General features: G+C 39.8%; 1 long non-coding RNA gene across 1 annotated transcript; it reads right to left on the bottom strand.

Annotated features, from left to right (window-relative positions):
• Window positions 1-26778: 26778 nt before the first annotated feature.
• LOC131384538 (uncharacterized) lies at window positions 26779-43146 on the bottom strand. Its single transcript, XR_009215490.1, has 4 exons — window positions 43027-43146; window positions 41543-41647; window positions 38954-39114; window positions 26779-26903 (listed from the first exon to the last, which is right to left on the bottom strand). It is a non-coding gene; the product is annotated as an uncharacterized LOC131384538 (long non-coding RNA).
• Window positions 43147-72089: the final 28943 nt, after the last annotated feature.

Here is a 72089-nt window from a genome sequence, read left to right as displayed (position 1 = left end):
TTGCCCCCAATGCCCTCTTAATGACACTCTATATATTGGATGACAACAATGACAACAGGAGGAGCAGTCGAGTGAAGGAAGCAGAAAAGTAATTTTAGGATGAACTGATGCCCTTACTTCTCTGTAGCAAAAGTCAAAAGAAGGAGAAGGAAGAAAAGAAGGAGAAAGAATAAAAGGAGGAAGAGGAGGAGAAGGAGAAGACAATAAAGCACAATTTCCCTTTGAATCTAAATTTTGTGTCAATGATCTCCTGGTAACATTGTCAGTGCCAAAAATGTAATCCCAAAGATAGTGTAATGTGATCCAACTTCAAACGAGATTACAAGGAAATAGGAGGCCTAGATCCTGCATAGATATTAAGTAGCCAGCTTGGGTGGTCTCTTCACCTCTTTGAGCCTTGGTCTTCATCTACCACAGCCAAGGCCAAACTAGCTCTCTGCAAACTTTGTTTTTAAGTTTGGAGAAATGTGTCTTGTGAAGCAGCACAAATAAATTAAGTAAATAAAAGCTGAACTACTTTTGCCAGAGTAGGGATGAAGGGCTGACATTGCCCTGGATTTGCCATACTCATTTAACCTTCCAACCACAGGGGCTCTTAAAGGGTTCCAAAGAGGAGTTGAAGTCTTCTAGTTTAATGATTTATAATGCCCCTCCCAGGGATAATATTCTATGATTAGTAATCTGTGTCTGGGATCTCACAATTCTTTGAGGAGGTGTAGTCTAGTTGTAGTGTTTGGAAAAGCCTGCACTCCCAGCCTTGACCTAGTGTAGAAACTACCCTGGCTGAGAAGTACGTGGGAAAATGGACCAGAAAAACACCCTCATTACAAATACTGGAATAAGTAGTTCCAGTCCTGCTCTGCAGATCCATCACAGATTATACATAGAGCTCAGTTTGTTTCTCATTGAGCATGCCCAATGGCATCATTCAGGGCCTGGCTTATGAGTATCTTTGAAAGAATGAATAAACTACAATGAATTAACTCCCAAAGGCTGTGCACACTTGCCAATTGGGCTTACTCTGTGACCAGTGAGGAGACACTTTGCTATGTGCAGTGACTTGGCTGAGTATGTGTGTGCATGTGTGTGTGTTTGTGTGCAGACATAGTCCCTATTTAATCCCATAAGCAATCTTCTCACTTACTTCTCTTCCACCTTACAATTCTCTGAATAAATTCCAGCAAATTCTCTAAATATCTAAAAAAAATTCCCCAAAATACATCTTTTAAGAGCAGCTGAAGTCTCACGTCTCCCACAAAGCCTGCTATAGGCATTCTGCTTTCTCCTGTAAACCTAGCAGCTGCCACAATCATTCTATGCCTAATCTCTTCAGCAATGTAATCTTACACTGTTGTTTAATTTTCCATCAAAGACAACTTCATCCCCCACAAGCAAAATTAAACCTTCACAAAGTCAAGGAAATAATATGTTTTTCAAAAATTCATAGTGCTATGCACAGAGCAGATACTGCAGTATAATAGATAAAGCACAGTTTTCTGAATCCAAAAGACCTAGCCCTGCCATTTTCTAGCTGTGTGGCTTTGACTTAGTTTAAATTATTCTGACTTGCCCTGAATTAAAAATTAGTTATTAATGTCTATTTTACAAGGATCAGGTAAAAGTAAAAAGATAATGCACATAAAACGACTAAAACAGTGCCTGGCATATAGCAGCTGTTGTTATTATTTTTGAGTCAATGCACTTATGGTAATATTTAAGTAATGCCATGAGGAACAAAAGAAAAAATGCTGAACAGATGTTAAGCTTTGTGTCTGTCTCTCATGAAATGAATTTTTACTTTCTTCCCTGTGAAAAGAGGGCTTCCAAGTGTGACATAAAATTTAAGATGGACATAATGTGATTAGTCAGAGGCCCCTGGTAAGATATATCTTAGATAGAACTGGAATAGGGATCCAATCTGAAGGCTTTTCTAGAGGAAACAAGGTGTAGCTGGGATATACCATGAGGAGAAAGGATAGTCTTGAAATATTTCAGTACAAATTGGCAGTTCTTGAATCCCAGGGATTTGTTGCAGATCTGGAAGGTGATGGGGAAAACAGTATGGCTATGAGTAGCTCATGGCAGAGCAGGTTTATCTATGTTAAAATCAGAAAGGGTCTTACAAGCCATTGAATCCAATCATCCTTCCCTTGTTCCAGGATCCCAGTGCCTTCTTCCATCTTAGTGAGTGTAGCTACAGCTTTGAGGCTAAGCAGATGCTGATTCTAGAAGTTTCACGCAGGCTAAAGTCATACTGTCGTGAATTCAGGATTGATGATGTTCAGAGTTCTGCCCTGTCAATCTCCTTAACCACTGGGCCAGAAAACCACCAAAATTCTAAATGATTTGACATGACAAGGCTTAGGCTTGTATTGGATTTTTAGTGATGATAACAGTAGTTGTGGTCATCACTATTATAAGTCCTACTGACTCAGAAGGCTGGAGATCTGCTACATTGCTGATTTTTAGATATTCAAAAGGCCTATAACTTGAGGCAAACATAGAGAAACTTTGCTTCCTTGTAGCCACCTGAAGTTGGTAATTGCAATAGTTTGTACTGTGATAGTGATCGACACATTCATTTAGAAGGGCAATGTCACTGGTTTTTAGAGTGAAGGCATAGGACTTAGTTCTAAAGATCTCAAGAAATTAGGAAATCCAGGAAGACTGTATGTGTATGGCTGAGGGAGATGAGCCATCAGTTAGAGAAGACACTGCGAGTTGTTACAAGGGAGGTCTGTGCCTTGGAGTCATCGGTTCAGCACATTATCTCAGTGGAAACGGGGAAATCAGCCAACAAACATGTAAAGAGCTGCTAGGCTCCACTCATAACTAAAGAAATGCAAATTAAAACAACAATGAGATACCAATTTTTTAACCTATCAGATTGGCAAAAATCTCAACTTTGATATATCCATTGCTGGCAGGGATATGGACCAAAAGTCATTTTCATATGCTTTTCATGAAGCGTAAGTTGATGCAAGCTTCTAGAAGATAATTTAATATTATCTATCATAATTAAGCAAGTACATACCCATTTAGCTGGTAACTTTCTTGCTAATCATTACCCTATGTTATGGTTGTATTTGCAAGAGTATGTTAATGTACATATATTAAGATAGTCTTAGCTGTAATGAATAAGACAACAACAACAGAAGCAACCCAAACATCTAACAATAGGGAAATGATTAAACAAATTATAGTGCATCTATAATGTTTGATACTTGAGTTGAATAGATGGAGCTGAGAGTATTGGGAGGAACCAAGGTGGCTATAGTTCACAGCACAGGGTGTAGGAGACATAAGAATTTTGCAGAAAAAAAAACTGAAAATCAGCTGCAGTTTCCCCTCAAGTAATGAGCAAAGTATTGATCAATACATGTGGGCAAAGATACTACCCAAGGCTAGGAAAAGAACTATTCAAAAGGATTAAAGGAAATAGCAACAGCATTCACACAGGGCTTGGAATAGTGCCACTAACTAGACTGAGAAATCTCACAACTCATTTTAGGTAGATTTTTTGGAAAGAGCTTGCAGTAGTGGGGAGTATTTAACCCTAGACTAAACATAGGTCTCATCCCACCTAACAATCTTTATAGGAAGGCCCAAATGGATCAAACAGTCTCTAAGAAACTCAACTATGTCCCAGAATAAAACTCAAAAGTATTTACAAAAATATAAAATATGCAGCACCCATCAAGGTAAAATATATAATGTCTGGCATTTAATCAAAGATTACCAGGCACACAAAGATGCAGGGAAATACAACCTATAATAAGGAGAAAAATCAGCCAATTGCAGCAGAACTGAAAATGTGAGAATTAGTGACAAGAACTTTAAAATAGTTATTATAATTGCTTTCTATATGTTCAAAATATAAAAGACATTGAAGATGTAAAAAAGAACCAAATCTGACTTTTAGAGACATGAACAAGGTTCAGAGCAACTGGAAGTCTTGTATACTACTAATGAAAATGTAAACTGGCACGCTACCTTAGAAAGCAGTTTGGCGGTTCCTTAAAACGTTAAACACGTATTTGCCATATAGTCTAGTTATTCTACTTCTAGGGATTTACCCAAGAGAAAAGAAAGATGTATCCACACAAAAGTTTGTACACAAATGCTTATAGGAGCTTTATTTGTAATAGCAAAAAATTTGAAACAATCCTAATGTCTGTCAGTGGGAGAATGGATTGACAAACTGACATATTCATACAATGGTCAGCAATAGAAAGAAATTACTGGTTGATATACTTGTCCGCCCCTGAACACATATCCTCACTGGGGAACCTGTAGGTCCAGATCACAGGGGAAGGATTAGACCTTACCTGGCGCTGAAATGAACTTAGAGAGCTGCATGAAATGGGAAGAGTTCTGTGGACACTCTCAGTCCCCAGAGAAGCCATTTCTGACTTTGTCTCACAGGGGTCCTTGGGGATGGCTGCCAGTGAAATTGGGGAAAGACCACAGGGAGAAGGAAACCTTCAGCTGAATTTTGTGACAATTTTGACTGAACACCAAGTTTCCTGTACAGAATCTGGGGGAGAGGTGAACCAGGAGTGCAGACACAGCACCAAAGTTGTGGCAGGTAGAGAAGTGCGAAACCTGAAAGCCCTGCTTGCTTTCCCAATGGGGATGCCTGGTGCCTGGGGCAAGTCCTCAGTCCTGCTCAGGCAACCATAATCCCCCTGGGAACTCATTGGCCTGAGAAGCACACCCCCATCTCCTACAGCAGCTGCAGCAAGTTCTGCCCAAGGACAGTCAAAGCTCAGACATGCCTAACCTTGCCCCCACCTGATGGTCTTTCTCTACTCGCCCTGGTAGCTGAAAACAAAGGACATAATCTTTTCGAGGTTCTATGGCCCCACCCACTGACTGAGAAACTTATCCAGGGCATCCTAGGGCAAGCTTACATCCTCCCTATGCTACTGCAGCTGATACTTCCTTGAAAGTGCCACCTCCTGGCTGGCGGCCAATCAAAACAAAACTATCAATACAATAATCAAAAATACAACCAAGGCCCTCACAGAGTCCACTTCACTCCCCTGCTACCTTCACTGGAGCAGGTGCTGGTATCCAAAGCTAAGAGATCTGAAAATGGATCACGTCACAGGACTCTTTGCAGACACTCCCCAGCCCAGAGCCTGATAGCTCCACTGCGCAGCTAGATCCAGAAGAGAAACAGCAATCACTGCAGTTTGGCTCTGAGGAATCCACATCCCTGAGCACCCACATCTAGGGAGCACCCCATGGGATGAAGGAACCTGAACAGCAGCTTCATCCCTCTGACATAGTCTACCCAAACGAGATGGAACCAGAAAAAACAATTCTGGTAATATGACAAAACAAAGTTCTTTAACACCCCCAAAAGATCACCCCAACAATGGATCCAAGCCAAGAAGAAATCTCTGAATTGCCAGAAAAAGAATTCAGAAGATTGATTATTATGCTACTCAAGGAGGCACCAAAGAAAGGTGAATACCAACTCAAATAAATTTTTTTAAATGTTACATGATATGGATGGAAAAATCTCCACAGAAATAGATAGCATAAATAAAAAACAATCACAACTTCTGGAAATGAAGGACACACTTAGATAAATGCAAAATACACTGGAAAGTCTCAGCAATAGAACTGAACAAATAGAAGAAAGAACTTCAGAACTCAAAGACAAGGCTTTTGAATTAACCCAATACAACAAAGACTAAGAAAAAATAATTTTTAAAAAATGAACAAAGCCTCCAAGAAGTTTGGGATTATGTTAAATGACCAAACCCAAGAATAATTGGTATTCCTGAAGGAGAAGAGAAATCTAAAAGTTAGGAATATATATTTGAGGGAATAATTGAAGAAAACTTCACTGGCCTTGCTAGAGATCTAGACATCCAAACACAAGAAGCTGAAAGAAGACCTGGAAAATTTATCACAAAAAGATCATTGCCTAGGCACATAGTCATTAGGTTATCTAAAGTCAAAATGAAGGAAAGAATTTTAAGAACTATGAGGCAAAAGCATCAGGTAACCTGTAAAAGAAAATCTATCAGATTAACAGTAGATTTCTCAGCAGAAACCCTACAAGCTAGAAGGGACTGGGGTCTTATCTTTAACCTCCTTAAACAAAATAATTATCAGCCAAAAATTTTGTATCCAGTGAAACTAAGCTTCATAAATGAAGGAAAGATACAGTCTTTTTCAGATAAACAAATGCCAAGAGAATTTGCCACTACCAAGCCAGCACTACAAGAATTGCCAAAAGCAGCTCTAAATCTTGAAACAAATCTTCAAAATACACCAAAATAGAACCTCCTTAAAGCACAAATCTCACAGGACCTATAAAACAATAACACAATGAAAAAAATAACAAAGTATTCAGGCAACAAATAGCATGATGAATAGAATAGTACCTCACATCATAATACTAACATTAAATGTAAGTGGACTAAATTCTCCACTTAAAAGATACAGGATGGCAGAATGGATAAGAATTCACCAACTAAGTATCTGCTGTCTTCAAGAGACTCACCTAATATATAAGGACTCACATAAACTTAAGATAAAGGGATGAAAAAAATATTCCATGTGAGTGGACCCCAAATTGAGCAGGAGTAGCTATTCTTATATCTGACAAAACAAACTTTAAAGCAATAGCTAAAATAGTTAAAAAAAAAAACCAAAGAAGGACATTATATAACGATAAAAGGACTTTTCCAACAGGAAAATATCACAATCCTAAATATATATGCACCTAATGCTGGAGCTCCCAAATGTATAAAACAATTACTACGAGGCCTAAGAAATGAGATAGACAGCAACATGATAATAGTGGAGGACTTCAATACTCCACTGACAGCACTATACAGGTCGTCAAGACAGAAAGTCAACAAAGAAACAATGGAATTAAACTATACCCTACAACAAAGGGACTTAACAGATATTTGCAGAACGTTCTACCTAACAACTGAAGAATATACATTCTATTCATCAACACATGGAACATTCTCCAAAATAGACCATATGATAGGAAATGTAAATCAAGTATCAGGTACTCGCTCAGACCACAGTGGAAGAAAATTGGAAATCAACTCCAAAAGGAACCCTCAAAACTATGCAAGTACATGGAAATTAAATAATCTGCTCCTGAATGATCATTGGGTCAACAATGAGATCAAGATGCAAATTTGAAAATTCTTTGAACTGAACGATAATAGTGACAAAACCTATCAAAACTTCTCAGACACTGCAAAGGTGGTTCTAACAGGAAAGTTTATATCCTTAAATGTCTACTTTGAAAAGTCTGAAAGAGCACAAATACACAATCTCAGGTCACACCTCGAGGAAGTAGAAAAATAAGAACAAACCAAACCCACACCTAGCAGAGGAAAAGAAAGAACAAAGGTGGAGCAGAGCTAAATGAAATGGAAACAAACAAACAATACAAAAGATAAATGAAATTAAAAGGTGGTTCTTTGAAAAGATAAATAAAATTAATAGGCCATTACAAAAATAACCAAGAAAAGAAGAGAGAAGATCCAAATAAGCTGAATTAGAAATGAAACAGGAGATATTACAACCAATACCACAGAAATACAAAAGACCATTCAAGGCTACTATGAACACCCTAACATGCATAAGCTAGAAAACCTAGAAGAGATGGATAAATTCCTGGAAATATACAGCCCTCCTAGATTAAACCAGGAAGAAATAGAAACTCTGAACAGACCCATAACAAGCAGCAAGATTGAAATGGCAATTTAAAAAATTGCCAACAAAAAAAGTCCAGGACCAGATGGATTCACAGCTGAATTCTATCAGACATTCAAAGAATTGATATCAATCCTATTGTCACTATTCCACAAGATAGAGAAAGAGAGAATCCTACCTAAATCGTTCTATGAAGCCAGTATCACCCTAATGCCAAAACCAGAAAAGGACATAACAACAATAACAACAAAAACTACAAGCCAATATCCCTGGTGCAAAAGTCCTCAACAAAGTACTAGCTAACAAAATCCAACAACATATCAAAAAGATAATCAACCATGATCAAGTGGGTTTCATACCAGTGATACAGGAATGGTTTAACATATGCAAGTCAATAAATGCAATACACCGCATAAAAAATTAAAAACAAAAATCACAGATTATCTCCATGGATGCAGAAAAAGCATTTGACAAGATCTAGCATCCCTCTATGATTAAAACCCTCAGCAAAATTGACATAGAAGGGACATCCTTAATGTAATAAAAGCCATCTATGACAAACCCACAGCCAACTTTATACCGAGTGGGGAAAAGATGAAAGCATTCACCTGAGATCTGGAACAAGACAAGGATGCCCACTTTCACCACTTCTATTCAACACAGTACTGGAAGTCCTATCCAGAGCAATCAGACAAGAGGAAGAAATAAAGGGCATCCAAATTAGTAAAGAGGAAGTAAAACTCTTTCTGTTTGATGATGATATAATCATATACCTAGAAAACCCTAAATACTCATCCAAAAAGCTCCTAGAACTGATAAATGAATTCAGCAAAGTTTCAGGATACAAAAGTAATACACACAAATCAGTAGCTCTCCTATATACAAACAGTGATCAAGCTAAGAATCAAATCAAGAACTCAACCACTTTCACAATAGCTGCAAAAAAATGAATAAAGAAAAAAGAAAAAGAAAGAAAGAAAAATACTTAGGAATACACCTAACCAAGGACATGAAAGACATCTACAGGGAAAACTACAAACCACTGCTGAAAGAAATCACAGATGACACAAGCAAATGGAAACACGTCCTGTGCTTATGGATGGGTAGAATCAATATTGTGAAAATGACCATGCTGCCAAAAGCAATCTATAAATTCAATGCAATTCCCATGAAATTACCACCATCATTCTTCACAGAACCAAAAAAAAAAAAAAAATCCTAAAATGCATATGGAACCAAAAAAGGGCCCGCATAGCCAAAGCAAGACTAAGTAAAAAGAACAAATCTGGAGGCATCACACTCCCTGACATCAAACTACACTATAAGGCCATGGTAACCAAAATAGCATAGCATAAAAATAGGCAAATAGACCAATGGAACAGAATAGAGAACCCAGAAATAAAGCCAAATACTTATAGCCAAATGATCTTCGAAAAAGCAAACAAAAACACAAAGTGGGGAAACATATCTTATTCAACAAATGGTGCTTGGATAACTGGCAAGCCACATACATGTAGAAGAATAAAACTGGATCCTCATCTCTCACCTTATAAAAAATAAACTCAAAATGGATCAAAGACTTAAATCTAAAATCTGAAACCATAAAAACTCTAGAAGATAACATTGGAAAAACCCTTCTAGACATTGGCTTAGGCAAAGACTTCATGAAGAAGGACCCAAAAGCAAATTCAACAAAACAAAGATAAATAGATGGGACTTAATTAAACTAAAAAGCTTCTGCACAGCAAAAGAAACAATCAGCAGAGTAAACAGACAACACACAGCGTGGGAGAAAATCTTCATAATCTATTCATCTGACAAAGGACTAATATCCAGAATCTACAAGGAACTCAAACAAATCAGCAAGACAAAAACAAATAATCCCATCAAAAAGTGGGCTAAGGACATTAATAGACAATTCTCAAAAGAAGATATACAAATGGCCAACAAACATATGAAAAAATGCTCAGCATCACTAATGATCAGGGAAATGCAAATTAAAACCAAAATGCCATACCACCTTACTCCTGCAAGAATAGCCATAATCAAAAAAATTTAAAAAAAAATAGATTTTGATGGGATGCTGTGAAAAGGGAACACTTCTACACTGCTGATGGGAATGTAAATTACTACAACCACTATGGAAAACAGTGTGGAGATGCCTTAAAGAACTAAAAGTAGATCTACCATTTGATCCAGCAATCCCTCTACTGGGTATCTACCCAGAGGAAAAGAAGTCATTATATGAAAAAACTACTTGCACACGCATGTTTGTAGCATCACAATTTGCAATTACAAAAATATGGAACCAGCCCAAATGCCCATCAATCAATGAGTGGATATAGAAAATGTCACACACATGCATACACACACACGTGTGTGTGTACATATATATAGTACATATACCAAATTTACCACATTTTCATATATATACTACTTTATATATCTATACACTAATATTATACTACTTTATATATATACACACATACACACATACCATGGAATACTACTTTACATATATATAGAGAGTATATATATATATATATATATATATATATATATGTATATGTATACATACACCATGGAATACTACTCAGTCATAAAAAGGAACAAAATAAAGGCAGTCATAAAAAGGAACAAAATAATGGCATTCACAGCAACTCAGATGGAATTGGAGACCATTGTTCTAATTGAAGTAACTCAGGAGTGGAAAACCAAACATCGTATGTTCTCATTCATAAGTGGGAGCTAAGCTATGAGGAAGCAAAGACATAAGAATAATACAATGAACTTGGGGGACTCTGGGGAAAGGGTGGGAAGAAGTGAGGGATAAAAGAGTATACATTGGGTAGAGTGTACTCTGCTCAGGTGATGGAGCCACCAACATCTCAGAAATAACCACTATAGAACTAATCCATGTAACCAAACACCACTGTTCCCCCAAAAACCTATTGAAATAAAAGCTTTTAAAAAACAACTTATCTAATTTTATACTTTAAATATGTTCAATTTATTACATGTCAATTATACATCAATAAAGCTATTAAAAATTAAAGAAAGAGGTGGGGCTATACATGCAGCTATAGGAAAACCTCCAAAATATATTAACTGCAAATAATGCAAAGCAATATTTATTGTATCATTTGACCAATGTCTAAAATATATAATTGTATATGCATAAAATTTTTTGGAAAGATAAAAAATTACCCAGCACTTTGAGAGGCCAAGGCGGGCAGATCACAAGCTCAGGAGGTCAAGACCATCTTGGCTAACATGGTGAAACCCCATCTCTACTAAAAATACAAAAAAAATTAGCTGGGCGTGGTGGTGGGCACCTGTAGTCACAGCTACTCGGGAGGCTGAGGCAGGAGAATGGTGTGAACCCGGGAGGCAGAGCTTGCAGTGAGCTGAGATCGTGCCACTGCACTCCAGCCTGGGCGACAGTGTGAGACTCTGTCTCAAAAAAAAAAAAAAAAATTAATAGTGATTGTTTTAGGGAGACAGCCTAGGGATAGAAAGAAGTCTCTTGTTTAAAGGAAAAAACAAACAACCCTGTCAAAAAGTGGGCAAAGGATATAACAGACACTTCTCAAAAGAAGACATTTATGTGGTCAACAAACATATGAAAAAGAGCTCATCATCACTGATCATTAGAAAAATGCAAATCAAAACCACAATGAGATACCATCTCACGCCAGTGAGAATGGTGATTATTAAAAAGTCAGGAAACAATAGATGCTGGTGAGGCTGTGGAGAAATAGGAACGCTTTTACACTGTTGGTGGGAGTGTAAATTAGTTCAACCATTGTGGAAGACAGTGTGGTGATTCCTCTAGGATCTAGTACCAGAAATGCAATTAGACCCAGCAATCCCATTACTGGATATATACCCAAAGGATTATAAATCATTCTACTATAAAGACACATGCACACATATGTTTATTGCAGCACTATTCACAGTAGCAGAGACTTGGAACCAACCCAAATGTCCATCAGTGATAGACTGGATAAAGAAAATGTGGCACATATACACCATGGAATACTATGCAGCCATAAAAAAGAATGAGATCATATCCTTTGAGGGACATGGGTGAACCTGGAAGCCATCATTCTCAGCAAACTAACACAGAAACAGAAAACCAAACACCACATGTTCTCACTCATAAGTGGGAGTTGAACAATGAGAACACATGGACACAGGGAGGGGAACAACACAGCAGGTAGGGGGCAAGGGGAGGGAGAGCATTAGGACAAATACCTAAGGCATGTGGGGCTTTAAAACCTAGATGATGGTTTGATAGGTGCAGTAAACCACCATGGCACATGCATTCCTATGTAACAAACCTGCACATTCTGCACATGTATCCTGGAACTTAAAATAAAATTTTAAAAATATTGGAAAAAAAACTTGTTTAAAAATCCTTTTTGAACTATTCAAATTGTCTCACAATATTCATGCATTTTGTTTAAAATAAATGTTAGGGTTTCATGAGCAGTAGAATTAGAAAATATTTTTGGTTTTGTTTTATTTTTCTGTATTGAAATATTTAAAATTTATTTTTAAAAAAAACAGAGTTACAGACTCTTTTGAAAATAGTTTAGTAGTTTATTAAAAAGTTAACATATACTTACAAAGCTATCAATTTCACTCCTATGAATTTACCCAAGGGATTAAAATGCATATCCACACAAAAGCGTGCATTGAATGTTCATTGCAGTATTATTTTTAATAGTTGAAAATATCTATCAGCTAGTGAATGTATAAACAAAATATGGAATGGAATGCAATGGAGTATATTTGCACAGTTGAAAGGGACAAACTACTAAGACATGCTACAACACAAATGAAACTCAAAAACACAAGTTAAAGAAGGCTGACACAAAAGACTACATATTATATTTACATGAAATTCCACAAAAGGCCCAAATGGATCAAAAGGCAAATTTATAGGGACAGAATGTACATCAGTGGTTTCCTAAGACAGGAAGTGAGAGCGGGGAATAACCATAAACAGGCATGATCAAAATGTGATGCCTGTTTGAGGGGATGGAAAAAACTAAAACTGGTAGCAACTGTACAGCTCTACAGTCACTAAAATCGTAGAACTATATAGACTGTAGACTTACAATGGTTGGATTTAGAGGTATGTAAATTATACCTTGATACAGGTGTTAAAAACAAAAGCCAACTGCCCTGAAACCAGGAATAAAGGCAATAACCGCAGAAAATGCTTGCTTTTCCTATTCAAGCAGGTGGAATTATATCTACATGCTAAGATGCAGAAGTCCTTGGTGCTCTTGGGGCTAAAGTCAGTGGCCTCTGGATTGCAACACACTAACATGGCTGCTCCAGTTGCGACGTGGGTACAGACAGTTGGACATTGTCTTCTTTGGGTGGATTGCTCTTTCATTTTCATTTCAAATGTTGCACAGAAAGGACTGGCATATGTCCAGTATAAGCACAGTGGCCCAGAGTGGTAACATATAGTAGTTAAGAAAGCAGGCGCTGGATTCAGAAAGATCTGGCTGCAAGCCCAGCTTTGTTGGTCACTACCTCATAGGGTTCTTGTGAGCCTGAAGTGAGATGATGGATATGGCACATAGCAAAATCAAAAAGTAAGATCTTTCCATCTGTATATTCTTAAAGCAACAGGGATTGGCTTGTGCTGACTCATCCACTCTCTTTAGCTGGGTCCTGCTATCACCAGATCACTAGCAAGTTGGTGGGAGCTAAGCAAACAGACAGACGTCCACTCTGATTTAAAACAGGACTTTTTCCCCAAGATTACTGTTTTACATACTTTAGGTCAGGAACTCTAAGATATCTGGATTTTGTCTGGATAAATGGTTAAAATAATTTGGAGGACTAAAAATATTGTCAACATTTTACTTTTTAATTAAATTTTTACTTTGACATACTTATAGATTCACATGCGGTTGCAAGAAATAATACAGAGAAATTCTGTGTACTTCCTATCCAGTTTATCTCAATAAGAACATCTTGCAAGCTGTAGTGTGTTTTACATTAAGTCCACAATCTCTTCTGAGTTATTTTTTGTAAAAGATGTAAGGTTTAGATTAAGGTTTATTTTTTTCCCTATGTATATCAAATTACTTCAGCACCATTTGTGAAAAGTCTATTATTTCTCCCTTAAACTGCATTGACATCTTTGTCAAAAAACATTTAAGAATATTTATGTGGGTATCATTCTGGGTTCTCTATTCTGTTCCATAGATCTATGTGTTTATCCCTCTGCTAATATGACATAGATTTGATTATTGTAGCCTTAATATCAGGTAGACTGATTCTTCCCCCTATACTCTTTTTAAATATTATTTTAGTTTTTCTAGGAGGTTCATATTTCCATATAAATTTCAGAATGTTTGTCTATATATCTACAAAAACCTTGCTGGTGATTTTTACAGGAATTACATTAAACATATAGATCAACTTAGGGAGAATGACATTTTACTATGTCTAATCTTCTAATCCTTGAATATCCTATGTCTCTTCATTTATTTAGATCTTCTTTGATTTCTCTCATCAGCATTTTGTAATTTTCAGCATACAAATTCTATACATGTTTTGTTACATTTATACCTAAAGTATTTCATTTTCTTTGAAACAATTATAAAGAATATTGTGTTTTTGATTTGTTTCCCCATGTTCGTTGTTAGTATATAGAAATGTGATTGATGTTTGCTTGTTGAGCTTCTATCCTACGACCTTGCTGAACTCACTTATTAGTTCTAAAGTTCCTTGGGATATTCTATGTAGACCGTTATGCCATTTGTAATACAGATAATTTTATTTCTTCTTTTCCAATCTGAATGCATTTATTTCTTTTTCTTGCCTTAGTGCACTAGCTAGAACTTCCAGTACTATGTTGAATAAGAAAGGTGAAAGACATAATTGCCTCATTTTTGGTCTTAGGGAGAAAACATTCAGTCTTGCACCATTAAGTATGGTGAAAATCTTCCTTAAGATTACCTGTAGGCTTTTTTCTGTGGATGCTGTTTATCAAATTGAGATAGTTCCCTCTATTCCTAACTTGCTTAGCTTTTATCATGAATAGGTGTTGGATTTTGTTAAATGCTTTTGCTAAGTAAATTGATATGATCATAATATTCTTCTTCTTCTTTAGCCTGTTGATATGGTGGATTAGATAGATTGATTTTTAATGATGAGCCAGTCTTGTGTACTTGGAATAAATCCTGCTTGCTCTCTCTCTCTCTGTCTCTTTCTCTCTCTCTCTCTCTCTCTATATATATATATATATATTCCTCTCTCCATATATATATATATATTCCTCTCTCCATATATATATAAAATCCTTTTCATATGTTAATATAAAATTATATCTAATTTGCTAATATTATTTTGAAGATTCCTGCATCTACGTTCAGGAGAGATATTGGTCTATAGTTTCCTTTCTGCATATGCTTTGTTTGACTTTAATATCAAGGTAACACTGGTCTCATAAAATAAGTTCAGAAGTATTGCCTCATCTTCTGTTTCCTGGAAGGGATTGTTAAAATTGATGTCAATTCTTTTTTTAAAGCTTGATAAGATTCTCTAGTGATGCCATTTGGGCCTAAGTATTTCCTTTTCAAGACTTTAAATTAAAATTTTAATTTCTTAAGTGGCTATAAAGCCAATCAGGTTATTTATTTCATCTTGGTTGAGTTTTGGTAGTTTGTGGGTTTTGGTGAATTGGTCCATTTCTTCTAAGTTGGCAAACTAATGAGCATTAATTTGTTCTTAATATACCCTTATTATCCTTTCAATGACTGTATGATCTGTAGTGATAGCCCCTGTTTAATTTCTGATATTAGCAGTATGTATCTTCTCTATTTTTTTAGAAGTTTATCAGTTTGTCAGTCTTATTGATTTTTTTTTAAAGAATCAAGTTTGGCTTCATTGATTTTCTTTCTTACTGTATTCTTGTTTTACATTTTGTTGATTTTTGCTTATTATTTTATTACCAGTAGTATTCCTTTCCTTATGCTTGCGCTAAATGTATTTTACTTTTTTTCTAGTTTTTTAAGGCATTAACTTAAATTATTGATTTCAGATCTTTCTCATTTTGTAATGTAAGCATTCAATGCTATAAATATCCCTTTCTGCATTGCTTTAGCTGCATCCCATAAATGATATGTTGTATTTTCATTTTCATTCGGTTTTAAGTGCTTTTTTATTTCCTTTGAGACTTATTTGACTCTGGATTATTTAGAAGTGTGTTAATTTCCAAATGTCTGAAGATGTTCTTGTTGTCTTTTTTTTTAATTGATTTCTAGTTTGATTTCATTGTGGTGACTTAAAGAAACTCTATATGGTTTCAATTATTTTAAATTTGTAGGTTTGTTTTATAATTCACAATATGGTCTACCTTGGTGAATGTTTCATAGACACTTGAAAAAAAAAGTGTATTCTGTTGTTGTTTGGTATAGTGTTCTATAAATGTCAGTTAAATTCTATTGGTTGATGGTGTTGTCAAATTTTTTTATATCTTTGCTAATTTTCTGTATAGTAGTTATATCGATGGCTGAGAGTGGGGTGCTAAAGTTCCCAAGTATAATTGTGGATTTGCTTATTTCTGTTTTCACCTTTATCTATTTTTGCTTCATGTATTTTGAAGCTCTCTTATTTGGTGTATACACATTTAGGATTACTATATCTTCTTCGTGGATTGATCCCTTTATCATTATATAATGTCTCTTTGTCCCTAGTAATTTTTTGGCTCTGAAGTGTGCTTTATCTGATATTGTTACAGCCACTCCTGTTTTTTTTTAAATTAACGTCAGTATGGCATATCTTGTTCTATTCTTTTACTCTTAACCTACCTATGTCATTGTATTGGAAATAAACTTCTTATAGAGAGCACCTAGTTGGATTTTTTTTTAAATTCCTCATGCCAATATCTGTCTTCTTATTGGTATTTAGACGATTTACATTTAAAGTAATTATTTAATTATTGATATGTTAAGGCTTAAATCTGACATTTTATTATTTATTTTCTGTCTTTTCTCTGTTTCTCATTCTTCTTTTTCTCTTCCCTTCCTTTAGATTACTTAACTTTTGTTAAGATTGGATAATGTTTTATTTATATTGTTTCTGAATATACTGCTTTGAATAGTTTTCTTAGTAGTTATCACAGATATTACTAGGTACACATGTGACTTATCACAGTTTACTAGTATCTATATTTTATCACTTTCAAAACTAGTATCTGTATTTTATCACTTTCAATAAAACATTAAAACTTTACTTCCATTTAAAATTTTTTACCATCCTCATACTTTAAATATGATTTTCTCAACTATTTCTTTAACTTATATTGAGCACCACAACAGGTGTTTTTGTAACATTATTTCAATAATCATATATGATTTAAGAAATGCACGAGGATAGGATAGTCCATTATATTGATCCCTATCTTTACCCACTTCATTATTCTTTTCCCCACTCCCAAAGGCTTAATCCTCCTTCTGCTATCATTTCTTTTCTGTTGTAAAAACGTCCTTTAGCCATTTTTCAAATGTAGAACTGCTAATGACAAATTCTCTTAGTTTTCTTTTGTCTGAGAATGTCCATATTTCCCCTTCATGCCTGAAGGATAGTTACACCAGTTACAGAGTTTGCAGCTGGCAGTTCTTTTTTGCAGTATTTGAAAAAGGTGCTTCTTTCTTTCTTTCTTTTTCTCTTTCTTTCTTTTTTTTGATACAGAGTCTTGCTTTTTCATCCAGGCTGGAGTGCAATGGCTGGATCTCGGCTTGCTGCAACCTCCACCTCCCAGCTTCAAGAGATTCTCCTGCCTCAGCCTCCTGGGTAGCTGGGACTACAGGCGTGTGCCACCACACCCAGCTAATTTTTGTATGTTTAATGGAGACAGGGTTTCACCATGTTGGCCAGGCTGGTCTTGAACTCCTGACCTCAGGTTATCCACCCACCTCGGCCTCCCAAAGTGCTGGGATTACAGGCATGAGCCACTGCGCCTGGCCTGTGCTACTTTTTTTCTGAATAAGAAATCAAAATTCTGATTGGTATTCCCATATAAACAGTGCATGATTCAATTCTTTTTAGTTGTTTTAAGATTTTTTTCTTAGTTTTTAGTTTATAAAAGTTTTACGATACGTCATGGCATGGATTTCTTTGGGTTTATCTTATTTGGGATTTGTTCAGTTTCTTGAATCTGTAAATTCACATCTTTTGCCTAATTTGGGAAGTTTTCAGCCATTATGTTTCTAATGGTTTTAAACCCCACATTATTTCTCATCCTGGGGTTCTGATGATATGAATGTTAGATATTTTGTTGTCCCACAGGACCCTGAAGCTCTATTAATATTTTTTTAGTCTGTTTTCTCTCTGTTGTTCAGAATGAGTTAATTCTATTGACCTGTTCTCAAATTCACTGTTTCTGTCATCTCAACTCTGCTACTGAGCCCATCCAGTGAATACTTTATTTTGGCTATTGCATTTCTCACTTCTATAATTTCCATTTGATGTGGAGTGACGCAATATCGGCTCACTGCAACCTCTGCCTCCCAGGTTCAAGTGATTCTTCTGCCTCAGCCTCACAAATAGCTGGAACTACAAGGTGTGTGCCACCATTCCCAGCTAATTTTTGTATTTTTAGTAGAGACAGAGTTTTGCCATGTTGACCAATCTGGTCTCGAACTCCTGGTCTCAAGTGATCCCCCTGTCTTGGCCTCCCAAAGTGCTGGGATTACAGTCATGATCCACCACACCATTTGATTATTTTTTATGATTTATACTTATTTGCTGAGATTTTCTATTTTTTTCATTTTTTTCTGGAGAATTTGTAATTACTTGTTGAAGTACTTTTATGGTGGTTGCTTTAAAATCTTGGTCATCTACTTTCATCATCTGTGTCATCTCAATATTGACATTGGTTGATTATCTTTCCTCATTTTGGTCATGATTTTCTTGGTTCTTGATATTAAATGATTTTCAGTTATATTCTGCACATTTTAGATATTTAGAAGATTCTTGACCCTATTTAAACATTTCATTTTAGTTGGCAGTCACCTTATTTAGGTTTAGCCTGTAGATTGTGGCCTACTTGTGTAAGCTACAGTTCCAGGAACAATTTATTTTTCTGAGCCCTTGCGATGCTGTCCAGGACTGCTTTGTTCTTCTGGCTCTGACTGAGCTTCCGATTAATGCCTGCTGGTGCCACCTATGAGGCATACTTCCCTGGACAACTTGATGACATTATATAGAGGCTAAAGGATAGCAGACTGATAAGATGGAGCGTTTTCCCCAGCCTATTCTCTAGCCACATGGTGCTGGTGCTCTGCTGGTCCTCCCAGAGGCAGGAAAACCTTACCTCAATCTTTTCCCATAGCATTATCATCTTAAAATATACAATTGTAGGCCGGGCGCGGTGGCTCACGCTTGTAATCCCAGCACTTTGGGAGGCCGAGGCGGGCGGATCACAAGGTCAGGAGATCGAGACCACGGTGAAACCCTGTCTCTACTAAAAATACGGAAAAATTAGCCGGGCGTGGTGGCGGGCGCCTGTAGTCCCAGCTATTCGGAGAGGCTGAGGCAGGAGAATGGCGTGAACCCAGGAGGCGGAGCTTGCAGTGAGCCGAGATCCCGCCACTGCACTCCAGCCTGGGCGACAGAGTGAGACTCCGTCTCAAAAAAAAAAAAAAAAAAATACAATTGTATCTACTAATATATTGGGTTTATTGTTTATTGCTTATCAGTAGAAAACAAGCCATAGAAAGCCAGAGATCTGTCTGTTTTGTTCACTGCTATATCCTAGGCACCCAGAACACTGGCTGGTATATATTTAACATTCAATATTTGTTGAGTGAATGAATAGTTGGATGAATCAATACAAGTCTAAACTCTTTATCATGGTGCACCTATTCCCCCATGGTATCTCTGACGTCCCCCTTTCCATCTCATCTTGCTCTATTCCAGTGGTTCTCAACTGTGGGCAATTTGTCCCTCAGTTTGGAGACATTTGTGGTTGTCACAATTGTAGTGGTGGGAAGGGGAAGGATACTACTGGCATCTAGTGGGTGGAGGTCAGGGATGCTGCTAAACATCCTACCATACACAGGATAGCCCTCATCCTAACAAAAATGTCTAGCCCCAAATGGCAATAGTTTCAAAACTAAGAAACCCTCCTCTATGCAATGCCCCATACCACCTACACTGACAGCACTGAATTACCTGTAGTTTGCCCAATATTCTCTCCTTTTTAAAAAAGCTTGCATTACGTGGTACATGCTATTTTTTCTACCTGGAATGGCCTTTCTATTTTGTTGATCTGATGAATGCCTACTCATTTTTTGAGCCTCTGCTCAGGTATCACCTTTTACTAGAAATCTTCCTGGCCCCTGGAGGCCGAGTGAAGTGCTTCCTCTTCTGTGTTTTCTGGGCATCTTGTTTGTACCTCTATTTTACGATTTATCCACATTACTATAGTTGTAATTTCCTTTTCGTCTATCTTTCTGCCCTAAACTGTGAGCCACTATAAACAGAGACTATATTTATTGTCAGAATCCTCTTTAATGAGCACAGGTTCTGGGAAATAGAAAGTGCTTAATCAAACCTTGTGGAAAAAAGTAAATAAATCCTTGAGACAATGGAGGCATCACAAGAACCTCCTCCAGATGCCCCTATCCCAAATTATCCTCTCTCACCTCTGAATTACTATAAACTCTTATAATCTCTGTCACAAAATGTACTCGTGACAATCGAATATTTTCTAGTTGTTTCCCAGACAAATTACCTTAGCTGTTGGAGCGCTTGGAATCATAGCTTCTTCTTCGTTCTCTCCCTCCCAAGAGAAGAATGTGATTGGCACTAAGGTAAGGAACTCGGTAAGCAGCTTGATTTGCCTGGACTAACTCCTACCAGAAGACATCAACAGGACCAGAGGAAATTAAACTGGTTTCACCTAGTCACATTGAGAAACCTGTCAGGCAGCCTTGCTCTGGACCTGCCACCTAAGCACTGGTAGTTGTTTCAAGTCTATATGACTATATCCGTCAAGATGATGAGAGGGTAGACTCCCAGCTATGGGGAATCCATTAGCCACTTCACTAAATCTGGTATGAAATATAGTCTTCTCACATCAGCAGCATCAATTTAGATAAGGACTCATTATTTTGTTAAAATTCAATAAGAAAGGCTCAAATTGAGCTTCTGAATATAGTACAGTCCTCAATTCTGTATGAAATAAAGCACTGAGCACAATATTGATGCTTATACAATTTTCATTATAATTAACAGAAATATTTATTATTTGCTTCTGAACTGGGCAAGTGAATTTTGCCAGCAACCAGATGCAAGCACTTAACAAACATTGACTGACGCAATACTCAATGCAAAACTCTGTGTGAGGGTCTAGGGAGAATGTTACTCAGTGAATCAGCTTGTATTTTAAAGCCTAGCTGCTTTTCAAGATGTTACATCTCCAGCATCAATCTGTTTATTGCCTAAGCAACCTACATGCCTCTGTGACAAGATAAACAGCTGGCTTTATTGTCACTCATAATGTAATCATCTCTTTTGGCCATTGCCTACTCATTTCTCATAACATTCTAAGATAACCTCTGGGATTTGGATTTGTATGTTATGTGGGCTGGTCTATTGAAATGTGTTTATATGTTCTAACTCTTGATAAATGGTCCAGATTGTGAAAATCTCTGGTTAGACCTGCCTGATAATAATAATGCTGTTACCGTTTACTAAACACTTATCTTGCGCCAGGCACATTTGAAGATGTGATCTCATGTAATCCTCAGTTAGGTTTGAGGTATGATTCTACTGCTTAGTAGCTAGGCCACACTGAGCAATTATTTAACTTTTCTGAGTCTCAATTTCCTCAACTATAAAATGGGAATAAAAAGACTACTTATGGGGTTGTCATGCCGATTAAAAGAAATAATGAAGGAAAGATGTCAGCAGAGGTTTGGAAGACATTGTAAATTTCTTTATTAACTATTATATCAGATAAAATGGAGGGATTTGGATTGGGTTCCCTAGGAAACAGACTGTGAGGCAGAGATTTGCATGCAGGAGCTTTAACAGTGCCTTTGAGGGAGGAAGTGCAGCAGGAATGGGTAGAGCAAGAAGCTGAACTGCAATTCAGTTGCAGCAAAAGCTTCAGCTCTACCCTCAGGGTGCTTTAGAGCAGCAATGACCCTTTAGAATGACAGAATTGAGCCCAGCTGGCAGTACTTTGTACCCCCCAGGTCAACTGGCCATTGGGTGCAAGCTGCCCACAGGGAGAGTGCATAACTTTATGCATCCAGGTGAGGCATCTCCATTGTATTAAGGGTAATTCCTCAGTCAGCTGTGACTAGTCAGCAGGCAGCACTCCTGACAGCTGAGGAGACAGTGCCATCCTGAAGAAGGAAGCTTGGTGACACCATACTGTCCACTAACACAGAGCTTGTTAGAAACCTGAAGTAGAAGGAACATTAAATTTTATGGTTTAAAAATTATGGTAAATTTACTAATCATGTTTGTAAAATCCTTATGGTGAGGGTTAGACTCTCTCTTCAATATGTCAAAGTCATTGATTTTACTTACTGCTTGTTTCACATGTTTTTATAAATAACATTTTTTATATAAGGTGCCTTCAGGCTAGAGGGAACTGAACTTTCAGTTTGATTGGACTATTCCGTTTGTCCTATTTTCTTCTATTCTATTGCTTGGTGTCCCAGAAATTCCTCCTTGGGAAGCATTCATCCCTTTCTTTACAAGCTGCCAAGCTGTTCTGTGAGGTGTCCTCTCTAATTTTGGAAATTGACGTGTTCAAGAATTTCAGGAGGCTGAGCCTTGAGCAGGAAATGTACCCTGGCCTCGATTTGAGGCCCTACCACACAGCCCCCAGGGGATCACCTTCCTCATCCAAGTAGTGACATTTAGGGGACTTTCCCTCTGGCTCATCAAGGTGGCTGATGAATTCTAACTTAGTGGGAAAGCAAGTTTTACAATGAGAGCTTCTTTTTATTTCTTGTCTTTCTTTTTTTTTTTTTTTTTTGAGACAGAGGCTCACTCTGTTGCCCAGGCTGGAGTGCAATGGCATGATCTAGGCTCACTGCAACCTCCGCCTCCTGGGTTCAAGCAATTCTCCCTGCCTCAGCCTCCCTAGTAGCTGGGATTACAGGAGCCCACGCCTGTTAATTACAAAAATTACCACGCATGGCTAATTTTTGTATTTTTAGTGGAGACAGGGTTTCCCCATGTTGGCCAGGCTGGTCTCAAACTCCTGACCTCAGGTGACCTGCTGGCCTCAGCCTCCCAAAGTGCTGGAATTACAGGAGTAAGCCACCATGCCCGGCCAAGAGCTTCTTTTTCTAAATAGGATTGGAATGTGATTTGAGAAATCAGAGTGTAGGGGTCTTTTGCTATACTGAAAACAATAACTGCATTCCACTGGCTCTAAAACTTGAATGTAGTGTGTCAAACGCCTCAAGGAAAATACAGTTAGTTTGTTGGTAGAAAGGGAGAGGTTGCTGGTCACATGTTGAGGGTTTAGATAAGTTTTTTTTTTGTTTTGTTTTAGAAATGGTGCTATTTAAAATGAGACTTAGAGGATTTTATCAGGCAGAGATGGAAGAGAAGGGCAATTTATCTCTTCACACGTTACTCACACCCATACATCCTTCTCATATCCTTTCATATATCCAACATGAAGAAATATTCAAATCCTAATTCTATGCCATACAATCAAAGAAAATCACAAGTAGGGGGAAAAAAAGAAAGAAGAAAAAGGAGAAAGAGGAGAAAGGGGCAGGGAAAAAAATGGCAAAGTGTGTGGGCTATGGTTGCAAACACGATGTAATAAAGAAGGAAGAATCATTGCCTTTGCTGTATCCTCTCATAGCTTTGTCTGCAGTGATACAAGGCATTTCAGACACAGCAAGCACCTTTGGGACATGAAGAGTTAGAACACTAATAATGCTGAACATTTTTGAGTACCTTTTGTTTATCAAGTGCTGTAAGTGCTCTTCATAATGATCCTATGTGGTAAGCATTGGTGGTTTTCTCATTTTATAAGTAAGAAAACTATGTTGCAGAAAGCTTAAGCTAAGATTACACAACTAAGAAGCAGAACTGAGACTCTTCTCTGGGTTATTACTTTTTAGAATCCAAATGCTTATAATCACTTACTATATTATATCACAAAAAAGAGCCAAAGATGGGTTGTAGCAAATTTAAAAAAAAATAAAAAGAAAGAAAGAGAGGGAGAGAGAAAGGAAGAAGGAAAGAAGGAGGGAAGGAGGGAAGGAAGGAAGGAAGGAGGGAAGGAAGGAAGGAAGGAAGAAGGAAGGAAGGAAGGAAGAAGGAAGGAAGGAAGGAAGGAAGGAAGGAAGGAAGGAAGAGAGGGAGGGAGGGAGGGAGGAGAGAAGGGACTCTTTTGTCCCTGGGTGAGCCCAAAAATTAGTTAATTAAAAGGGAAGCCTTCTGACCTACCCCATTCTTTAACCAGGAGCAAAAGCCTGGGATTCTACAGAACCTGGAGGGGCCAAGCCCCAGGATAAGACTTAAGGTACCACAGATCTGGCAACATCAAAAAAAGCACTCTAGAAACATGGTAAATTGTGGCCTGTGAACCCCTGTGTTTTGGTAGGGAAATTCTATTCATCCAGTCTCCGGAGAGCTTAGCCCAAGAGAAAGTAAACAAAATGTCAATGAGCCAAGAATTTACATAGTTCATCCCAGAGGCAGCAAATGCTGTGATTTTGTTGGCTTATAGGTGGTTGATGAAAGGAAAACAACAGCACTTCTCTCTGGCCAAATAGATCCATAAGTCCTTTCCCCTGTATAAACCAAGTCACCAGAGTGGTAGGTAGCTTCTTAATATCACTTTCTGATATTCAAGCTTTTGTATGATCCCCTCCTCTTGGATTTACTGACTCACTTCTAATAAAGAAAATACAGAAGAAGTAAATAAGATTATGGCAAAATAGTGACTTCCAAGATTGGTTTATACAGATGCTGTAACTTCTGTCTTAAGTGCTCCTACTTTCTTTGCTCACTCTGGGGAAAGCCAGCTACCATGCTGAGGCAGCCCTATGGAAAGGTCCACGTACATGAACTTGGAAGCAAATCTCCTGAGGCTGCCAACAACCAGATGAGTAAACTTTGAGGCAAATGCTTGTCCAGTTGAGATCATAGCCCCAGACAAGAGCTTAACAGCAACCACATGAGACACCTTGAGACAGAGGCATCCAGCTAAGCCACAGCTGGATTCCGATCCCATAGAAACTGAAATAATAAATATTTGTTGTTTTAAGCTACTAAATTTTGGAGTAATTTTTTGTGCAGCAACTGATAACTAATACAGTTCTCAAATTGGGAGAAATATTGGGTTAAGAATACAACTTGTTTTATCTTCATTCAACAAAACTCCCCTTGTCATTTACTTCTAAGAATTCACGACAATAGGTTGTGCATCAGTAGTCATGCTCTTGGGGTTGTCTAGTACCAACAAACAGTCCTAGCTTTGTGGCCAGCTGTTACTGAGTTAACATAATTTGAGCTTCAGAATTAAATAAGCCCTGATATAGGCATAGGTTCTTATCCCTTTGTATTCATTTAAGCAATGAAGATCCAGTTAAATGAAGCAAATTATCTAAAATCACAGCTGGATAGCAGCGGATATTAGTCATAAGTATTTACTGAAAACCTACCCATTTTTTTTCACTTGGGGTCAAAACCCACTTCTCACTCTTCCATGTTCCTTCTGGAGATATGTGAGCCCATCTGTTCTATCTTTAGAAATTTGATTGTCCTCCATCTCAGTGACTGATGCCACCATCCACTTAAACATGCACCCAGAAACTGAGGAGTCCTTCTTCACACCTCCCTTTTCCTCACATCTCCATCTCAAATTTATATCCAAGGACTATTGAATTGCTTCGAAAAGATCTCTCAGTCAAACCCACCCACTTCTGTCTATCTCCACCATCTACAACCTATATTACCCAAAAAGGGCTATTCTATGCTTTGGTAACAAGTAAGCCCCAAATCTCACTGTCTTAACAAAAGTTTATTTATCTTTCATCACACTCAATACACATCAAGCATCCCTCCTCCATCTTGGAGCTCTGCCCTCTGGGAGTCAGGATCTCCAGTGTCACTACAGCAAGGGAAGAGAGACAGAGCCCACTCATTTATTGCCTCTACCCAGAAGTGACACACATCAATACTGCTCCTATGCCACTGGCTAGAACTACTCACATGAACCAGTTTAATTCCAAGGGACACTGGGAAATGCATAGGAACAACTGGATATTTGGTGAGTACCAAATGTCTCTATTTCATCACCCTAAACAGAGCTACCATCATCTCTGGCTTGGACCTCTGCAATACCCTCTTTACTGGTATGGCAGCATCCACTCTTACCCATCACTTAGCTCTTCTTTCTAGAGCAGTCGTTTTGACTGAAGATCCAAAAGGTTGCCATTGGCTTCCCATTGTTCTTCAGATGCAAACACAATTGCTTAACATAGCATGCAAACTATGCTGTGGCCCCTGTGTGTATATCTGGACTGGTCTTGCTTCACACTCCCTCTCAAACCCCACTGCTTTGCCCATCACAGCCACACTGGCCTTCCAGTCTCTCCAACTGGCTGTGCTCTCTCCTGTGCCAGCCTGCTCAATAAAGGCAGATCTGGGTTTGAAGACTGAAATAGGTGATGAATCAGTCTTGTGGGTTTTTTTGTTGATGGTGGTTAAACATCAGTTTACTACTGGCTCAGCAAAAAACAGTGTGAAGTGTATATACAAGATAAACCCACAGGAGGATAGACATTGCTACCCACTTGCTTCCTAATTCCACCTAGGTGGCATAGAGGTTGTGTTGTTAATTTAGCCAGTCAGTGAGGAACGCGTTAGGTCAGAGGGGCTCAGCGTGAGGCTCACTGCATACTATACTCTTCTTCTTGGGGAGGACCACATTAGCACACAGCATCTGATCTGTTACTATATAAAGAAATTTTTGCTGCCCACAAATTACACCCATTTATTTCTGTGTTGTCAGGCCTTGCATACCTTTTGTCACAGGATCTTTGCATACCTTCTTTTTCTTTCCAGAAGATTCGTTCCTTCTGTCTTCAGTCATTTCTGACCTCTTCATCCCCCATCGTATGTTCTTATAGCACCAGTTACTACTCCTCCATAGCATTGCCACATTTGCAATTCTGTAATTATTTGTGGCTTATTTAATTGTTCACAGTCTTTTCCATCACACTATAAACTCTTGAAGGCAGGAATCAGTTCTGGTTTTGTTCGTGTTAGAGGCCCCTGTATAGTGCCAACACATGGCAGCTCTCAAACAAGATTTTTTGAATAAATGCATCGAGAAGATAGAGGTTTCCCTGTATCTAACGCATTTTTTTTAAATCCAATATACATGGATCTATTATTTAAAATAATCTTTTAAAACTCAAATCTCATTATGTCATTTTTTTGCTGAAAAGTTCTCAATGATTCCCCGTCACTCAATGACGAAGTCTAAGCTGTCTGACATGACCTATGAATAGGGTGGCCAAATGTCCAGGTTTACATGTTTGAACCTGTGGTTATGATATAAAGTGTCCTCTTTTAATTCTCAAAAGCATCCCAGTTTGGATGATACATTTTATGGTCACTCTATACAAGTGACTTCCAATATCTGGCCCCTTACTGACTTCTTAAATCTTTTTGCTTTACAGTTTATGCACATGCAACACTGAACTGCTTACAGAATTCTCTGCCAACCACCATGCTGTTTCTCACCTCCAGGCCTTTGCTGCATAGTTCCCTTGGGCCAGAATTCCCTCTCCTCCCTGCTGACATAGTTTGTATAATTTAGCTCATTTCCTAACCCCTGGAGAAAGCCTTCTCTGACTCTCACCTCTAAGGCCACATCAGGAACCTCTTTCCTTAGATCTTCCCAGTCCCCTAATCCTCTATACATTATGCCTTCATTGCATTTTCACATTGAATTATAAATGCTGGCATATGTCTGCCATCAATCCCCACCCCAGTGTGCATGCAACACTTGCCTTTGAGGAGGGACAATATATTATTCATCTTTGCGTACATGCAGCACATAGCTGATGCACAATAATTACTGATTGAACAAATACGTATTTTTGAAGATTTTATTTATTCAACAAATAACTTTAAAAAGTTGTTTTTCTAACTTTATTAATCTAAATCATTTAGAACTTTTCATCTGAATTTCTCTTTTTTTTTGAGACAGAATCTCACTCTGTCACCCAGGCTGGAGTGCAGCGGCACGATCTTGCCTCACTGCAAGCTCCGCCTCCCAGGTTCATGCCATTCTCCTGCCTCAGCCTCCTGAGTAGCTGGGACTACAGGCACCCGCCACCATGCCCGGCTAATTTTTTGTATTTTTCGTAGAGACGGGGTTTCACTGTGTTAACCAGGATGGTCTCGATCTCCTGACCTCGTGATCCACCCGCCTCAGCCTCCCAAAGTGCTGGGAATTACAGGCGTGCCACTGTGCCCAGCCCTTTTCATCTGAATTTCTACTTAGCATGAGCAACCAGTGATACCCCCACTGAATTAATATAATTACAGCCAAAACAAAGAAGCCTGATGTTTTAACTACCCCACGTATCCTTATGATGGACTTTTTAAAATAATGAAACTAGCTCTCATACTTCCAGGCTTGTCAACTTGATCTAGTCCAGCTACTACTGCTACTTGTTCTACTTCTTTTTCTTCCTCTTCTTCCTCCTTCTCCCACTCCCTCTCCCCTCGCCTGTCCACTCTCCCTCCTTCTCCTCCTCTTCCTCTCCTTCTCCTTCTCTCTCTTTCCCTGATGAGAATACTTGGACTCTAATTCTAATTCTTGCCTCACCCTGTCCTGCCCTCCTCCTTCACATCCTCCTGTCTGCTTCCCCCAACCTTGTGATCTCCTAAGTTTCGTCTGCAAAGCACATGAGGGCACCATATCACTCAAGTAACTTACACATTTTTTTAACCTTTATAGTAAATTTAATTTAGATGCTGCCTGTTTTGTCAGCCTTGCTAAACTAGATTTTTCAGAGGAATTATTTTTTAAATCCTGAAGTTTGAACATCATTGCCCTAAGAAGAGATATAATAAATAACATTTCTGCTGAAAGTGTGAAATAGTGTCTCATTGCTAAAAAGAAGTTGTTTCTGGGAAACAGTCTTAGATTTTGACTCAGACCCTGATTTGTTTCTGGCCTTGTCACTGTCTACATCTGTTCTAATGGGCTGTCCACATACCTGCTTGAGCCCACGTTTCTTGGTCTATAAACTGAAATGAGAAAATATGCCTCACAGAGCTGTAGGGAGGATCCAGTGGGAAGCTGTATATCAGTATTTCTCTAAATAATGTCCTTACAAAGGGAAATATTTTCAGGGAATCTACAATGTTGATGTAGATTGTTTTTATTATAGTGTTACATACATATGAACAAAATTAACACTGGGTATAAATTTTTAAGCTTATAGCTCTTATAAAACTAGAAATCAAAATCAATTTGTAAATTGTATATATAAACCAAAGAAATTGACAAGAAAACATTTACACATTAAATGTAAGTCAAACTACAAACTACAACAAATGAAATGATCAAGGATAATTTACTGAGATAGCTGATTGTTTACCAACTCTAAACTTTCATTCCTAACAAAAATTTTATGATCTGCACCTCAATACCCTGCTTCCTTTATTTTGTAAAATCTCTGAGCTTCCATGTATTAAACTGTAACACAGAAACAATTAAACTCCATAACAAAGGACCTGATAATAATACCATATAACAAAGACTCAGAAGTGAGTTGATGCATCCGATAAAAAGGGGAAATGGAAGGCCCTGAGCTTTACCACAAGGAATTGTTCAAGGCCTTTGGGTCAAGACTCCAGGGGGAAGTCGCTGGACTGGCACTCAGATGAACTGTTTGTGCTAGGATCCTCCCTGTCCCCCCAGATATATTACCACAGGTAAGAGCTCAGACTATGGAGTACAAGCTAGGTTTTAATTACATCACTGTCACTGTTAGCCCTACAATTTACTTCACCTTTCTCAACCTCAGTTTCTTCAGCAGTAAAATGGGGAAAAATTAATTCTATCTTATAGGGTTGTTATGAGGACTGAATCCAATAATGTATATGAGAGCCTCAAGAAATTGCATTAGTATCATGTGTAATGAAAAAGGCTCAGTGGTTCCTAGACAGACATGGAAGTAAATGGACCTCCCTCTGCCACCTAGTTGCTGGAGTCCCTGTCATGGCTGGAGAGAAACTTCCTTCCAGCAGAGACTGCTGGAGGGAGCAGAAGCCCACAGCACACTGGATCTGAGCTCCTGGGAAAATTTGGACCTGTGAATTTTGAAACCTTGCTGAAGAAGATAGAGGTGGAGAAAACCTGTATTCCTAAAGATTCCAACTGTTTTTAGTGTCGTAATAGGTAGAGATTAACCCTCCAAAACAGTTCTTTCTCTGATCTGGGAAAACTCAATCAGGTTTTTGGTTTTTATCTAAATAAGAAAAATAACTTTCTGCTCTAATGGAGCTCTTTAGTGATCCTGAGGATTTCAGGAGTCAAAAACACAGATTTTAACTCTTGAGACAGGGAAAGTCACACTTTGGAGAAACTACGTTACTTTTATTTGGGGGTTGTGGGGATGGATTTGAGCTAAGAGGAAAGAAAAAGCTGTTCTGGCTTCTGAATCCACAGCCAGGAAGGTTTGGAGAGGCTCTGAGGAGGAGCAGGAACAAGAGCTGATGGAACTGTGCAAGCACGACTTTGGAAGGTTCTGAGAACAAGCAGATTCATTTGAACTAGGGGATGAGATGTGGTATGGAATTAGGGAAAAGGCCATTCTCCCTGCCTCTTATGGGACCCAGAACCACTTGGGCCCCCTGAAAATGTACAGCTTTAGAAGTCCCTGGAGATAGAGGTCTGGCAATGGTGTTATCATGCTTATGATGGTGCCTCTGCCGTGGCAACAGCGAGGCTTCCCAAGTTGCAGGGAGCAGCAAGAGAAAGTCAGAGCTGCAGAGCACATGCCTGTCAGTAAATGCAAGAACAGACCAGGCAGGAAGCACAAAGGTGGGTTTCTGTGAGTGACTTGGCAACACTTTGAGAAGGGTTGGAGTCATGACACCATGTGGGGGAGAGCTCAAGCCATTATAAGTTAGGCATTAGAAGTCAACTTGATAAACAACCCACTCACAATATCAATACCAATGAAATGATCCACGAATCAATTTAGCAAGAAAGGTACAGGGTCAATGATAAAGAAGACTATGAAATCTTATTGACAGATGTGAAAAAAAATTCTGAGCAAATGAAAAAGATATACCATTTTCTCAATAGAAATTATTTATCTTTACCATAGCAATCCTTCCAAAATTAATGCAATATCAAACAGAATCCCAATTTTTATCAGCTGCATAAAATAAGTTTAAATTTCTAATGAGAACATAAATATCTGAGACTAGTTTTTAAAAAAAAAAGAACAAAGGATCATGAGGGTAGATTTGCCTTATCCAATATCCAAAGCCATTACAATAAAAATATAATGACATTGGCTCAGACTAGTAAAATAGAATTAAGAGTTCAGAAAATAAATCCAAGTATATGTGGAAACTTAATATACGACAAAGGGAACATGTTAATGAGAAAAGGAGTGTTTATTTTATTAATGCTGCTGACATAGTTGGCTATCTAGGAGAAAACATAAAGAATTCTTAACTCTCACCATACACAAAAAAAGATTCCAAATAAATTAAAAGGTTAATGAAAAAATTATACATTAGAACAAAATTAGGATAATACTTACATAATGTTGAAGTAGGAAGACTTTCCTATGTAAGATAAGAAATCCAGAAGCCATGAAGGAAAACACCAACATATGATATTTGATTACATTTTGTTATTGTTAAAAGATTAAGTGGACAAAGTCAAAATACCGACGATGTCCTGGGGGAAAATTTTGTCACAGATATGATAGATATAAGGTTAATCTCCCTAATATACAGAGCTCATTTAATTTGTAAGAAAAGACAACTTCAACCCAGTACAAAAATAGGCAAAGGATAAGAGAATTCACAGCAGAAGAAACAAAAAAGTCCATGAAAAGATGAGCAACCTCACTTGTAATCAAGAAAGCATAAAGTAAGTTTAAAGACATCATTTTTGCCTATCACATGGGCAAAAAAAAAAAAAAAAAAAAAAAGAGAAGAAGAAGAAAACCCAGAATTGGTAAACCTGGAGGAGATTTTCACTGCCCTGTATTCTGGGAAGGCTTGAATTGCTACAACCTTTTGGAAAAATAAACTAGAAATGTCTACTAAATTAAAAAATACACAAACCCAATAATCCAATTCTGAAAATTCATCCTATAAAAATAAAATTGCCAGCCCATAAATATTTATGTTAAGAATGCTTATTGCTATTTTTGTTTATTTTTGGATGTATATTGATAGAGAAATAGTTCAAATTATGGTATATCTTTAATAGGAAATATTATGCAGCTATTGAAAAACAAAATGACCAATATCTATTAACCCAGAGAGAATTCCATGATATCTTGTTAAGAAAAGCAGGCTATGGAAAAATAAATATGGTTCTATTTTTATAAAAACAAGTAGCAATCATCCTCCTCCTCATATATGTATATGCACATTTTCATAAACAAAAAAGTGTGGAAGGTGTAACCTTAGGGGGCGGAAAATGAAGGAGATGGCGGGGACAGAAATCATTAAATTCTATGATGTATTTTTGATTATTTTATTGGGTAGAATGTTTATGTAGTGCTTCTCTATTAAAAGTATTAATAAGATAATGTTTTCAAAGAAAATGTGACCTGAGAAGCTAAGGGGACCTGGGCTTGTGAGTCAGGTACTATTGTTCTTACAGAGGAGTTGAGAGGAAATGAATCTGATGGGAAAGAAGGGAAAGAAACAACGGGGCGACTTCCCACTCCTGTGCCACATGCTTCCATTTCTCCCTCTAGGAAACCCTTCTAGGGATGCTGCACTTGCTCTGCCGGTGGGCTGGCTTCACGGACTGCTGCCTCTCATTATCCAATTCCTTTCTTATAATTTCTAGGCTGCACACCGCCTACTTAGGTGGTCTAATTTAGGCCATGTGCACACATTTGGGGGTTGTGTCTGTTGCTGGTATATAACATTTTCACATTTAGATCCCTTTAATAATCTTCATTTGAATAGTAGTTCAGGCAAAGGAAAAAGAGACCATGTTTGCGTTGATGTCTTTCAGCCAAACTCTACCACCCAGGAGCTAGCCAGTGTCTGGGGAAATTGGCCAGCCTGGACTCTGGCAATAAAACAGCCATTTATCCTAGGCCAGAAACAAACCTTTCCAGGCCTGAGGTAAATTTACATAGAAATAAAATTTAAATGAGGAAAATACTACTGGGGCGATGCTTTAAATTATTTACATTTGTTCATCTCCAACAGTAAAACAAAGCTTCAGGGATGCAGACCCAGAGACAGTATCTTCCCACTGAAATACAGAAGAAACATTTTGATTTTACTGCTATTCCCAAATATTCTAGAAACCCAGCCAGGCGTTAGAGACAATGGAAAACTATTCTTGCTTTTAAAGATATAGAAGTTAATTTGGCTGCTGTCAGATTGTAGAACTCTTGAGTTTTTAGAAAGGCAGGGGTGGGGACCAGGGAATGTGACCAGGAAGAAATTTCACTTGTCCCTTCTTGAGATCTAAGAAAGGAAGCACATCCTTCTTAATGCCCTGTTTCTTGGGCTGACCACCTATCTGTTCAGAAGTTTGTCTCTAGGGAGCCAACTGTTCCTGCTGTGATTTAAGTCTGTCTTCTCCATTCCAGCAATGGGAGTTAGGGAGAGTTAATTAACTGATATGGTTTGGATCTGTGTCCCCACCAAATTTCATGTTGAAATGGAATCCCCAGTGTTGGAGGTGGGGCCTGGTGGAAAGTGTTTGGATCATGGTAGCAGATCCCCTTACTAACTGCTTAGTGCTATTCCCTTGGTGATGGGTGAGTTCGAGGGAGATCTGGTTGTTTAAAAGCATCGCACCTCTCACTCTCTGTTTTTTGCTTCCACTTTCACCATATAATACATTGGCTCCTCCTTTGCCTTTCATTATGATTGTAAGCTTCCTGAGACCTCCTCAGAAGCCAAGCAGATGCCTGGCGCCATGCTCCCTATACAGTCTGCAGAATCATGAGTCAATTAAACCTCTTTTCTTTATAAATTACCCAGCCTAAGGTATTTATTTATAGCAAGAATGGCCTAATACACTACCCTTATTATTTTTTCCTCACCTGAAACTTGAGCTGAGTAAGGAATCCTTGACTGTCAATGAATCTATAGAACTCTGTTCACAGAGAAGTACATTTGAGAATCAAGAAAATATCATTTTTAAAATGCAGGGGACCCAAATTGTTGAGAATTGCCCAGAGACAGCAGATAATCAATGGCAAAATCAGACCCCAAACTGCTGGCATCCTAAGTTTGTTGCTTCTCCTTGCTGCTTAGAATCGTTACCTGACTTTGCTAGGTGAATGCGGATGAGCATTCTCAGCAGAAAGAACATTGTATACCTAGAAAAAGATCTGAAACAGCATAAATGTTTGGAGAGTTTTGGAAATTTAATACAAGCAAGACAGAGGCATAAGGACTGTGATGGAGCCATTGGAGAGTAGGCTAGAAATCAGCCTTGTAAGCTGGATACAAAGTTGGGACTTGGTATTTGTTGGGACTCTTTCAATTACAAGCTAAAGAAACCCAAGACCAAACTCAGCTAAGTAATGGTGATAATAATAATGGTTAACACTTAGCAATGTTCTAAGCTTTCTGTACGCATTAACTCATTCGGAACTCATTACAATCCTGTGAGGGTGTTATTATTATGCCCATTTTTGAGATGAGGATATTGGTATTCAGAAAGGTTAAATAATTTATCCAAAGTTACATAGCCATTAAGTGCCAGCACTGGATTCTAACATGGAAAATATATTGACCCCTGTGATTGGTAAAGTCCACGAGTAAAGCCCACTTCATGAACAACTAAATCATCCAGGAGCTCAAACAATTTCCTAAGGCTCTGTCTTGACTGGGTCAGCTTCTTTTCATGCACTGCCTTCATATTTGGAGAGATTCTCCCAATGCAGAGAAAAAGAAACAATTCATATTTCAGAGCAAGAGTGAGACCATTTCCTTCCCAATACTTATACATGACAGTTCTTCTTGGCCTCTTCTTGCCCATTCTGAAACTCATCACTGTGGCCAGGTGCATGGAGTGCATAAGAAGGCAGTTGGAGCTGGGCCAACCACATGAATTGGGCTCTAACGAAAAGAAGATCCATTATCACGAGAGGTGGGGTGTTGCCGGATAGATGCCCCACTGGAGGATATAAAGAGGGGAGGGCACAATCAAGTTTAGAAAAAAATGGTGTCGCAAATGGATTAGAGGCATGTAGAACTGGAGACAGGGAAGCCAGACAGAAAGCTGACCGTGTTTTCTAAGTGGGAAATGAACCCAAGGCTGTGGTGATGGCAAGAAGGGAACAGAATCAAGAGGTATGTAGGAGATACACTTGGATTTAGGCCTGGAGGAAGAAGAAGGAATTAACGGCAACTCTGAGGTTGTGGTATTAACTGAAATTGAGAAAACAGGAAGTTGAGTAAGTATTCAGGGGAGAGGGAAGACAGTATTTAAGCTCATTTGGAGATGTCTTTGCATTTGGACTGTCTTTCCTGCTAGAGAGTAACTTCTATGAGCCAGAGACCCCATCTGCCCTGTTCACTATAATATCTGCAATAACCATGTAGCACCTGGCACATATTAGTCACTCCCCTATTAAATGCACAAAGAAAGGTTTCTACCTGATATCCAAATGCATGCACCAGTTAGGTTGTTGGAAAGTCAGAAGAGATGCCCAGCCCCACAGTGTGAATTTGGGGTCACAGGGATATGGGCAATAGAGAAAAATGGGGGCATTAAAGAGATGGTTCTGAGTGAGTGTGGAAGGAGAGACTGAGCATAGAATGTCTGCACGTAAGGGGCTAGCAGAGGAAGATGAGCCTGGGATCTGTTGGAAAGCGAATGATAAGAGAAGGAGTAAAAGAAGCCTAGGGTGTTAACAGGGAAGCTTGGTGTGGAAAGGGAGAGTTGGCAAAGAGAAGAATGTCCACTCTTCCACTTGCTAGCTGTGTGAACTTGAGCAACTTATTTCACTTCTGTGTGCCTCAGTTTCCCCCTTATAAAATGACAAAAATAATACTACCTATCTTAGGTATAGTTGTGAAAAATTTTAAAATAAGTTATTTTTTAACTTGTAAAGACACAGTACTTGTCTCAATATTTACCTAAGGAGTGAGTAATGCGTCATACTGAATACCACAGAGGGGCCAAGCAAGACAAAGACTAAAATGTGCCCGCTAGATTTGGCAAGTTGGATAGGGTTGGGCCCATACAAATGAACAATCTGCAAAGCTGGGAATAAAAGCCAGATTGGATAAATTGAGAGTGGGAGGTAAGGAAGTAAATACATTATCCGCTGTATTTTTTTCTCCTTGGCAAGTAGCAGCAGCTAATATGTTTTGCTTATCTGTCTTATTTATTGTTTATCTCCCCAATTAGAATGTAAGATTTATGAGGACTGCGACTGGATCTGTCCCACATGCTTAAGAGCATGTGGGCACATAGTCTATGTTCAACAGAATCTGTTGAATGACAGGACAGGACAGATGGATATGGTGGAGTGGTGGGACAGGAACTAAGACTATTTATCATAGCATCCTCTTCCCCCAGTAGGTTCTCCCCTATGGCTACATATCAAGATTGCCTGCAAAGTAGTAATTTTTAGCATAGATTCCCCAGGTCTCCCTCCCCAGACACCCTCTGAAGATACATCTCTGGTTGGGGGTGGGGATCAGGCCCAGGGGGTGTATTTTTTAAAAGCTCCCCTAGTCATTAGGATACACATCTGGCATCACAACTACTACCCTGTACCATAGTTTGTGATGCATAACTTAATATGGAAATAAAAAGAAAAAAAGTTATTCGAACCTTCAGTCATCATTTCTCTCCTCAGGATCTGAATCAAATTCCTGTTTTTTCAAATGTGTTTATATTTGACAACTCAACAACTTAATAAAAAATTCCAAGGGTAACAACTCAAAGAAATTCTCTTACAAGAAAGTCTGGGTAGAAGGAATGGATTGGGCCTTGAGGAGAAAAGAAAATGCCCAGAGCCAGTTTCTCTGTGGCCATGTAAGCCAGCCATCAATCACAGCTCACACCTGCCTTCCGCTCTGCACAAAGAGGCCAATTGAGATGCGTCTGCGCCCCCCATGGGAGGCATGGGAGCCTGGACAATGCAGGCTCGGAAAGGCAGGAAAGCATGACAGATGTGACAGAGAATTATACCAAGTTGTCTAAGCAGCCAACAGAGAATTCTCAGAAACTTTGGGCTAGTGTTGAATTCTAAGAACATACAGAAATACATGTTCAACGAACGAATAAAGTGAAATTTCTCAGGGAAATAGAAAAAAACATTTTTTTGCCAGCGAAAAGCATGGAATCTGGTCACTAAAAATAGAACATTCAGGAATAAAATGAAGAGGATCTGTTTTATTAGGACTTCATCTTACGTACGTCTCTATGATCAATCTGTAACTGATTGTGCCCTCTGGCCTCATCTCCCATGATGTGCCCTGTCCTCACCTGGTCACAGAGAGCCTACTCTCTGATGGCGCTGACTTTCCCACCTTTCCCACGACAAGCAGCATATGCTCTTTCATGTTTCTGTACTTGAAAAACGTTTCTCTTCTCCATCCAACAAAAGCTTACTCATCCTTCCAGACCGAACTCTGGAGTAGCCTCCTTTGGGGAGACTTCCCTAATTGCTCGGGAAGAGGGAGTTAGCTCCTTGCTCTTCTCTGCACTTCTGCTCCTTTGCTCAATGTCAATTTTGTGCAATATCAAAATCTCATGTTGTAATTATTTGTTTATTCCATCCTTCATTAGGATGTGGCTTTTCATGAATGGAAATCGTGTGTTAAGCAATTTAGTGGGTACTGCCTATGTGCTAGATAATAATATTTATTTATTTTCCATGCAATAATCCTGCAAAGCATAAGATTTCCATTTTACAAATGAGAAAACTGATTCTCTGAGTGTTCAGGTAAATTCCCTGAGGTTAAGTAGTTGATAAGCAGTAAGCTGTATGACTCCAAAGTCAGGACTTTTTCTACTATAATAAACTGTCTTTCTTTACCTTCTTTATATGGGCACATGCTTGGTACCAAACAAATGAGTGAGTGTTATTTATACTAATTTTTATAGGAATTATAAGTACCTTGAGAGCAGGACCATGTCTTTTCCTTTCAATCCATCCCTACCATAGTTTACCATACTCACTCACTGGTGTCATTATTTAGAGTACAAGGGGCTCTGAAACCCTATAACAAGGGGGCCTGTCCCAATCTGAGTGGGAGATGACGGCTCTTTTGATGGAACAGAAACTGAAAGGAGGAGCAAGGTTAACTGGATGAAGGTGAGTGGACTCCTGAGAAGACCATTCCAGGCAGAGGGAACAGTGTAGCAAAGTGACTAAGTGAAAGGCCAGTATGGCTGCAGGCCCGAGGGGTTGCTCGCAGTAAGTGTTATATGCACAGACTTCTCTTGAGGTTGTTGACAGAATAACTATAGTGTCTTTTTAAGCTATAGCTCTAAAAAATGGTTTAGTTCTACAAATCATTTCGAATGGTACTTTTCTTCTTCCACATCGACACATCACTGAGAGCTATGTAAGCACAGTGTGCTCCCTTTTGGTCTAACCACAAATAAAGCCGGGATTTAGTTTACCGGCTATAGCTGCAAGAATTAGGTCAACTCAGATGCCTTGTAACGTCTATTCCCTTACTCATTTTATAAGGTTCTATTTTTATCCCTTATTTCCTCATTTTATTTTGAAATGTTAAAGGGCTCTTAAGTCCTTTTGGAAGTTGGCAGGATCTAAATCCCCAAATACATAAAATAAAATATATTGATTATGAACAGCTTTATTGGCTGAAGCCTGGTTCAGGAGAAAGAATGTAGTTGCAAGTATGTGGGGCCCACAAGGAGAAAGACCTCGAAAGGGTGTTCGCAACCTTTCATTGGGATTGCTTCCTATTTGAAATTGCCAATGTCATGACTCAAGGGGAGGAGTTGTGGAAGAGGAGGCATCCAACATAACTCACTTACATTGGCTTTCTTCATTTGAATGTCGCCAGATTTAAATGTAAATGGTATATTAGCACTTCGGAGCTTCTAGAAGAGAAAAATGTATATGCTGAGCCTCCCAGATTTGTTTGGTTTGTCAGTTGTTTTCTGGGCTTGCTTTTTCAAATAGCTGATGCGTTTGTCTGCAAGACAAAGAAATGAAAACAACAGGGAGTTTTGTTTGTGGCCCTGTGAATCTGGCCTCATCAATTACAGCTTCCAGAGCAGTCTGATGTTAACCTGTCTGAAAGCAACAGGGAGAATAGCAAAATTCTTTGGCCACACTTCATGCTTTTCCAACAGCTCTCTATATCTAGCCCTTCTTCCTGCCACCAACTTTCCACAATCATTCATTCAACAGGTATTTACAAAGTACCTCTTAGGATGCCAAGTACTTCACTAAGGGCTGGGAACAGTATGAAATCAAACCGCCCTGCCCATCTCTCCTTTGCCTTCTTTCCACATCCCCCCCAAATGAAGGCTTAAAAACTTACATCTTCTCCAGTACTTCCTCCTGAAGTATAAGAGAGACAAGAACAGGCTTGCCCAGCTTGAAGAGGAGGGTTGTGTGAAAGGTCCCACCATGAAGAAAGTCCCAGAATACATGATTGCAAGAAAGAGGTAGGGAGTAGTGAATGGGAAGCACGTTCATATCTCTACCTTTTCTTTCTTTGGTAATCTACTGCTCCCAGTAGAGGAGAAAATGGAGACCTCATGTGGACTTAGAAAAGTCTAAGCTGAGAGGCCTGATTTGGAAATGAGATTATTCTGATAATAAGAATGAACATCTATATGATTATTTGAAATCCACAGAGGGCTTTTATATGCACAATCTCAGTGAATACCCAAAGCACCCCTAGGAAAGGTGTTAGGATCGCCTTTTCCTAGACAGGAAAGGGGCTCGGTGAGACTTGGCTTTACTGCTGGAAATTAACCAACTGGAGCTTTAACTTCTCCATCGAAGAGCTTTGCTTCTCTCTCTCTCAAATCCAGGGCTTAGAGCAAGCACAGTGCTGCCACAATTGAGAAGAGGCTGCCTTGTACAAACTTGCACATAATATCTTAACTCAGTCTTTTTCCAACACAGGCAGCCTTCAGCTTTATGTAAGGGAAGGAAAATCCTGTGAAAAGGAATCATGAGCCTAATCAACAGAGAAGGAAATGGAGGTTGGGAAAAATTAAGCAAGTTGCCTCAGGTCACGTAGCAAGAAGTAGTGGAGCTGGAATTTGATCCCCAGTCAGTCAATCTGACGCCAAAGTACAGAAGCAGGAAAGGCCCTGCTGCCCTGGCAGTGAAGGTAGAATGAAGCCTGCATCTGTCACCATGCAACAGACAAAAATACTGTGCTTAAGCCAAGAATCCTGGGTTAGAATTTCAGCTATGTCACCTCCTAGCTGTGTGACCTTGGCCAAGTCACGTAACCTCTCTGATCCTTTAGCTGTAAAGGAAGACAGGGGTGTAATGTGGATTAAATATAATAATGTGTCTGCATCCAGTGTACATACACTAAAACTCTATACCAGGTATGGAGGTTCCCAGAGGATGTTGAGCTACAGCTCACAAAGAGAGAATACAGCAAAAAGTACAGATATCTATGGCCAAGTGCCCTTTGGAATAGGCAAACATTGACTAAAATAAATGAGATGCTTTACTCCTGGGTCTGGCCAAACCACCTAAGGCCTCACAAACCAATGGGTGCTTTCAGGGCTAAAAGTTAGCTGCAAAGCCCCAGGCCGACACTGATTACTAAAACAGGTGCTTAGTGCTGTGGCAAGGGAGTGGCCTTTCTTCTTCTCCTGGGAACCCAATATGGCTGTTCTGGCTGCATTTCCCAACAGCTGCTGAAACTTCCCAAGTGCTGACATTTTACCCAGTCCCTTATAACATACTTATGTAACTTTTCTGATCTATTTATTTTGCTTACATTTCCACCTAAAGCTTCTGATCTTTTAAAAAGTATTAGATGCATGAGGATTCCACTCATCCCCTCAATAAATTATCAGTTGAGTCCCTACTATGTCCCAGAGCAATTTAGAAAAGAGGAACTGGCACATGACACAACTTTAAAAACACCAAAAACTTACATTTTGTAAAGTGGTAGGACACAAAGTGCAACACTGTGCAACGCTGTTTCCTGGGTCATTTCTTTACAAGCATATACAATTCTTCCCTTGTGTTTGCATAGTTTACATCTAGGATCAGCTTGATTATTTTGCCCAGTCTTTCTATGGCCGTCAACGTTCTCAACTTTCCTAAAGTCTAAGTTAAGTCCCTTTCAAACACAGTTTTATTGTCCTACTTCATTTTAGGGAAGAAAATGCTAGAAAGCTCTAAGATTACTGGTGTGTTGTGTGGCTTTCTTTCCTAAAATGTAGTAATATGGAGTACCTTATTTAGTATCCACATAAATACAACTAAATCACACTGATTCAAACAGTTTTAACAAAGTGCATCCTGTCATGCAGGTAACTTTGCTCTTGCAGTCTTCCTCTTCTTTGGTTAAATTCAAAAGCGCACACTCAAAATTCAGCTAAGGGCTTTTATCAAGAAAAGAGCTTCTAAGTACTCACGACATTCAAATTGTACAGGATACAGCTTTTGGGAGTGGTGTACTGTGTTTTCAGCAGCAGTACGATTTGTTCCTTGAGAATACATCTTGTACCATGTTCACTAAGCTATCGAAGTAAACCAAGAAGGAGGAGGGAAAAGAAATTAACAACAGGACCAGGTAAGGTCGAACATTCCAAAATAACCAAGTCTCCCTCAGCATTTCTATAGAGGCTACATCCCTAGACTCTAGCTCCAGCACTCCCTGAGTGTGAACAAGTGGTTTCCCACAGGTCTAGCTCAGATCATTCATTATGGCCACCCTCCCAGGCACCTGAATGAACACATTGTGTTATCCTTATCCTCAGAGTCACTTAAAATGTTTGAATCTCTTTTTCAAGAACTATTCTCATCAAAAACCTTCAAGGTTCAACTCCTTCAATACGATTCTAACCATCTTTTCCTATCTTCCATTCCTTTCCCATTGTTACCCAAAATTTTGGTCCAGCTAAACTATTCAGCGTTTCTTGACCATGGCCCAAAGTTAACTGCTGCTGATTCTTGGCTTTGCTTCTCCCTCTGTCTGGAACATCCCTCCTCCATTCCTCCGGCCATTGAGTCTATAAAATCCTATCCATCCATCAAAGGCCATCTCAGTGCTACATTCTGAACAAAATCATTTGAAATCCTTTGAACCTGATGTGATTTCTACATTTTTATCACTTCATTCCAGCCCTATAGCATTTTGCCTTTTCATGTGACATTTCTCATTCTGCTTATGATATTGTAATTCCCTTGAGAGAAGAAGCAATATCTTATCAAGTTTTTAACCTCCTAATACATGGCCTATGATCCTGGCCCAGGATGGAGTCCAAGTTTTGTGATGTTAGATGGTGCTACAGCACACCTTTCCTACTAGAACATGTACAAATACAATCTTTTTCTGTTCTCTGGTATTGTGGAGAAAATAAAGACCTGAGTAGGATATAGAGGAGCTAATTAGATAGCCTTGGATAAGTCCAACTGGAGAAGTGAGGGTATAGAAAGCCTGTTATAGCCTTGGGGTAAACTGTTGGCTTTGCAGTTGTGCCTCTAGGAATACAGGTACATGGAGTTGCTGAGGCAGATGGCACTGCGTGTGCCCAGTGGATAAAACACTTTAAAAATGGCCACATCCTGGTCTCTTGGCCATGCTGGAAATTTGGAGTCAGTGCAGTTTTTGGGCATTCTGACCAGGAACAGAGTCGTCAGAAGTGATTTTACAACACACTTTGATGAAAAACGCAAGAAAAATATTGCCCAGGAATATAATATATATATACACATATACATATATATATGCATATATATGTATATATAAATGACACTGAAACAGTCATAATCTTAAAACTAAGCCAGGAAAACTGCCTAGACTGATCAGAAGAGAAGAAAAGATGGCTCCACCTCATTCTGCCTAAATACAGCTTTTTATTTTTTTTTAACAATATCTCCAAACTCCCAAATATACTTAGGTGCAGAGATGGTGATCTGAACTGGGCTATCGAAGTCTGGATTCTAGCTTGAGATCCTACATTAAATAGTTAGGTTACTTTGGGAAAATGACTTTACCTATCCAAGTCTCATGTTCTCAGCTCTAAATTCTAATAACCTGACATAAAATTTAGAAATGCTACAATTCATCTCAGTTCTACTCCTAATTCATATGTGGCTTGGTGTAGTCTCAGCCACTCATTCCTAAAGTATTTTCCTCCTTTGGCCTTTTTCTTGTATTTAATTATTTAATACCAGAGTTGCTCCTCTCACTTTGTTTCTTTTAGAACACTAGAACCCTCTGGGTCTATGACTGCGCACCCACTAAATTCTGTTCCTGGTTACAATTCCACAGGGAACTCTCACCCTTTCTGGGACTCTTCAGATCAACACACCATATGACGAAACTGTTTCTTGTGTTTCAAATGAACAAGAAGAAGAGAAAGGATTCCATATGTTGAGGAATATCACATAAGTGGGAAACCATAGTCCAGGTCCCACCACCCCTTTCTCTTAATAACAAAATACAGGGAAGCCCAGGACTTGAAGAATGCTTAAACTTCATGGGCATTTGGCATAAGAATAAAAATCCACATGATTAGAGGATAGTTCTCACTTATACCTAAAATGCTATTATTAAGTGAAATAGACCTTCAAAATCTAAGGACATGGATGGTAGTGTATTTGCAAAAGATCTACTTTTGTATATTGCATGATGGTGACGGATTTAACTTTTAAATGAAACCAGTGCTCTTTAGGTGTCAACAGCTAACTAAAAGAAGGCAGAAAAGAGAAGTACATGGATTTGGGGCTCAGAAAAGTGAAATTTTTAAAAGAAGCAATTGCTTTATTATGGTATTCAAACATTGTAAAAAAAACAAGGATGCATGCTAACATTTTTTGAATGTCTAGTTACAATATCAATCTTGTGATAATTGTTTTCAATAAGTTATGGTATTGAATAGCCACAAGAGCTGTATTTCAACCCCATTTTGAATTTGGGGAAACTAAAACTAAAACAAACATCCAAGTCCATACCACCTGACTTCAGAGTCTCTCTTGTTTTTTCAACACCATATTCTAAGTCCAGAATGTGGCCTCAAGAAGTCTTCGATTTCAACCAGTCCTCCTTCTTCCCTCATGTTCATCCCTGCTCCATCATGACTGTTTTGATATCATCATTGAGCTATGTCTGTCCTGTTCTTAGAATCCTACATTTAAGACTTTCCATTACATTTGTTGATAATCCACTTCAACAGCTAAAATCCTTTATGATGAACAGCCATTTCCATAAGTACCTAAATCCCTTTTGGTGCTATTTCAACTCAGTATTTTTACCCCCAGGTGTGATTCATCTATCCACTCATTTATATCTGACCCAAACATACTTTTCAAACTTAAATCTTACTGCTCCCTTTCATGGATGTTTTAACATTTTTCGTTTAAAAATAACATAAGAGGCCAGGCGTGGTGGCTCACGCCTGTAATCCGAGCACTTTGGGAGGCTGAGGCAGGCAGATTACTTGAGGTCAGGAGTTTGAGACTAGCCTGGCCAACATGGTGAAACCTTGTCTCTACTAAAAGTACAAAGTTAGCTGGGCATGGTGGCGCGTTCCTGTAATCCCAGCTACTCAGCAGGCTGAGGCAAGAAAATCGCTTGAGCCCGGGAGGCAGAGGTTGCAGTGAGCCGAGATTGCGCCACTGCCCTCCAGCCTGGGTGACAAAGCAAGACTCTGTCTCAAAACAATAACAACAACGACAACAAAACTAAAAATAGAACTACCATATCCTCTAGCAATCCCATACTTGTCATTTATCCAAAGGAAAGGAAATCAACATATCAAAAAAATATCTGTGTCTTCATGTTTATTATAGCACTATTCACAACAGCTGAGATATGGAATCAACCTCTGTCTATCAACTAATGAATGGATAAAGAAAATGTGGTATATATACATCATAGAATAGTATTCACTAATGAAAAGGAATGAAATCCTGTCATTGATGGCAACATGGATAAAACTGGAGGATATGTTAAGAGAAATAAGCCAGAAACAGAAACCTAAACACCGCATGTTCTCCTCCGTGTGCAGAAACTACAAGAAGTTGATATTATAGAAGGAAAAAGTAGAACAGAGGATACTAGAGGCCAGGAAGCATGAGGGAAGGGGTCATAGGGAGAGATTTGTTAAAAAATACAATTACAGCTAGATATGAGGAATAAGTTAGAGTATTCTATACTACTGTAAGATGATTCTAGTTTCAAATAGCTAGCAAGAGGAAATTGAATGTTCTCAATATAAAGAAATGATGAATATTTGAGATGATAGGTATACTAATTACCCTGATCTGATCACTATACAGTATATGTATGGAAACATCATTATGTACTCAATAAATATGTACAATTATTATATGCAAATTTTAAAAATAAAATTTAATTTAATAAAAGGAAAAAAATAAAATCCTAACAATCCTCAAAAGTCATCTCAAATAACTGCAACCTTTGCAACTTCGTCATTTCTCCTATGTCTGTTTCCTCTTCCCTCCCAGTCTGGAGGTTCTGTAAGAGCTGAATTCACATCTGGTTCATCTTTGAATGCCCAGAAAATGCAGTAAAATATTTAATAAATGGTAGAGAAAATAATTTCTCAGGGGAGAAGATGTTTTCCTTTCTGTTAAAAACTTAAAGATACTTTTTAAATTTTGCTTTGCAGCTTATTTGCTTTCTCTTTTCAAAGATAAACTATTCATACACCCTTTAATAATCCCTCTTGAGCTCAATTTTAAAATATGTGGTTCTTTTCTGTGAAATTGAAGAGGTCCTAAATCTGTCAGAGTAGTAACTGGGGAAAAAATGAAAATAGAATCACAGTATGTCAGAGTTAGAAGCAGCAAGGTAGCTTTACAGGAGGTGGAGGAAACTGTGTGGAATCACCTAGCTGGTAATGTTTCAGAACCAGGGCTTTAGCCTGGGCATCCTGACCCTCAAACAACCCCAAGAATCATATTTGACATGAAGGTCGCATGTGTCACTGCATATATACAGTAAGAGTCATTTCTTTTGCTCTCAATCTCTTGTAATTTTAACACAAAATTCCAATTTGGCAAAGTAGTGGCCAGACTGGTAGAATAAGGCCATTTGAATCCTAAAAGCTTATGTGAGTCCAATCCCAAAATGAAATATTTTCATCTTTCTCCCTTGGCCTAGGTTAGTGGGGCTGGATCAGCTATGTGACCATGTCTATTTTGAAGGTCTATAAATCAAGGAGTGGAGAGAGGGCCTGTTTGCACTCCCCCATCTGATCTTTACCCTACTCCATTCTGTCCTGGGAGGCTGACCCATGTGGACTTCATCACCATGCTTACTTTGTCCCCTGTTTTCCTGTTTGGTTTGGTCCCTGGTATGTTTTGGCAAGTGATCAGAGGGAGGGAGAAAAGTAATGTTGGGGTATTTATTCTTGTTGCTTCCTCCCCCTTGGGTTGCTACACACTGTCCTTACCTTCTGAGGGCTCCTGTTAAGTGGCTCTTAATATGCAGCTACCTTCTCTGGGTTCTAGTGACAGCTCCCTCCCTTTGTGCCCTCAGGGTGTAGGGTAGTAAAGTCTCTCCAATAAGGCAAGCCCAGGAATACTGCACCATCCTTTGTTGGTTTCCTTAAACCCTGCCCACAATCCTGTGAGTAGATTCTTCATTAAAGTCTTCTCCCAGTTTGAATATGTCATTTTTTCCCACAGTCACTACTCTGAAAGATATAGGGATTCAATTTCACAGAAAATAACCAGATATTTTAAATTGAGCTCAAGAGGAATAGTTAAAAGGGACATGAAGAGTTTATCTCCTTATATATTCTCGTTGTTAATCCCTTGTCAGATAGGTAGTTTGCAAAAATTTTCTCCCATTCTGTGGGTTGTCTCCGCACTTTGTTGATTGTATCCTTTGTTGTGCAGAATCTTTTTAACTTGATGTGATCCCATTTGTCCATTTTTGCTTTGGTTGCCTGTATCTGTGGGGTATTGCTCAAGACCAAGACCAATGTCCTGGAGAGTTTCCCCAGTGTTTTCTTGTAGTAGTTTCATAATTTGGGGTTTTAGATTTAAGTATTCAATCCATTTTTATTTGATTGGGTCTAGTTTCTTTCTTCTGTATATGGATATCCAGTTTTCCTAACACTATTTATTAAAGATACCATCTTTTCCCCAGTGTGTGTTATTGGCACTTTCGTCACTTTACTTACGGTAAACTTACAGTTTACTGTAAGTGTGTGGATCATTTCTGGGTTCTCTGTTCTGTTCCATTGGTCTATGTGTCTGTTTTTATGCCAGTACCATGTTGTTTTGTTTACTATCCATCTGTAGTATAATTTGAAGTGAGGTAATGTGGTTCCATCAGTTTTGTTCTTTTTGCTCAGGATAACTTTGGTTATTCTGAGTTTTTTGTGGCTCCACATACATTTTAGGATTGTTTTTTCTATACTTGAGAAGAATATCATTGGTATTTTGACAGGGGTTGTATTGAATCTATAGATTGCTTTGGGAAATATGGACATTTTAACAATATCGATTCTTCCAATCCATGAACATGGAACATTTTTCCATTTTTTGGTGTTCTCTTCAATTTCTTTCATCAGCATTTTATAGTTTTCATTACAGAGACCTTTCTTTTTTTTTGGTTCAGTTAATTCCTAGGTATTTAATTTTATTTGTGGCCATTGTAAATGGAATTACTTTTTAAATTTCTTTTTCTCATTGTTCACTATGGGCATAGAGAAATGCTACTTATTTTTGTACGTTGATTTTGTATCCTGCAACTTTACTGAATTTACTTATCAGTTCTAATAGTTTTCTTGTACAGTCTTTAGGTTTTTCCAAATATAAGATCATATCATCTGCAAACAAGGATTAACTTCAATTCTTCTTTTCTAATTTGGATGCCCTTTATATCTTTCTCTTGTCTAATTGCTGTAGCTGTGACTTCCAGTACTATGTTGAATAACAGTGGTGACAGTGAGCATTCATGTCATGTTCCAGATCATAGAGGAAAGGCATGCAGGTTGTTCTCATTCAGTATAATATTAACCTTGGGTCTGTCATATATGGCTTTGTTATGTTAAGATATGTTCCTTCTATCCCCAGCTTTTGGAGGGTTTTTATAATGAAGTTTTTATGTTGAATTTTGTCAAGTGCTTTTTCAGCATTGATTGACATGATCATAAGATTTTCATCTTTCATTCTATTGATATGATATATCACATTGATTGACTTGCATATGTTGAACCACCCTTACATCCCAGGAATAAATACCACTTGGTCATGATAAATGATCTTTCTCATTGTTGAATTCTGTTTGCTAGCATTTTATTGAGAATTTTTGCGTCAATATTTATCAAAGCTATTGGCTTGTAGTTTTCTTTTCTTTTCTTTTTCCTTTTTTTTTTTTAATGTGTCTTTGGTTTTGGTATCAGAGTAATACTGACTTTAGAATGAGTTTGGAAGTATTTCCTCTTTCTCTATTTTTGGGAATAGTTTGAGTAGGATTGGTATTAGTTCTTTAAATGTTTGGTAAAATTCAGCAGTAAAGCTCTCAGATCCTAGGTTTTTCTTTACTGGGAGACTTTTTATTACAGCTTTGTTCTTGTTACTTGTTATTGGTGTGTTAAGATTTTGGATTTCTTCCTGGTTCAATCTTGGTAGTTTGTAATATCTAGGAATTTGTCCATTACTTCTAGATTTTCCAACTTATTGGCAGTTAGTTGCTCATAGTAGCCACTAATGATCCTTTGAATTTCTGCAGTATCAGTCGTAATGTCTCCTTTTTTGTTTCTGATTTTTTTTTATTTGGATCTTCTCTCTTTTTTTCTTAGTCAGACTTTGTTTGACTTTTCAAAAAAACAACATTTTCCTTCATTTGTCTTTTGTGTTACTTTTTAAATTTCAACTTTTATTTATTTCTGCTCTGATCTTTATCATGTCTATTCTTCTACCAAGTTAGGGTTTGGTTTGCTCTTGCTTTTCTAGTTATTTAAAATGCATCACTAGATTGTTCATTTGAAGTTTTTCTTCTTTTTTGATGTAGGCATTTATAAACTTCCCTCTTAGTACTGCTTTTACTGTGTTCTATAGGTTTTAGTATATTGTATTTCCATTATCATTTGTTTCAAAAAATTTTTCAATGTCCTTCTTAATTTCTTCATTTACCCACTGTCACTCAGGGTTATTGTTTAATTTCCATGTATTTGTATAGTTTCCAAAATTTATCTTATTAATTTCTAGTTTTATTCCATTGTGGTCAGAGAAGATGCTTCTTATTATTTGAATTTTTTGAATGTTTTAAGACATGTTTTCTGACCTAAGATGTGGTCTATCCTTGAGAATAATCCATGTTTTGAGGAAAAGAATATGTATCCTGCAGCTCTTGGATGAAATGTTCTGTGAATATCTAGACCCATTTGGGCTATAGTGCAGATTAACTCTGATGTTTCTTTGTTGATTTTCTATCTGGAAGATCTGTCCAATGCTGAAAGTGGGGTGTTGAAGTCTTCAGCTATTAATGTATTAAGACCCATCTCTGTCTTTAGCTCTAATAGTATTCCCTTTAAATAGTTGGGTGCTCCAGTGTTGAGTGCATATATATTTAAAATTGTTATATCATCTTGATGAATTAACCCCTTTAGCATTATAAAGTGACCTATATAGTGACCTTCTTTGACTCTTCTTATAGTTTTTGTCTTGAAATCTATTTTTTCTGATATAAGTATAGCAACCATTGCTCTTTTTTGGTTTCCACTGGCATGGAATAACTTTTTCCATTCCTTTCTTTTCAGCCTATGTGTGTCTTTAGAGGTCAAGTGTGATTCTTTTAGGCAACAGATGAATGGGTCTTGTTTTTTCATCTATTCAGCCAGTCTATGTCTTTTGATTGGAGATTTTAATCCACTTACATTTAATGTTATTATTGATAAGCACTTACTCCTGCCATTTTGTTCTTTGTTTAATTTTTATTTTATTGTCTTCTCTTTCTTCTTCCTTTCCTTCCTGTCTTCCTCTAATGAAGGTGATTTCCTCTGGAGACGTGATTTAGTTTCTTGCTTTTTATTTCTTGTGTATCCATTGTATGTTTTTTGGTTTGAGGTTATCATGAGGCTTGCAAATACTATCTTATAACCCATTATTTTAACCTGATAACACTATTTTCATAAACAATCGAGCAAAAAGAAAACTAATAAAACTCTACACCTTAACTTTGTCTTCCTTTTTTAACCTTTTGTTGTCTCTATTTACACCTTACTGTACTGACTGTGTCTTGAAAAGTTCTTGTAGTCACTGTTTTTGATTGATTTATCATTCAGTCTCTCTGCTAGGATAAGAGTAGTTTACATTTCACAGTTACAGTGTTATAATATTCTGTGTTTTTCTGTGTACTTACTGTTACAGTGAGTTATGTACCTTCAGATAATTATTTGTCACTCATTAATGTCCTTTTCTTTCTGATTGAAGTACTCCCTTTAGCATTTCTTGTAGGACAGGTCTGGTATATTGATGAAATCCCTCAGTTTTTGTTTGTCTGGGAAAGTATTTCTCCTTCACATGTGAAGGATGTTCTTGTCAGATATGCTATCCTAGGTATAAGGGTGTTTTTTTTTTCCTCAGCATTTTAAATATGTTATGTCACTCTCTTCTGGCCTGTAAGTTTCTCACTGAAAAGTTAAATCTCCTTGGTGTTCTACAACCTTCTTGTTCTTGGATATTGATATCTTTATCTAGGTTTGGGAAGTTCTCTGTTACTATCCCTTTGAATAAACTTTCTACCTCAATCTCTTTCTCTACCTTCTCTTTAACTCTTAGATTTCCCCTTTTAGGGCCATTTACTAGATCCTGTAGGCATGCTTCACTGTTTTGTGTTCTGTTTTCTTTTGTCTCCTCTGATTGTGTATTTTCAAATAGCCTGTCTTCAAGCTCACTAATTCCTTCTTCTGATTGCATTATTCAGTAAGCCAATTGCATTTTACAGCTCCAAAGTTTCCGGTTGATTCTTTTTAATTATTTCAATCTCTTTGTTAAATTCATCTGATAGAATTCTGAATTCCTTTTGTGTGCTATCTTGCATTTCTTTGAGCTTCCTCAAAATAGCTATCTTGAACTTTCTGGCTGAAAGGTCACATGTCTCTGTTTTCCCAGGATTGGTCTCTGGTGCCTTATTTAGTTCATTTGGCAAGGTCATGTTTTCCTGGATGGTGTTGATGCTGGTGGATGTTCTTCAGCGTCAGGCATTGAAGAGTTAGGTATTTATTACAGTCTTTGCATCTGGGCCTGTTTGTGCCTATCTTTCTTGGGAAGGCTGTTCAGATATTTTAAAGGACTTGGGTATTATGATCTAAGTTGTATCTGCTTTGGGGGGCATGCCAAGCCCAGTAACACTCTGGTTCTTATAGACTCAGAGGTACTACCTTATGGTCTTGGACAAGATCTAGGAGAATTATCTGAATTACCAAGAAGGGACTCTCGTTATTTTCCCTTACTTTCTCCCAAACATACAGAGCCTCTTTCTCTGTTCTGAGACACCTAAAGCTGGGGGTGGAGTGACACGAGTATCCCTGTGGCCACCACTGCTAGGACTGCATTGGGTCAGACCTGAAGCCAACACAGCACTGGGCCTCACCCAAGGCCCACTCTAACCAGGCCCTGGCTACTGCCTATGTTTCTTCAAGGCCCTGGGGCTCTACAATCAGCAAGTAGGAAAGCCAGCCAGGCCTGTATCTTTCTCTTCAGGTTGGTGAGGTCCCCTAGTCCCCATCTGGGTCCAGAAGTTCTGTCCAGGAGTCGGGGAATGGAATAAAAACCTCACACGTCTACCTGGTGTTCTATTGTATTGCAGCTGAGCTGGCACTCAAACCACATGATGCAGTCATTCCCATTCTTCTCTCCCTTTCTCAAAGGTAGAGGAGCCTCACCCCATAGCCACCACCACCCCAGGCCATGAGGAGTACTGCCAGACTATAACTGGTGTTCCCTTATAACCCAAGGTCTCTAAAGGCAGCTTGTCATGAATGCTGCGTGGCCTGGGACTCACCCTTCAGGGCAGTGGGCTCCTTGCTGGCCCAGGGTAGGTCCAGAAATGCTGTCAAAGGGTTGAGTCTTGGAATTGGGGACTGCAAAAGCCCTCTTGGTGCTCTATCCCCGCTGTGACCATGCTGTTACCTAAGGTACAAGTCCCCTTTGCTTTTCCCTTGGCTTTTCTGAAGCAGAAGGAGTTTTACCCCATAGCCACCACAGCTGGTAATGTGCTGAGTCTTGTCTGAAGCCAGCAAGTCTCAGAAATTCACCCAAGGTCCTCAATGTAGTACCTGGGTATGGCTACTTGTTATTCAGGGCCCAAGGGCTCTTCAGCTAGCCCGTGATACATGCTACCAGCACTGGACCCTGTTTTTCAAGGCAGAAGTTTCCCTTCTGGCCCAGGGTGTGTCTAGAAATGTCATCTGGAAGCTAGGGCCTCACGACTCTGCCCAGTGCCCTATCTTACTGTGGCTGAGCTGGCATCCAAGATGCAAGACAAAGTCCTCCTCATCCTTCCCTCTCCTCTTCTCAAGCAGAAGGAAGAGTTCTCTTTTAGAGTCACAAGCTGTGCAGCCTGGGGTTAGGGGAGGGATGAGACCAGAGCTCCCTTGGCTTCCGCAGCTGGTGTCTCAGTATGCCACATGCTCCCTTAGTCCACTGTCCCTGGGCCTAGTTCAGCCCTAGGCTTCGCCTAAGAGAGCCTGTCCTTATGGCCTAGACTGCCTTTCAAGTTTACTTGGAGACACAGAGTGCTGTAGCCCTCAGTAGCAAGGTTTGTAAGCATTCAAGTTCAGCCCGGTGGGATTGGCAATTCCCCTCTAGCTAGGGCTCATTTAAACGCTCCTTCTGTGGGTGGGCATCGGCTGAGTTTGATCTGGTTTTCCTTTCTGCTCTAATAGAACAGCATGGAGTTCAGTGACTCACAGTAGCTGTGTTCTTCCTCCCGCAGCACCCAGAGAGGCTCTCCACACCAGGCCACCACTGCCAGAGGATGGGGAGAGATGGCATTGGTGATTCAGGACTGTTTTCTCTATCTCTTCAGTGCCTCTTTCAGCCATATGAAGTTAAAAACAGGTCTGTGAGTGCTCACCTGAGTTTTGCTTTTTATGAAGGTTTTTTTGTGTGTGTAGATAGTCGTACAACTTGGTGTCTTGTTGGGGAGGACAATTGGTGGAAGTTTCTATTTTGCCATCCTGCTGCACCCTCCAGGATTCAATTTATTTGATTTTTTAAAAATTTTTTCATTTTGATTTTTAGAATTTCAGAATAAGCACCAAAGAAGAAAATAAATAAGGTAAAGAGAAAAAAAGTAATGGATTCACAACTATGTGCCAATTTTTATAGGTCTGTTATTACTTCTAATCCTCACAGCAACAAAGGTTTTATCTAACAAAGGAAATAGATTTTGCTATAGCCCCATTTTACCAAGAAGGAAACTGAGACTCAGAGAAAGTAACTTGTGCAATGCTAGGGTTGAAACCACAACTGAAACCCTACTCTTGCTGAATCTAATGCCATACTCTTTCTTTCATCACTTCACACAAGTGTTCCATGTAAATGTTCTGGAATTAATGCTTTATTTTTTAACCTTGTCTTCCTTGTCAGGACAGCCCAGTAACCTTTATAAACCTGCATCAGCTCCAAACCTGCTGCCTGCTCCTATTCCCAGTGGAGCCTCTCACCCTCCCTGGCCCTCCAGCCCTACCCACCCTCTGTTCATGATCTGCATGACAGAAAGAACACATGAGTTGCTGGGCCTGGGCACAGCCCCCAACATCTCAAAATGATTTTACTGGCTTTTAAAAGGCATCTCCTCACTAACCCTTTGGGCAGTAACTCAGCGTTTGGATCCCCAGGGTAAAGATTAGAAAATGGAAGAAAGCTTGGCAAGGTTGTAACTTGCCCTTTAGTCAGATGTGAGCTGGTGCCAAAGCCTCCTGTCAGCTGCTTCTCCCTCCCCCTCTTCCTTGTCTCAACAGGTTTAAATATGCCCAACACTCAGGTGGAAATATGGCTTGGGCAGGAGGACAAACTAAGGAAAAGAGAAGAATGAGTGGAGCAGCCAAGTACAGAAGACATTGTTAGAGAGTGTTGGATGATTATTGCAAGAAAATATCTAAGAGCAGAGACCAACAGAGCCTTTTAATAAAAATTGCTAGAAGAAATAATCTGGCAGCAACATGGCAGGAGTAGCTCAGTTGCTCTGGTCAATCACTCAGACTTCAGATTGCAGAGTGAGGTCAGCAGCAACTCTGGATCAGAATGATGTAAGGTTTGGGATGGTTCAAAGCACAAGGCTCATATCTCAGGCATGTACAGATTGAAACACTCCCCACTAGCCATTATCACTTAGCCTGGCATATACTTATGTATTTTGATCGTGCCCACCTGCATGACAGTGGTATTCCACTCCACATAACGCATGTTATTTCTGGGTATCTCTAATAGGATGCCTCACATGTCTACAAACCAGCCTGTTGACCTCAGTATCTTCAGTGGTCTTCCTCTCTTGAAAATGCTTCCTCTTGTTCATGATACTGTCCACAAAGTCCCTAAGAGCTTACCCCTACCTCTGCCCATCTTGAGAACAACAGGGTCCATGCCACGCCATTGTGTGTGGAGGCTCCCAAAGCCTCTAGCCTTCTAGGCACCAGACTAAACCTCCTCACCAATATTATGCTGTACATTCTCATCCAAGCCCCAGAGAAAGCCTACTTGGCTCAGAGTCTCGTCAAGTCTGTCTTGAATAGCACATGTTGGCTTTTATGTTCACCTGCAAAGCACAATACCAAGACCTAGTCCACTGGAACTTACTGAGAAATGCAACGAGATGCTATAGACCAGGGGTGTCCAATCTTTTGGCTTCCCTGGGCCATATTGGAAGAAGCATTGTCTTGGGCCACACATAAAATGCACTAACACCAACAATAGCTGATGAGCTTAAAAAATTCCAAAAATCTCATAATATTTTAAGAAAGTTTACAAATTTGTGTTGAGCCACATTCAAAGTCATCCTGGGCCACATGCTGCCTGCAGGCAATAGGTTGGACAAGCTTTCTGTAGACTTTCCAAGAAGAAGACATTTCTTGAGCTCCATGTTAAATATTTGTTACTTAACAAACATTTAATAAATAATAACTGTGTTCTAGCCCTTGGTCAGTGTTACCCTTAGGAATGCAAAAGTTAGAACAATGTATTTTGATTTTTGTCTCTGTATCCACAAATCTAATAGCTGTCCCCAAATATGTGTACATATAGTATCAGTTCACTATAGGTACCGTAATTCTTAACTGAAGAAATTGTCTCTGCAAGTGAAAGGGGAAAATGGATTCTAACTTGAAGATGTCTCCCAGGCAATTCTAATGCGAAGGAATGCCCTTCTCCAGCCTGACAGCCTCCTCCCACTTTCATAATATTGAGAATCACAGTGTTTCCCCAAATCAAAAGACCTTTTTTAATGAGCATTATTAAGCTCATTCGTAAGTGGAAAATAATGCAAAACCAATGAAAACTGAGCTATGGGCAACACACATAGCTCTGACTCGCTATTGCCTTCTTCATGAAAAACATTTAAGAAAACTCAGTCCTCTCTCAGAGAAAGCAGAGGATTCCAGAGAGTATGTGAGCACCTCAGCTTAGCCCTCTGCAGTGCATGGCAGCTCATCTAGGTCCTTGCTAAGAGGTATGGTGGAAAGAGCAAAAGAGGCACACATATGGTGCCACAGATGACCTCTCTTGCTCACAGTGCCATTTTAGATGGCTCAGTATTTCAAAGATGCTGACTGTGGTCATTGTTTTCCTGTACTCTGAGATGATCCAATAGAGATTGTCAGTAGTTGGCACGGTTTACGTGGAGTAGCATTTCACCTTTTCATACCACAATGTAAAGCTTATATAGAGTAATCAGAAGTGAGGATGATTGTACCACCTTTATCAATTGAATAGTGGGCTTAGCCTGAGTGATTACACAGAAAATCATACCATGGAAAAGGGGAAAACACAATCTCCTTTTGGTGTCTGACCTCATACATCATGACATGATAAAACAAATGTCACCTATGCAAGAACTTTACCACTGAAAGGCAGATCACTATAGGTCTTCAATTTTTTAAAGAAATCGTAGCATTTTAATTTCCCTTAAATTCTTAAATAACTGGGAGGTTGCCTTTGCTACTGTACTAATAGTGTGCTTATGGGAAGTCAATTATAGAGAAGAGTGGGAAGCAATTTTATCAGCCTACTCAAAAAATTGAAAGATGTCAGGGGAAAGAAAGCAGGCTTTGGAGTTAAGCAGACGTGCATTCAAATCTTAACTAGGCCACTCTTTAGCTGATGATCTTCAACAATTCGTTAGCTTCTCTGTGACTGTGTTATTAATATCTAATTTACAAGGTTGTAGAGGCTAAATAGAAATAATGTACATAAATTTGCTGGGTACAGTCTGGGCACAGCAGCTCACACCTGTATAGTAGATCTCCAAAACTTACTCATCTTGCATGACTGAAACAACTTTGTATCCTTTGACCAATACCTCCCTGTTTCTCCCTCCCTCCAGCCTGACACCTTGGGAGGCTGAGGCATGAGAATCACTTAGGCCCAGGAGATCGAGGCCAGCCTGGGCAATATACTAGGATCTTGTCTCTTCAAAAAATAAAGAAAAATTAGCTAAGCATGGTGGTGCATGCCTGCTGTCCCAGCTACTCAGAAGGCTGAGGTGGGAGGATTGCTTGCTTGAGCCCAGGAGGTCAAGGCTGCAGTGAGCCATGATTACACCACTGTACTCCAGCCTGAGCAACAGAATGAGACCCCGCCTCAAAAAAAAAAAAAAAGAAAGAAAGCTGCTGGGAACATTGACTGGCACACAACAAGGACTCAATATACTACAGTAGTTAGAGGACAAGAAGGAGGAGGAGTGATAGAGAGTGAGCAAGCACTTGCTTGTAATAGTAGTGCTAGTTACCATTATTATTAACCTTAGAGGAAAGGCAATGTCTAGGCAGAACTGAGATTCAGATGGCAAGAAAGGCCAAGCTTCCATGCCTTTCTCTTGGCCTAGGAAGGAAATAATTTACCCAAGATCGGATAGACAGAGTAGCTATCTGAGTTGAGATTTGAATGCGGGACTGTCTAACTCCAGAGCAAGAAGAGGGGCTGCCAAGAAGTAAAGCCATAGTGGAAAAAGATAGCATAGTGTAATAATTAGACTAGCTCAGAGGTCAGACAGGCCTGAGTTCAAATCCTCACTCTGCCATTTTCTGGTTGTGTAACCTTAGGAAAACTACTCAGTGTCTGAGCTTTAGTTGTTTCATTCTTAAGATCAGTTTACTGATCCATCACTCTAAGAACTTTTAAGATAATCAAACAAGATCACATAAAGTTTTTTTTCCTCTTACCACACTTGGTACACAAAAAGTTTACAATAGAGGGTATATATTATCATGATCATTTCATAAGAAATAAAGTGCCCAATCTGGTGCCCCAAAAAAGTATCATTGGGCATAACGGGAGAGGTGAGGGAGGACAAGTACTGTAACAACCAAGGGAATTGAACAAAGCCTGGAGGAGACGGGTTGACGGAGGGGGTGCCGCAGCGCTGGAGGGCCAAAGCGGACTGAAGGGCCCATTTAACTTAGGCTGGTTGACCATATTGTGGCCAGAGGGAGAGTACCAATTGTGGTCCAGAAAAGGAGCCAAAGGTCAAAGCTGAAGGCCTTTGTAGGAGCCTAAGAGGGAAAACAGGACAAGGAGACAGATGGCAGGAAGATGAGGAATGAGTCAGGGAGCAACATCTGAGGCAGATTGGGGTGAGCTGTAAACTATTCAACCCAGAGGCTGCGACCCATGTGGGCGTGTCAGGGCTCCATTTCCATGTGTGCCAGCTGTGTGGTGTGGGAAAGGGCTGACAGCTTGAAGGCAGCGAGCAGGACAGGACAGGGCAGGGAACCATCCGCTCAGCAATAGCGCTGATGGGAGAGGCGGTGTCAGCATGTCAAAGGCAACAATTCCCAGCCCACATCATCAGAAATGAGCTGTGGAAGCCAGAAAGCAAGGGCACTGGGGATCAGCACCAGATGCTTAGGCCATAAAACTGGGCATTCAAGGATAGATAGCATGAGATGCTCTGGGGTCCAGCCAGCAAGAGAAAGGAGGGGTTTGGGAGAAGCTGAACTGTTAGTTTTTGACCTGCTTCCTATTGATATCTCCCTCTAGGCGTCTGTTACCAAGCAATGGGGGATTCATTTCCTCGGCCATTTAATAAATCTTCGCTGAATAATTACTCTGTGCTGGACACTTCTAAGCAGTAGGGATACCACAATAAAAAGAAAGACATGGTTCTTTTCTTCAAATAGTTTTTTGGGGAGAAGGGGAGAGAAATTACAGACAATAAATAAGCAAATGGGTAAAATCGTTTCAGATGGGGAAAAGTGCCATAAAGACAATCAAGAAAGGTGATATGAGAGAAAGGAATGGCAATGGGTGGTGAGAAAGCTCCTTTAGACAAGGTAGTCAGGAAAGGTCACCTGAGAAGGTGATAGTTAAAATGAACACTAAATGACAAGAAGGATATAGCTCTGTACAGATCTGGAGGAGACACATACCACCTGCATGTACCCTCTCTCCCCTAGTTCCCCGCATATGGCCCCCTTCCCCCTAGTTCCTAAAGTCAATGTCGGAAGATGAAGCAGAAAGCAGCAATTCTATGGTATTTCTTTTCTTCTTAGATTTTTCTCCCAGCCTGAAAATTGATCTAGAAACTATTTATCTACTTGTCTCTTTATTCATTCAAATGTATTAGGTGTCTACCATGTACCAGGTGCTTTGATAGACACAGGGAATGTGATATAATACAGGTACTGGCATCTGACCACAGACCAAGGACCTAAAAACAGGATTAAATACTTAATGTGTATTTCATTTAGATCAAAATTAAACTAGGGGTTATTTACAGTAGCCAAGATATGGAATCAACCCAAATGTTCATCAACAGATGAATGGATAAAGAAAATGTGGTGTATACATACAATGGAATATTTTTTTCTGCTGTACATCATAGTACCTGTAGTTAACAATAGAATGTTGTGCACCTAAAAATTCACCAAGAGGGTAGATCTCATTTATGTAAGTGAAGTTACCACCAAGAAAGTGGGGGTGGGGGGACGCAAATAAACCTTTGGAGGTGTTGGATATGTCTATTACCTTTATTTTGGTGATGGTATCATTGGTGTTTGCATATGACCAAACTCATCAAATTGTACATATTAAAAATATATATGTATTCCTTTTATCAATTATGCCTCAATAAAGCTGTTTTTAAAAAATTAAACTAGGGAGAAGTATGTGTGTGTATTTGTGCATGTGTGTGCTATGTGTATGTTTATCTGGATAAACATATACCTGGCAGCGTATGAGTTCACAAACAAAAATCAATGTCTCAATGTATATTGGGCTGAAGCAGGCATAAAGGAATCTTGTTGCACAGTGAAAGTTACTTCCACACACGCAGCCAAAACAAAGCTTGCTAAACTCTGAAAAGCAAAGACTAGATATGAGATAGTCATCCTGTTACGAGTTTCATAAGGAACTAAAAATACCGAAGAGGAAAACAATGATCTCAGCAAGGTAATTGCCAATAGGTGAACAAATGAAGCAGACAGAATATGAGCAGCAATTTGGCAGTCCTGTGGGGAGGGGATGAGTTTGTGGGGCTAATGTCAGTGTGGCATACCACCAGTAGTTACAGTCCAGCAAAACAGATTGAAACTAGTTATCCAACTATTCCTGACACTGCACTCCTCACTGCCTTAAGACACACTTAGGGGATAGGGGACAACAGGAGAAAGGTGACAAGCTGACAGGAAGGAGAATATGGGTGTCTTTTTTCCACACCTTCAAACATTCCAATTGATCTTTCTTAACTAACATTTTTCCTGTGTGGATTTTATGCACCAGTGGTAAGCAATGTCCCTTGGACATTCCTTCCCAGGCAGGAAACTTTGTTTTTGTTTGGGCTCAGCCAGGATCTCTGCAGGCATGTTGTTTTATTTTAAGAAAGTGGCTGTATTTTAGCTAGGGAGCATGTTTTGAGCAGAGGTTTTAAAGTGCCGTCTTCCAGAATGACTTAGTCCAGACTTAAAACAGCGAGGAAGCTGGATAAAATTAAAGACCTCAAGGGATCTTTCCAAGAGCTCTGATTTGGTGAAAATAATTTAGTGATTAGTCCCTTCAGCATCTTTAGATCCTTATCAACCCAATGAGTGGGCTAATGCCTGCAACCTCTACAGTTTGCCGGGATTCTGAATTGATCAAGTTACAATGAAACCACACAGGTACAGAGCTGCTGGCTTGCAGAGGATTCCTCCCTCAGAAAGTTCTTGGCTCTGGCCGGGAAAGAACACTACCACATTTTTCTTGGCTTTTTATAGGGTGTTGATCCAAGGATCTGTTTTTACATTTGAATGTGGCAGTCAACTGTAGCATAATAGATTGCAGACCTTTGTGAAAAATCACTGTGAAGGCTTCAGCAGAGAACTGTGGGCTGGCTGCAGAGAACTGCACTGTCAGCAGGTTAGGAACTGGGCGCTTGTCCATGTTTTCCTTATTTTTAAAGGAGTCATTGACCTTCCACAGGCCTGTATCAAAATGGGGGGAACAAAAATGCTGCCAGACGGGGCGGAATTGGAAGAGGCCTCTTTCAGGGGCTGGAAAGGCCTTCATTTAGTCTATTTACTGTCATGGAAATTCTGAGTGTGACTTAGAGGCCTCCTTGGCTCTGAGCCAGGTAGAAAGGTTTGGGAAAAAAAAGCAGAGACTCAACCGGGCAGTGAGCTGGGTGGGAAAGCAGCTGCCCTGGCACAGCCCCCAGAGGGATGTGAAGAGCCCCAGTGCCTATTGTGCAAAGGCAGATTCAGAAATCCCTGCAAGTTTGGACATAGGTGACAGCCAATGTCACTGTTCCAGAGTGGCCAGGTTTGATAAACATGCTGAGAAGTTGTTAGAATTTGCTCTTGATGAAGGAGGCTTCACCCGACATGCCATTCACTCCTTCATTTGTTCTTCAAACAATCTTTAAGAGCCTACTGTGTTTGAGATACACCACACTCAGCACTGAGAATACAGTCATGACAAACACAATCTGCCTACTATTCTGTAGGAAGACAGTCTAGTAAAAACAGCTACTATACTACAATAGTTAGGCAGACCAGAGCCACCATAGGAGTATTAGAACAGTCTCAGATCTACCCTGCAACGCCTCTCTCCAGGGCACCTCAATTCATTTCATCAATCATCACTGGAATTCCTTTCAACCCTGTGCTAAGAGTTTAGTCCCTCCATATTATGGGCCCACAGGATCCAAGTGAGTTGGTACTCTCCCAGGTTACAGAAATTCGCTCCCTGTCTAGTGCAAAGGATGTATGCGCTACAACTTGTCCCCTCTCCCAGGGGGATTTGCATTTTAAAGAGGATTATCACCTCAGCTAAAGACAAGGTTCCCCCAATGCAGGCTTTTAGGCCAAAGCAGGAAGAGTAGAGAGTGTCTTAGAGAAGCAGAAGACTGCCTTCCTAGAAACACAGATGTCACGCCGGGGAGGCAGCCTGCCCGCCCTGGGCTTTAGGCCGTTCTGGAACTGAAAGGGGGTTGGAAACCATCTGGCAGGATACGAAAGAGAAAGCCCGTGGCGAGCAGCCACCGGAGCCTTGCTTTCCTGAGCTGGCCTTCCTAAGCTCCCCACAAGCAAGGACTTGTTTTCTGCTAAGCTCTGGGGGAGTCTAAGAAGGGGTTTAGGAGAGAGAGTGTGTGTGTGTGTGTGTCTCTAAGAAGGGGTTTAGGTGAGAGAGTGTGTGTGTGTGTGAGTGTGTGTGTGTGTGTGTGTGTGTGTGTGTGTGTGTGTGTGTGTGTTCTACAGCCTAAAGAGAAACTGCACATAGGGGAAGCATGTGAGGTAAAGAGGTCAGAGAAAAGATGTAAAGAGAACAAGCGAGAGAGCCGGTTGGGGCAGGTCTCCAGAGCCGCTATTATTTTTTTCTGGTTGATTATCACAGTGCTTGAAAATGAAGAATAACTTCAGAGCTTGGTGGGGAGGAGGGGCCTGGCTTCTTGGAAGCCTTATTAACACCAGGCAAACAAGACTGTAATTAATCATCGGGGTGAACTTGAGCCACTGGGATGAACGCTAACCCGTTATCTGGCACTGCCTGGTATTTTTATTTCAGCAAGATCTGAAACTTTAAGGACGTTCTTCTGAACACGATTCCCACCACCGCTGCCCTCCGTAACTCAAATGAAGCTTCTGGAGTGAAGCCTTGCAACTGTATTGTCACATTTTCAACTTTGTAATTTTATTCCAGTGACTTCTAGATTTTAACTTTGACTTATCCACCCTGGTAAAGACAAATTGAAAGAATTTGAAACATCAGACAACTTAGATTATGATTTTTATGTATACCAGAATAAGCATTATTTTTTTTTCTTCCTACTGCTATACCTTTCTTCTTATTGGGTTAGGGTTAATAGAAACAATTCTTATGAAAAGGAAATCTATTATTTTAAAATATATGCAATTTCAGACATTGTCTGAGATGAAGGTTACCTTCATGCTATCTGTGAAGAAAAGTTTGCTAAGTAAATGAGGACAATAAACAAAATCTCAACCCAAATTTTTTTACCTTACTTGAAGAAACATATTGTAAGAACCATAGCAGCGTCCATTTACATGTAACATTTTTATACTACTTACAAATTATTGTCATCTTTCCTTAAAAGCTGATCCTCAAGGAACCTCTAGTTGGTAACGCGCTTCTAGCTTGATTTTCATCACCCTACACATTGGAAATTCATGAAAATGCTTTTCTTCGCAAGTATTCCCCCAAAGCTAATTTGAATTGATGACGTTGGTGTAGTTAGTTTGTTTATGGTCTGGTACTGCTAAATTCATGATTGAATATATTACCTGAAAAAAATGGGGTTCATTTGCCTGGCAAGTAACAACTCTCCACGAGAACACAGGTTTTTTCTCAATAAGCGTTTTATTATTTGTCACAAATAAGAAGAGCACTGGTGTGTTCTCCAAGGCAGTGTCTCCCTGAGGGAAAGTGACAGGAGGGTTTTATGGGGCAATGGAGAGTAGAGAGGAAGTGTCAGCGCATGTAGAGGAAGGGTCCCACCAGTGGTGCAGATGCAGTGAGTCATCACACAAGCACATAGGTCACATATTATGGTAATGAGTCTATAGCTCCCCGGGGGGATGGGGGGGTGGGGGTGGGGACTCTAGCATGGTAATGAGGAAAGTTCACTCAGGTTCATTTATAATTTGCCAGGGTCTGTCAGGAGCTGGTGTCAACCAACGGGGTGACCACATTTCACATAGGGTTTGGGACAAAACAGGCTTCAAGACAAAAGGCTGTAAAACAGGCTGATTGCTCAAGTTGATTAAATTCCTATAGTCCCTGAAGATCCTCCCTGTCTGCTTACAGATAGATGGATGGGTGAATCTTCAATAGAGTCCACCAGACTTATGTCTTTATTTCCCTAAAACGTGGGCCTCTGGGTCTCAGGGGACTCCCTGGGAAGTAGAAGGGATGTCCATTCCTCTCAAGAAGTCTTCACTGGCAGGGCGTGGTGGCTCACACCTGTAATCACAGCACTTCGGGAGGCCCAGATGGGCAAATTACCTGAGGCCAGGAATTTGAGACCAGCCTGGCCAACATGGTGAAATGCTGTCTCTACTAAAAATACAAAAATTAGCCAGGCATGGTGGCATGTACCTCTAGTCCCAGCTACTCGGGAGGCTGAGGGAGGAGAATCGCTTGAACCCATGACCAGAGGTTGCAGAGAGCCAAGATTGTGCCACTGCACTCCAGCCTGGGCGACAGAGCAAGACTCCATCTCAAAAAAAAGAAAAAGTCTTCACCGTCTAAGACACACTTCCACCTATGACTGAAGACCATAGCTCACCAGCTTCGGGCCTGCTTCAGGGTCCTGAGCCGCCTCTTGTTCATCCTGTCACTTGTGCCTACCTTGGCTGTTTGGTCGCTTGGTTTGGCAGCTTGACCATTTTCCACAGCCCTTGGTAAGTAGCGCTCCCCACTTGCTCCCACCTGCAGAGGCCTATTTCCCCTCCCCTCCCCAAGGCCAAATTGCCAGAGAGAGGGAGCAAGATTGGACAGCCCACTCAGAAGTTCTCTCGGGGACACCTCATTCCATATAGGTAAACTCCTACTAGCTGCTGGTCTCAATTCTAGATAGCTGTGGACCCCAAAGGATGTAATTAATGCTATCAAAAAAGACACGGTGCTCTGCTACTTGGCTGTGAAAACTTCTGCTCCAAAGTGAAAGATTTGATGATTTCCATACTAAAAATCTCCCGATGTTCCCCATCCCATCTTTTCCCTTCAGAATATTAACATTTCTTTTTTTTTTTTTTTTTTTTTTTGAGACGGAGTCTCGCTCTGTGGCCCAGGCTGGAGTGCAGTGGCGCAATCTCAGCTCACTGCAAACTCCGCCTCCCGGGTTCACACCATTCTCCTGCCTCAGCCTCTCTGAGTAGCTGGGACTACAGGCACCCGCCACCACGCCCAGCTAATTTTTTGTATTTTTAGAAGAGACAGGGTTTTACCGTGGTCTCGATCTCCTGACCTCGTGATCCGCCCTCCTCGGCCTCCCAAAGTGCTGGGATTACAAGCATGAGCCACTGCGCCTGGCCCAGAATATTAACATTTTTTGAATTTAGTCAACAAAGTCTATTTTTTCCTTCGACTTTTAAATGGACCCAAACGTTTTCCATTAATCTAATTCTGTCTTTAATTGAATACCTCCCCACATTTTCCAGTTTCTTTTTAAAGCATTTTTAATATTCTATTTACAATATCAGAACATAAAAAATAAGTATCCATAATGAAATCACTGTTTTTGTATACAAAATATGAATTAAGTACAACAAAAATTGTATTTGGGGGTATAAAATATGAAAGGAAGCCCCGCCCTCACCATGACTCCAGGCGACTTCTTGGATCAGCTCCGATAACAGTTTAGTGCCTTTCCTTCCAGACTGTTTCTGGGCTTACACAAACATGAACAAATGTTTTCAAGCCAATTATCAAAGTTTCTTTGATTTTTCTTTCCCTCTTACCACATGTTATGGGCTGAATTATATCCCCTTGACATTCATATGTTGAAGTCCTAAACTCCAGTTACCTCAGAATATTATGACATTTGACAATAAGGTCTTAAAGAGGTACTTAAGTTACAATGAGGTCATGAGATTGGGCCCTAATCCAATATGATATGTGTCTTTATAAGAAGGATGAGAAAGAGGAAATCTGAACATGGACATGCGCACTCATAGCAGGAAGACCATGCAAAGACACCAGAGTAAGATGGCCATCTAGAAGCCAAGGAGACAGGCTTTAGAAGAGACCAACCCTGCCAACAGCTTGATCTTAGACTTCTGGTTTCCAGAAATGTGACAAAATAAATTTCTGTTGTTTAAGCCACCCCATCTGTGGTACTTTGTTATGGCAGCCCTAGCTGACTAACATACGAACCACCAGGAAATTCTAGTGCCTATTCCTCCAACACCATCTTAAATCCATTCCATTTACTTCTTTGCATCTTCACCACCATACTCAATCCAAGCCACCGTCATTTCTCACTGGTTGACTGTGAAAGCACCTGCACCAAGCAGTCTCTTCACTGTCAATTGCAAGCAAACAATAGATACCAACTCCAGTAAGCAGAAAAAGGATTATTGGAAATCTATTGAGAAGTTCACAGCGTTGATGAGAAAGCACTAAAACTAGCCTCAGAGATAGGCAAGTAGATCAGGTTATTCCTGTTTTTAAACCTTCCAATGGCTTCCCATCACCCTTAGAATATAGTTCTAACCACATGCCCTGGGATGTCAGATGCCCTGTGGCAGATCTCCAGAGATGGAAACCCATCACCAGAGAGTCAAACAGAATCAATATAAAAGTTAAGCTCATCATGCCTTTGTTGTCCTCAATGCCGACAGAGCCCAAGAACTGAAATGCCCTTCACACATGCCTCTTCATGTGCGTGGAGGTTCAGATGTCTGCATCTGGGCCCTGCTGCTTCTAAATGACTTAGTTAAAAGCATTTTAAAGCTCCAACTTAATTAGCTAATTTAAATCCTGTTCAGTTTATCGTCTGTGTACAAATGTTCTCTGCACAGGTCCAGAAACTAATGACCATCTTCAACATAATCACTAACATTTGCATAGTGGTTCACAGTTTACAAAGTGCTTTCACTTACTTGAAACTCTCGGATTCTGAAAATGCTCCTGTGAATAGGTAAGATAGGCATTACTACCTCCTTTTAACAGGTGAGAAAACTCAGACTCAGAGGTCAAATGCACTTTTCAAGCACACCAGGGATAAGGAAGGGGGAAGCTTGGATTAAAACCTACCACTTTTAAACTCTAAATGTCACTTATAATCACCTAATTCACCAGGCATTTTAAATAATCAAGGTTTTGCTGGCGGATGTGAGGGGGTGAAACCAACAAAGGCCACAGGATCCTAATTCAGAAGCAGGTAGGGGGTAAAATGAAGACAGCTGGGTTTTGCCATGGACATGGGAATATCCAGCTCCTGGGTATATGCCCCAGCAGGTTCTAGGGCCTAGAGCAAACTATACACTGAGCACTGCACCCCCCCTACTAATAGCCAGTCATACATACCACTGTGGAAATGGTGAGAGGAGTAAATGAAAATGGAAATCAGGGACCACCTAAAAGAGGAAAATTAAGAAAAAAGGAGGCCAGCCCATAAGGTGAGGCAAGAGGCACTGGTAATTGTTTAAAAGCTGATGTTTATGAAACTTTTATCTGCCTGGCTGGAACCTTACCTAAGTATCTCTCCAGCTTCCACCTAGAGGCAGTCACTGCAAGTGGTCATGGAGATTAGAAGGAGAAATTAGGAAGAGCAAGAGCAAGAAATTAGGCAGACCTGGGGCTATGCCCTTGATTACCAAGACACCAGTGAGTTGCTGCACTAGGTCCAATCTTACTGCTCGGAGATTTTTTTTTTTTTTTTTTTTTTGCAAATCAGAAACAAGAGAAGTCACAGCTCCTGCACCCTTTAGTCTATCAGAAAGTAAATCTCCTGGTTGAGGCATCTTCTCTTCAGTGCTGGATTTCCCCCAAGGTGACAGCTCACAGACCCTTGCTTCAGGGGCATGGCCTACGGCACCCTATCTGCTCTCCTGACCTAACCCTACATGCTCCCACTGCATGTGCCAGGTCTGGTCTCAGACAAGAATCCAAAGTGGCTCATGACCAAATGCAAATCACCAAGTACAATACCTCTTTGTAGTTTCTTCACACCTTTCATCCCAGAGTTTCAAAGCACAGTGCAAATGTTAACTTGTCCTCAGACACCCCAGGAGAGGCAGGTAGGTGGCACATGTTATTATCATCTCCTGTTTATAGAAACAAACCAGGCTTTGAGCCATGAACTCTCTTGCTTGAGGCCTTATGGTGAACAATTGTATGTCCTGGGGACCTATATCTAGTCATTAACTATATCATGTGACGGCTGAAATACCACAAATATCAGCCCTCTGCTAACCATTTTCTTACCTTACTTTCTTCTTTCTTTCTTCCTTTGGACTCTAAGGTCTCATAGCTTTATAAGGAGATCCCCCAAATTGCCACAACCACAACCCATCTTCAGTTGCCCTTCTCTTAAAAGACGCCAGAAGATAAATCAGCCCTTTTGCTACATGCTTACAATAAATGATCACTTGCCTAGGGAAACAGTTTGGGCTAGGTCAGTGTGCTATGTAGAGTGGAAAGTCACTCAGAGGTATCTACCCTCCCTAATGTCCCTTCTAAGGGACTCACCATTTTTGGCCTAGAAGAGTAGCCTCTAGCTGTGACTTACATGATGTGACCATCTTTTGTACCACATGACTGCACCCTTACTCAAGCCACACCTGAATGAACCAAGGACCAAGGTGTAATTATTCTAGAGACTGGTCTGTGGATTCATAAGAGGGCCTACTTCCAAAGTACTATTCAAACAATCGAATTTGATGGGAGGAAAAAAGGGTGAGTTTCAATCAGATGGTCAGAGAAGTGGGCAGACTGGAGAGTAGTGAATAACACTAAGGGCAGAGAACGAGAGTCTGAACTTCTACTGTTGTGACAGCAAGAGTTTAAACAAGTCCTTGGAACTACTGTAGATTCTGAATGACCTTGAGGTTCTGGTGTCTGTGAGTTTTGGCCATACCTTGGTCATATTCTTTGTACATTCCTACATGCTTTATTGCTAGCCTTTATAACATGCCCTCGTTTTTAGCCTGAGATCAGAAATATCCAACTAAGGATTTCATTTATGGTCTGTGACTTACATGCATGAACCAATATAACGTTGGGCAAGCCGCTTGGTCTTTATGCTTCAAAGCTTTCATCAGCAAAATAGGGATAATTATTTCTTAGGCCATGCCTTCAGAGTTGATTGGACTTCATAAATATATAGTTGATTCGAAGTGGGGGTTTTCCAGCCATGATAACTTCCAACTACCAAGCAATCACTGAATGTCCACCTGATTTAATTATTTAGATATTTGAAGTAATGACATTTTTTTAAAGCCCTGTCACATAGTTCTCTTAAGAATAGGATAACGTCAGCTTTGCCGATCAACCCCTAAATGTCAGACTACTAAATATACTGATCCTGATGGGCCTATTACCCCAGGCCTTTTGAAATTCTGGGATGTGACTTGTGAGATAGATTATAGAAGACATCAATTATGCTGCCCAAATGGTACAAATGTATCTCATCTAAGAGAGAGAGAAATTCAAATAAACACTGTCTGCTTAAGAGAAAAAAATACAGCACGCACAAAACATTTTTGAGAAATGAGGTAGTTGACATTTTGATCAATCAACCATAACTACTAAATACCATCATCTCTGCCATTAATTACCTGCAAATGAAGAGCCAGCCAGGAGCAGTTCTGCAGGCATCCAGCTCTGCAGTCATGTTAGGGAAAGGGAAAGGCAGAAACTAGAGAAGATCAGGGCAAAGCCCAAAGAAACAAAAATTGCTAAGTGTGCTGAGTAGTATTTTCCTAAAGGATGATTTCCCTCTCAGCAGTTCAGCACCCCTGCTGCCTGAGGAAAAGCTGCCAGCAGGGGAGGGGCCTAGCTGTCCAATAAGCTTGTCACCTTGCCCTCCCCATACCCAGCTTGTGTCAGTGCATCCCTCAGACAGCAGCTGGGCAAAGTGGCAGCTCCTCCAGAACTTTCTTTGGCTCTGGTGGCATCCATCCTGGGCTCTGGCTCCATGCTCGGCTCAGGAATAACTGCCAGGTCCAACCAGCTGTGCTAAGACTCTGAAGCTGCCACTCACTCACAGAAGGGGAAGGAAAGTGAGGTCCATTCCATGTAGGTAGACGAAGATAGGGCAAGAGGAGGACCACTGCCTTTTATGTGGGGTATGGTAGCTGAGGCATTTTACTTAGGCAAGACTTGGAGAAAGCAAGCCCAGGTGAGCCTTTGCTTCGGAAATATATAAAGGAGAGGGGAAATTCTTTTGTCCCATTTCAGCCACATCCAGGCATTTTCCTTAGAAGCAGGGCAGATCCAGGTTTTGAGTAGCCTGAATTTTATATTATTTGGAGGAGGGTCCCTCTTTTACAAAAGCATACAAAATTAACTACAGGGCTTTAAAAAAAAAAAAAAAAACTCTGAAAGCTTAAGCATTGCCTTTGTGGCAAATCTGCCTTTATTTAGAAGTAGGTTTATTTCCTGTTGCTCTGCCTCTCTGTCACCTCATTTCTCTCCCTCTGTCTCTCTTGCCATGATTTTGGGTTCATTTGCCCTAGGAGAACCTAAAACAGCGCAGGTTATATAAATATTTGTCTGCGTTTTCTGGAGTGTCCTCAGCATCTGTCCCTCTGAAATGCTCCAGTAGCACAATGAAGTCGTACTGAGGTTAGGGGATGGACTCAAGGCAGAGGCCCACACTTCTGAAAATTGCCTGTCATTCCTGCCAGGCTGGCTTTAGAACTCTGGGTCTGCATCCACTCAGCTAGCAATTCTCAGGGTCACTGTTATAAGTGGCCTCATGTCCCCCTAAAATCATATGTTATGTTAAATTTTCTAGCTCATGGTACCTAACATTATGATTTTATTTGAAGATAGGGTCTTTACAGAGGTAATCAAGTTAAAATGAGGTCCTTAGGTTGGGCTCTAATCCAATATGACTAGTGTCTTTATCAAAGGCAAAAATTGGAGACCTACAGAGTGAACATCATGTGAACATAAAGGCAGAGATCAGGGTAATGATTCTACAAGCCAAGGAATGCCAAAGACTTGACAGCAGACCACAAGCCAAGGGAAAGGCGTGGAACAGAACTTCCCTCACAACCATCAGAAAGAGCCAGCCTTGCTGATGTTTTGATCTTGGGCTTCTAGTCTCCAAAACTGTGAGACAACAAATTTCTATTGTTCAAACCACCCATTCTGTAGTACTTTCTTACAGCATCCCAGGAAGTGAATATAATCACTTTGCATATATCTCCCCTCCACATCATTTGTCAAAAAATGAAAATCAATATAATGTCCTTCATAATATAAGCTGTAAAAGCGCAACCAAAACAGGAATGTAAAAGTGCTTCTCTCTGTACCATCTATAAGGAATAACTCATAACCAGAGAGATTCTGTAAGCACTTCTGCCCCAAGAATCTCTTTCGCTTGCCTTGATTGTGCTACTAATGATTTTGTTCAAGTCATAACATGAGAGAAACGTTCAAGAGAAAATGTCAACAAATGTTTCTTTTCTTTTCTTTTCTTTTCTTTCTTTTTTTTTTTTTTTCTGAGACAGAGTTTCACTCTTGTTGCCCAGGCTAGAGTGCAATGGCGTGATCTTGGCTCACTGCAACCTCCGCCTCCCAGGTTCAAGTTATTCTCCTGCCTCAGCCTCCCAAGTAGCTGGGATTACAGGCACCCGCCACCATGCCCAGCTAACTTTTGTTTTTTTTTTTTAAGTAGAGATAGGGTTTCCATGTTGGCCAGGCTGGTCTTGAACTCCTGATCTCAAGTGATCCACCCACCTTGGCTCCCCGAAGTGCTGGAATTACAGGAGTAAGCCACCGCACTCGTCCATGAGTTGGGCTTTGAAGGATGAATAAGAGTTTGCCAGGCTGAGAAACAAAAAAGAAGGCAGAGGGGCAAACATGGCCAGTTTGAGGTATGTTAAACAAATTCACATGGCTATAGTACCGAGGTCAGATGGGAGAGAGGCATATTAAAGAAAGGGCGGGCCAAGAGCATGCGGCAGGATGAGGGAGTAGGAGGGCAAGAGGTTGACAACAGAAACTCGAATGTCAGATTGTCTCTTCTTGGTCTCTCCTGTGTTCTGATGTCGACGTACATCTCTAGAAAGCCTGCCTTAGGTATAAGTCAGAACCCAGGAAAGGTCCTTGACAAAGTTCTGCTGTTTTCCTTAGTTTGGACGAATCTATAATGAAAAGACATTTGAGCAAGCAGTGAGAAGAGGGAAAGGAGTGGAGGAAGGCAGAGGACATGGCCCTTTGTTGTTCCCTTTGCATCTGACCCCTACTAAGAGCTGAGTGTTTGATTTTCACTTTGTAACTTGTTCCAGCAGATTCTCTTCTACTCTGCTTCAGATCCTCAGATAACCAGAGACCCTGACACTGGATCCAAGGTACCCGTAGAGATCTCTCCTTGCTTTCACCCCTTAACCTGGTCAAATTAATGCAGCCATTTATTTAGTAAACACTCTGGGCACTATGCTAGGCACCCAGTGCACAACGAAAGCATCCAGGGGCAAATGTCACCTTTTTCACCCAAAGCCAGTGTAGGGGTTGTGGCCCAGTAGGCAAGGAACACAGAACCATGGGCCAAGGGAACTGGTTTTGAGGCCTGGCTCTGCAACTTTTAAGCTGTGTGAACTTAAGCTCATCACTCAACATCTCCAATCTTTGGCTTCCTCGTGT

Source organism: Hylobates moloch, unplaced genomic scaffold, assembly GCF_009828535.3.
Source record: "Hylobates moloch isolate HMO894 unplaced genomic scaffold, HMol_V3 SCAFFOLD_11, whole genome shotgun sequence".
NCBI classification, from domain to species: domain Eukaryota; kingdom Metazoa; phylum Chordata; class Mammalia; order Primates; family Hylobatidae; genus Hylobates; species Hylobates moloch.
The sequence above is the reverse complement of the archived record's forward strand: the minus strand, read 5'-3'. Positions and strand labels throughout refer to the sequence as shown.